The 60,948-nt window shown below is 40.4% G+C and overlaps 1 protein-coding gene and 1 non-coding gene across 2 annotated transcripts; one reads left to right on the top strand and one right to left on the bottom strand.

The window, feature by feature from the left end:
- Nucleotides 1-349: 349 nt before the first annotated feature.
- LOC130016940 (U6 spliceosomal RNA) lies at nt 350-456 on the bottom strand. Its single transcript, XR_008791292.1, has one exon. It is a non-coding gene; the product is annotated as a U6 spliceosomal RNA (small nuclear RNA).
- Nucleotides 457-15,744: 15,288 nt separating this feature from the next.
- Nucleotides 15,745-25,022, top strand: LOC130045869 (B-lymphocyte antigen CD20-like). The gene is made up of 6 exons (XM_056138730.1): nt 15,745-15,903; nt 16,326-16,445; nt 18,136-18,192; nt 20,266-20,502; nt 22,270-22,371; nt 24,804-25,022. The coding sequence occupies exons 1-6, from the start codon at nt 15,745-15,747 to the stop codon at nt 25,014-25,016; spliced, it is 888 nt and encodes a 295-aa protein (XP_055994705.1). The 3' UTR covers nt 25,017-25,022.
- The last annotated feature ends 35,926 nt before the right edge of the window (nt 25,023-60,948 follow it).

Here is a 60,948-nt window from a genome sequence, read left to right as displayed (position 1 = left end):
ACAAGTCAGATTTAAGGGCACTGAAATTTACATAGTAGTGTGGCTTACAGGAGAAGACAGATGGGTAATTATAAATCATTATTTGCTAATCCACATTATTTGCTTCCTGCTTACCATCGGTATCAACCTTATCCAGTCAAGAGAACCCCGTATGTGTGAAATTACACAGCATTTGTGTTTCTCCGTTTGACTTCACTGGGCTGAATGTTCTCAAATCCCACTGCTATTGAATGTTGTCACAGAACACAAGGTTTATCTTTTAATAACCAAGCAATATTCGATTCTCTGTTTACTCCTAAGACCAAAAAAACAAAAACAAATGCTTAGATCTGACAACAGAACATTAGAGAAAAATATGGAACGCTATACGAATTTGCGTGTCATCCTTGCGCAGGGGCCATGCTAATCTTTTCTGTATCGTTCCAATTTTAGTATATGTGCCGCCAAAGCGAGCACTTCTCTGCACTGTTTTGCGAGCTCCGACGTTCGCTTGCGGTTGCCTGAGACTTGGGCCAAGCCACGTTGGCGAATGAGCTCAAGAGGTTTTGAAGACAGGCGTCTTTTTGTGGCTATCTCTTTCTCGGCATTCCTCGTACAATTTTGGATGTGCTGAACCAGTCGATCGTATTCCTTATCAATGTTGTCAAGGATGGCATCTTCCCATGTTGCCACAATACTGCCAAAGAGCTCCCATTTGGTGGTTGTTCTTGGAGTTCTCCTCTTAAACTTTGCAACCCTTTCTCCCTGCTCCGCGGGGGCAGGAGACTCTGCCATCAACGGCTAATACCCAGAGACTATAAAAACCCAGATCCCAGAAGAGAACAGCGCAGAGTCTCCTGCCCCCACACCTGGCTGTCCTCACCAGCGCCCCTTGGAGGGGAGCGGGTTGAGTTTCCCTTCCCGCCCCAACCAGGGCTCCAGCAGCCAAAGACCTCCAGAACCAGCCATCACCATGCTGAGACCACTCTCCACACGTATGAAGGTACTGGCAGAGGAGCAAAGGCATGCGGGTTCCAGGGCTGAGATCTCCAAACCTGTTCGGATCGGGGCTGAGCATCCTCCACCCAGATCCTCCATATTCCAGTAGGCAGGGGTCACACCGACCAACTGGCCCCCTGGAGCCATGTAATCCCATCAACTGCCAAGACCCAGAGACTATAAAACCCAGATTCTAGAAGCGCACGGTCACATTAGTAGCCTTGCGACATCTTATTATCTCATCCTCTCTTTGGACAAACTTGCAGGCTACTGAATGTAACCTGCCCACACGGCAAAGTCTGGCAACTCCCCATGGCGTACCCAATATGCCAAATACCAGTAACAATGATGGGTCTCATTCTCCTAACCCTGAAAGAGACTTGAATATGGCACATTTTAAAAAATGTCAGGGCTAGGACGAAGGAGACGTTACTGGAGCTTGCTCGAGGCAATCGATAAACTACAGGATGGTCGTGGTCGTGATCGTGATCTTGGGGTTCTCTTCTTGAACTTTGCAGCCCTTTCTCCCCACTCCGTGAAGTCGAATTTTGCACAAAGGAGACAGTGGTCCAATCCCGTTTGGAATTTTGGAACAACAGCGACATTGGTCAGGCAAAACCGCCGATTGAATATGATGTGGTCAATTTTGTTGTGGAACCGTCCTCTGGGAGACTACCATGTCCAACATTTAGGTTCGGCCTTCTGAAATTGTGAGTTACTATGGATGGTCTTGGTCGACATGATGAACTCAGTATATATGGGCCTTAGAAACTTAGTAACTTGTTCCTGGGAGATTAGATGAGCAGATGTGCTTTCCCTAGCAAATAATAGAAGAATTTTGAATAGGTAATAATTTAAACATATTCTACCTTGCAGTCATTGAATCCAACTCTAATGTCTTAAGGAGCTCTCTGTGATTATTATGCTGTAACCCTAGAAACAATTATGGGAATGCCACTTATAGTTTCCTATAAGGACCAGCCACCACCATGCTGAGACCACTCTCCGCACACATGAAGGTACTGGCAGAGGGACAAAGCCACGCGGGTTCCGGGGCCGAGACCTCCAAGCCTACTCGAATTGGAGTCGAGCATCCTCCACCCAGATCCTCCAAATTCCAGTAGGCGGGGGTCACACCCACCACCTGGCCCCCTGGCGCCGTGTAATCCCATCAGCAGCCAAGACTCAGAGACTACAAAATGCAGCTCCCGGAACCACGCGGCCGCATTCGCGGCCATGCACATCTTATCAGGACATCTTTTTATGATATCTCATTATCTCATTCCTACTCTGGACAAACTTGCAGGCTATCGAATATAGCCTGCCCACAGGGCAGAGTCTGGCAAACTCCCCGTGGCGCACCAAATATGCCAAATACCAGTAACAATGATGGGTCTCATTCTCCTAAAAAGCCTTGAATATAATCTCAGGGCTAGGATGAAAGAGACGTTACTGGGGCCTGCTCGAGGCAATCGACGATTAACAGGATGATGAATGAATGAAAACTTATAGTTTCAAATTGAGACATAAAATCGGTTTCAGTTCACAAGTCACTGTGTGAAAAAGAGAGCAAAGGAGAGATGAGAAGCTTAAGAAGAGGAAGAAGGAAGAGAGAGGTATCAGGCTGGTACTGACAGGCTGGTGTATTTTCTTTATCAGCCTCTGCTTCTCCCCACCTAAGCCCCTGGGGGAAGCACTCCTTAGCTCTTCACTCCCCCACAATTCCCTGAGGCAATGTGTGGAGCTTGGTGACCAACACTGGAGCAGATAAGACCCAACCTTTCATAGCTGCCCAGAAGCTAAGTCTTACAGGAGGAAGTAGCACAGTAGTACAGTCCTCCCATTGTTCATCGATTTGCTCAAGTGGGCCCAGTAACATTTCACTGTGAGACTTGTTACTGTGTTTGGCATATCGAATACATCACAGGTCGCTAGCCAGGCTTTGCCATGCGGGTGAGATAATATCTGGGCAAAGTTTGCAGAAACATCAGCCAGAACCAGGTATTCGGCCTTGAGCCTCACTCAATCTCCTAGTCACATCCGCCTTAGACACAGAAACTGTCATGTATGCTTAACAAGTCATCCTAACTGCAGCATCTGGTCTTGATTGGGATCAGATTGGGGTAAAGAAGAGATGGAGAGGTGATAAACCAATAATACAGAACTTCATGTGATTGAACTTTCTTATAAGCCAAGGACCTCTGTAAAATATGTGTGCATTTGGCAATAAAGTGAACAGCCATCAGCTGCTTGTAGAGGGTGTTTCTCCCCGGGCCCACCGTCCTTTGCCCCACATCTGCCAGGACCCAATGAGCAACATTTTCAGGCATGTTGGGGAGAAACTTCCCCAACAGCAATGGTTGTTTCTCCAGTGAATTTTCTTAGTGAGACACCTCATGAGTTACTGTATTCGGTTTAGTTTTTATGTGTTCCTTGTGTTGGTGCCAAACAGAACTGTTCCTTTCTGACCTTCTTGGCTTTATCCTCACAAATACATATTTTTAAACATTTCTGTATCGGTTTCTGCTGGCAGTGCTCAGGAGGCCATATGTTCGATATGCCAAACACATGGCCAAACACAGTAACTCATGAGGTGTCTCACTAAGAAAATTCACTGGAGAAACAACCATTGCTGTTGGGGAAGTTTCCCCCCAACATGCCTGGAAATGTTGCTCATCGGATCCTGGCCAGGAATCAAACCTGAGTCAGCCTTGTACAAAGTATAGCAAGGGCCATACTTGCTGAACTATTATTCCAGTCCCAAGACATATATTTATCAGCCTTACTAGAGACTATTCTATTCAGTAAGTAAGCATGATAGTTCGCATTTATAATTCCCAGTTGCTCTTAATGTTGCCAACTTTTGGGCTATATTTAAAGGAATACTAATTTAGATCATTTTATCTCATACCAAATTCCGGGTATTGGAATCCCAAATATATATATATATGTGTGTGTAAATATATATACATATACATACACATACATATATATATATATATATATATGTGTGGGCTAGAGTGATAGCACAGCGGTAGGGCATTTGCCTTGCATACAGCCAGCCTGGCCAAGCCAGGTTCGATTCCTCCGCCCCTCTCGGAGAGCCCTGCAAGCTACCAAGAGTATCTCGCCCACACAGCAAAGCCTGACAAGCTTCCCATGACGTATTCAATATGCCAAACACAGTAACAACAAGTCTCACGATGGTGACGTTACTGGGCCTGCTCAAACAAATTGATGAACAAAGGGAGGACTGTGACTATATATATATATATATATATATATATATATATGTATATATATATATAATATCTGGGAGCATCAATAAAGGAGCTTCTACTATCCTTTCCCTTACTTATAAAGAGGGCAATTTTCAAATATTTTAACAAAAAGAAAACATAAATTTTATAAGGGAAATCTAAGCTTTTCTTTTTCCTCACAGTGATCTTTCCCCTCCATCTAGATCCTATTTGAACTAATAAACTTTTGTTTTGGAATATTTTCCTTTTCACTCTTGACTATTCATGTAAAAGGTTCCTATTTTTATTTCTGACTGGATAACCACTCTGGTGCTCCATTTGCATAAATATAGTCAATCCAGTTGTTATAAAGCTATAATAGGAATATTATGGAATTCTTAGCTATAACATCAACAGTTATACTATTTCCTTTAAAATGTAAAATAAAAGACAAACTTTTTAAAACATTTTACCCATTCATTAATTCACAGGAGTTTCTAATATTCCATCAGTGGGTTCTAAAGTTAGCGGGAGGAATAATTGTTTAATTCAACCTATCAATTTTTTTTAATAATGATAATTAAGGGCCAGAGCGATAGTACAGCAGGTAGGGTGTTTGCCTTGCACGCAGCTACCTGGGTTCGATCCCTGGCATCCCATATGGTCCCCCCCAGCACCACCAGAGTAATTCCTGAGTGCAGAGCCAGGAGTAACCTCTGAGTATCGCTGAGTGTGACACAAGAAAGAAAAAAAAATGACAATCAAATGCAGGCGAGACACTCAGTAGCTTGCCAGGCTCTCCAAGAGGGGCGGAGGAATCAAACCTGGGTCTGCCGGGTTGGCTGCATGCAAGGCAAACACCCTACCCACTGGGCTATCACTCCAGCCCTCATCACTTAATCTCTTAATCACTTAACTTCCCGTTACTCATTGATTTGCTCGAGCGGGTGCCAGTAACGTCTCCATTTGTCCCTGTCCCGTGCTAGTGTAGCCCAATGGCATCTGTTTGCTCTGGGAACATGAAGAGCCTCAAACCGGTCATTCATGATCTTGATGAAGAAGTCTGACCATCTGGTAGGTGGGTGGCCACAGCGGTAGGGCGTTTGCCTTGCACGCAGCCAACATGGCTGACCCGAGTTCGATTCCTCCGGCCCTCTCGGAGAGCCCAGCAAGCTACCGAGAGTATCTCGCCCGCATGGCAGAGCCTGGCAAGCTCCCCATGATGTATTCGATATGCCAAACACAGTAACAACAAAGTCTCCAATGGAGACGTTACTGGGCCCGCTCGAGCAAATCGATGAACAACGGGAGGGACTAATTACTAAAGTAACTCATAAAATGATTGTATTTTGACCAAACAAATTTATAAATTACATCAATATGTGTAGAATAAAATACCTAACTTTAGGCTTTAACACCAGTTTTTTTAATCTTTTTTTTTTCCAAAATAAGACCACAGAAAACTAATCGGAAGTGCAAATTCATGTGAACTTACGTTTCCAAAAGTAGGAACATTGACATACGTGCAAATCCTCTAGTTAACAAATCAAATCAGTTCCTGCCCAGATTGCTTCAACTCTCCCTGAAGATCAAGTTAAAACTACCTCTAGATGGTGAAACCCTATTAAACCCTTTTCCTATTTCACCCTATTAAAACTGAACTCTGTATTCTCTTTTATCACCCTTAATGAACTCAACTTTTAATTTTCATAGATTTTACTCATAGTCTTTATGACAAAGTCTGGCCTTCTTTATACCCCCAATACCTCCCCACTGACCCACTAGCAGCTATTTCCTATATTCTAATGCCTATAACAACTACAACATCCAGAGGTGACAGAGAATGAGAGAGGAAGGAAGGAAGGAAGGAAGGAAGGAAGGAAGGAAGGAAGGAAGGAAGGAAGGAAGGAAGGAAGGGAGGGGAAAGGAGGGGAGGGGAGGAGAGGGTAGGGAGGGGAGAAGAGAGAGGGTAGGGGCAGGAAGGGGAGGGGAAGAAGGCCCGCAATCATAATCAGAACTACTTCCTGCTGGACAGAAAATTATATGCAATTAATTCTAAATAATATTAAAATTAGTCCTAGATTTCAAATAAAGGAAATGCAATGACTCATTTTTAAGATGATAGACTAAACAGAAAGAGACAAGAGTGAGAGAAGGCAAGCTGACTGGACAAATAGGTAGATAGTGGTCGTGACAATTTGAGACTTAAAAGTATCGAGAAGAGGACAACTCTCAAAAGTCAAACTTGAAGATATAGAATTTTATTATCTGATGGAGAATTGAAAGTGCCTCTCAAGAAGAAATTCAGGGACACAGGAAAACTCAGAAAAGCAAGAAAATGAACACAGGGATAAAACAAGCACAACAGAGAAACTGTAGCACTCAGTAATTAGCTAGCAACTGAGGTGTGGTTGGGTGATAAAGTGTATTTATTGCATGGGTCCTACCAAAGCACCATGTGTGCACACACACACACACACACACAGAGAGAGAGAGAGAGATATTCAGGATGCGAAACTCCATAAACGAGATCAAGAATGCTGTAGAAAATTATGCAAACAGGAGAGACCTAAATGGAGGAATGAATTAAGAGCTTAAAGATAACAAATTAGAAATGATCCTGGTTGAGAAAGAGTGAGGAACAAAGCACAAAAAATGGGAAGAAATACAAGGAGAGTTTTCCTAGCTCTGTAGTTGCCATGATATAAAACGTTTCCGTCTTTAGCAGTGCTAAAAAGAGCATTAGAGGGCACTTTAGTTCGTGCTTTCTGTCTTTTCCTATATAGTCTTTTGGTGCTTATAGATTTTATTTTTCCCCTTTTTTTTGCTTCAATCTCTGTCTGGTTTCTTAATCTTTTTTCTGTATTTATCCTTCAAGTCTGAGGAGATCTGTTGATATTATTTATTTAATATCTAATTTCTTTTAAAGTTCTTTTGTGCTTATTTCTGAGAACGCTTCATATATATTGTTGGAAGCGAAGAGCCCTCTCATAGACCCTAGCTGTGGTTCCAATGTTAGGAACTGCTTGGGACAGACATTGGTGACAGTCTCCCAGGGCTTCCTGACCTCAGCGGATGCCTGATCTATAGCCACAAAACATCAGGCTGACAGTTATCTTATCTGGCCTTATCTATAGTAACCTCCAGGATGCATCTACTGCCCTAAGACCCTTTGATATACAAATGTAAAGCTCAGGATGCACCTACTGCCATAAGACCCTTTGATGTACAAATGTTTACCTTGAATGTTAGGTAAAGCTCTTGTTGCTGACTTTACCATGTATGGTTGTATTGCCTCTGCTCCTGACTGGGCTGCCCAGGACCCTATATAAACAGCCTGTTATCCCCAATAAAGTGCTGTCCCTTTTTCTCTCTATTTCTAAACTGTACTCTGTCTCTTGTGTCTTGTGTTCATTCAGTCGGTCCTTCCCTGCACCTACGAATCCTAGAGCCACCTCCACGGGCCAGAGAGTGGTTTTGCGGGCCCTCCACAATATATGAAATCTAGAGATTAAAGATGTGTTATAAGAACATTTAAGATTATTTTGTCAGGACATGGATCTTACCACTTCCTAAATGGGAGTTGTTTTATTCCTTAATCTGAAGTTTTTCTTTCTTTCCTTCTATTCTTTCTTTCCTTTTTTTTATTTCCTTTTTTCTTGTTTGCTTTTTTTCTGAAGCAAAGTAGTTTTAATTGAAACTTATTTAGAAAAAATGTGAGGAAAGGGAGTACCTATTTGAGAAAGAACACAGTATCCTCCAGAGTGGAAATAAGCCAGAAAAATAACGTAGAGACGAGATGAACGTTCTTACAGAGAACACAGACTTGAAGAGCAAGCCAGTTTTCTTGCTCTCTAAATAGCACATTATGCCATCTCTTACTAGCTCTATGACTAGACTTGTTTTCTCAATTTTTAAAAATTTAGCTTTCCCATCTGTCAATTCCTAATCAATGAAACAAAAACAAACACTGTCATCCCGTTGTTCATTGATTTGCTCGAGCAGGCCCAGTAACGTCTCCATTTTTTTTGAGACTTGCTGTTACTGTGTCTGGCATATTGAATCTGACACGGGTAGCTTGCCAGACTTTTTGTCGTGCGGACGAGATACTCTCGGTAGCTTACCAGGCTCTCTGAGAGGGGCGGAGGAATCAAACCTGGCTAGGCCGGCCAGGTTGGCTGCGTGCAAGGCAAACACCCTACTGCAGTGCTATCATTCCAGCCACCTAATCAATATATATGCTTTAAACATCTGAGTAATAGAACATTTAGCAGGTAAGATATATCAACATGTCATGTCATTCTATTTGCAGAAAGAACTTTGGTTTCGTTCTCCAAATGTTGCAAAGATCCACTGTGCATCTTCCATATGCATTTTCTGACAGCTAGACTGCCCAACCTGGAAGAATTCTGGCTTCTGGTGCTTAGCACATAGATTGGCAGTGATGTCAGTGGGCCCCACGGTTGGCTCATGTGAAGTGGGGAGGAGAAAGAGGGCCACTTTCTCCCGATCCGCCTCAGCCACCTGAGACCCAGAGTTACTGGTTCTTGTCTCACCTCGCAGAAAGGAATTTCAGGAGTTGACAAGGAGTGAAATTTCACAGTTTTTATTTGGAGGTTTTGAAAGGAAGGAGGGAGAGAAAGTAGGAGAAAGAGCAAAAAGTAACGTGCTCAAGAGAGAACCCGGGCTTCTCCAAGGGCAGAGACAGCTCCTATATACATCCAGCATTAGACATGAAATCACGAAAGTACACATCTCACTAAGTGGAGATTCCGGGCAACGTATGTGCTCAGGTACCACGTGCACCGCACGTGCTTGGCCATATGAGCGCAAGCAGCACATGAGCTCCGACAGCATATGGGTGCGCTTCCTTTTTTTCAAGGTGGCCTTTATAAGGTTTCTTCAACCTGCCCCCACCTGGGGCTTCTACTAGGTCAAATTTCGTCGCTAAGAAGGTTGACTAAGGGGTAGGGTTGGGAGTGGTGATGGTCTTCTTTGAAATCTCTTTCCTGGCCTTTTGTTCCTGCTGGAGTTTCTGTCACAGGGGGGTCCAACCTCTTCAGGATCCCTTGCTGGCACCAGGTAAGGGTCTTATCAGGCCTTAGTTCCTGTTTTCTGCAAGGTTGGCCTTTGCAACTTCAGAGCTATTATTTATTACTTTCACCTTGGGAGGAGGCCTTCCCTATCTGCCTGCCTTCCTACATCAGGTGCACAGTCTAATGGTGCTTCCTGCTATCCTGTATCTGTGTTGTAATAATTAACCCAATAGCATCAAGAACCAAAGGCCAATCATCTCTAATATCTTCCAGAGAACACAGCTATCAGGGAAAACTAAAGCAAAAGTCCCTGCTTTCGAGGGACATGTAAGGACACAAATAATTACCTAGTACTAAGTAGTTTTCCTAAGAGTGAAATTTTTTTTTCAAGGTGCAAAGAAATATTAGAAGTGATAGGAAAAAGAAAGAATAAAAGGAAGAAAAAAATGATAATGGGAAAATATTAATTCCATGAAAACTCAGCTAATAAGCATTCATGTAAACTTTAAGAAAAAGCTTTCAAAAAAAAAGAAAAAGCTTTCATTGTTTGAAAGCTAGATGGTTATGATATAATGATATAATGATGTAATTCAGAGGGAGATAAAGTAAATGTATAACAGAACTAGTATAATGCCCTCAAATATTACAAGATGAAGGTAGATGGAGCAAAATATTATCCAACATTACTGACCAATACAAAAATAATGAGCATTTCAAACAACTCAAGCTCTAAAAGTTTGATAGATCCAAACTAGAAAAGTCAAGGTCAACGTTTATTCATATAAACTTGGGCTTACTCAAGAAGACTCACACACAGAGCACCTGGTCCCAAAAGTTAAGTCCTCAAGATAGACTTGGGAAATTGGGATTACCCAAGAAAGAAATCCCTGAGGACCTTTGACCCCTGGCACCCTGTGTTAGGGTACTGGCTTGGTCTTGATATTGGCCAAGGTCTTCCCCATTCCCCAACTCATGAAAATGAAAACACTTTCCTCATCAGTCCTCATGCTAGACTCAACCTCAGCTTCATAACCATCCATTATTCACATCCTAGTTAATAACGATTCTTTTCACCAACCACTGAAACACTTCAGTGAAACTAATAAAACTGCAAGTGGAATTCTAAATGGGTAAAGCATGAGAATGTTTCCCCTCCTCTCCAAGGTAGCAAGTCTCAATATTTTTTCAATTATTGCATCTTTCTGACATTGTTTACTTCCAGTGCTCCCCTCCAGTCTTTATTAGATAGACCCCTAGTTTGCTGCCTTTGCCTCCCATTGACATAATTTTCAACTTGGAGCCTCTTGGGATATCCTGAAAGCACAGATAATGGAGAAACACTGTTATATAGCATGTGTAAGAGGTGACTTCAAGGATTTTACATTTGTATTCTTAATTACAGCCAGCTCTTGTTCAAATGGTAGCTCTGTTTCACTAATGATCAACTTGAGTTCAAGGAGATGGCATTTGATTAAGTTGCACCAAAATAAGCTTCTCAAAAACTGCATCTACCTCTTAGTAAACTCACTGAAACCCTTATCAAATGAAAGAGAAGCAGATGAGGAGAGAAGAAAGAAAAGATTGAAATATTTCTTTCGGGAAGAAGGGGTTTTGGGGTCACACACAGGGATGCTCACATGGCTCTGTACTCAGGGATCATTCCTGGCAGTGCTCAGGGGACCATATTAGATGCCAGGGCTTAAACCCAGGTTGGCTGCATGCAAGGCAAATGCTCTACCTGCTGTACTATGGCTCCAGCCCCTTGTCATATATTTCTAAGCAACAGAACCACTATATTTCAGCCCGTTAAAGTAGGCAGGCAAATAATTGCCTAATTACAGTTCCATGTCTTTAACAAAGTAAAGCAATGCCAAGGAGATTGAAAAATGCAAAATCCAACCTATGTTCAAACGTGTCATATATGGTGGCATTCACAGATATCTTCAGGAATGCAAACATCCTTTGATTCCTTTCCCAAATGTCCATACTCTTAGCCACAAGCTTTCTCCCTTGCGCCACTTAATCTAGTACTGAGGTTGCTGGCCACGGAGATCCAGCCTAGACTGAAAACTTAAGAAGACACAGGACACCAGACAAATAAAGGAAAAGGTGGATTTACAGTCCTATAGTTCATTTTAAGTGCCCAAAAAATGGAGTCATGCCTCAAGCACATGATAACTAAACCAAAGTATGATGTTAGTCCATTTCTACAAATCTGCCAGGACACAGACAACACACACCTACTCTGAGCCTAAATGTGAATAAATGAGAACAATACTTGTAAAAGTCTACGTGCAACCCTCTCAAGCATCTGGGTCCGTGCTTCTTGGGTCTCTCTGCATGGCTGCTTCCTTCCACCTACTCACTTCTAAAAATGAAGTAAGAAGGTAAAAGTCCTAACATCCCATCTTAGAATCTGTACAGCCCCTAGGGACCCACCCTCCACATCTGCTTGCTGGGTAGGGACTGCAAATTTCTTCTAATTAGGGGAGTGTAAAGTACACCAGGCTGTCCCCTGAGGTCCTTTTTAAGAAGTGAAACCTCCTGAGAAGGCAGAAGCTTTTTGTACATCTTTCAGCCTTTGTTAAGTATATAATAAACTAAAATAATTGAGGCAAAGCCCAAGGTAGCAGAAGTCACCGATTTCCTGTCACCTGGTAACTCTCAGTGATCCCAGACCCTAAATTGGCCTCTCTCACTCACCCTCACTGTCTTTGAGAAAGTAGCAGTGGAACTGAACTCAGCAGCAAGGATCCAAATCAATCCCTTAGGCATTGGAGATTCAGGTAAGAGTTCAGTTTTCTATGTTTAAATGAGTGATAGAATACTTTTGAAGATTGGAGATTCTTGGCTTTAATTCTAATGCTTCCCTCGTCAGGTTTTGGAGTGGTGTCATAATCTGAGAAGGGGTGATACTTAGTTTTACTGCTCTTCTCCTTTCCCTCTGACTCTGTCTCTCTTCCGCCATCAATGCAGTTACACACGTGTGTGTGTGTGTGTGTGTGTGTGTGTGTGTGTGTGTGTGTGTGTGATTCTATCGTGGTAGAAAATGACAAATTAGCAAATAAGAAACTTTAAAGTTTAGTTTCTCAAACCCAGGTTCTACCACTTACAAGCCATATTCCCTCAGGAAATTTATTACATGTCTATGATCATCCCATTTCTTCATCTATGAGAAGAGCTGGGGACTGGAGCGATAGCACAGCGGTAGGGTGTTTGCCTTACAAGCAGCCAACATGGCCGACCCGAGTTCGATTCCTTCGCCCATCTCGGAGAGGCCGGCAAGCTACCGAGAGTATCTCACCTGCACGGCAGAGCCTGGCAAGCTACCCCTGATGTATTCAATATGCCAAACACAGTAACAACAAGTCTCACGATGGAGACGTTACTGGGCCCTCTCGAGCAAATCGATGAACAACAGGAGGACCTTGACCGTGAAAAGAGCTGGGGCCAGGTGGAGGGGGGCAGGGGGAGGACACAATAATCTTTTTTTTTAATTTTTATTAGTGAAACACCATGAGGTACAGTTTTAGACTTACAAATTTTTGTGCTTGGGTTTCAGTTATACAATGATCGAGTACCCATCCCTCCACCAGCGCCCATCCTCCACCACCACAGGTCCCAGCATCCCTCGCACCTCCCTTCCCCCCATCCCACCCTACTACTGTGGCAGGGCATTCCCTTTTGTTCTCTCTCTCCTTTTGAGTGCTGTGGTTTGCAAAAGAGACATTGAGTGGCAATCTTGTTTGGACTATAGTCTACTTTCAGCATGCTTCTCCCATCCTGGGAGGATCCTCCCAACACCCTTTATTTGGTGCTTCGATAGCACAGTGGTAGGGCGTTCGCCTTACAAGCGGCCAACATGGCCGACCCGAGTTCGATTCCTCTGCCCCTCTCAGAGAGCCCGGCAAGCTACCGAGAGTATCTCGCCCGCCCGGCAGGGCCTGGCAAGCTCCCCGCGACGTATTCGATATGCCAAACACAGTAACAACAAAGTCTCCAATGGAGACGTTACTGGGCCCGCTCGAGCAATTCGACGATCAACGGGAGGGCCTTTACTTTACTTCTCTATTTGAGCTGCCTTTTCCCCTAGCGGAGGACACAATAATCTTACCCACTGTATTTTAAGGAATAAAGAGCAAACCTTAAAGTTCTTAGAAAGCCCTAGTACCTAATTAGCAAATAATTAGTTATGGTTATAATTAAAGTTACTCCATTCCTTTTGTTTTAACTGCTTTTGCATCCAGAAGATATTCTGTGAATGTAAGTACCTCTAAATACTTACATTTAGCCCAATGCCTATATAGTGCTATGGCTCAGAGGGTAATTTTTTTTCTGGATGGATGTAGGGAATATTAATCTGAGCATAAAATCCTGCCTCAAATCTATCACAGAAATCTAGATTGGGTGGCCACCAGAAATAAAAGAAAACGTTCATAAAAGGGTTTAATCCCCCGCACCCCAAATGAAACCCCTGAGCCCCACAAGGAGTAATCCCTGAGTCCCCAGCCAGGAGTAAACCCTGAACACTGCCAGCTTTGACAAAAGGGGTGGGGGAGTAGGGAACCAGTGAATTTTAACATTCCATAATGGTTTTCTAAAATCATTATATAATGCCCCTTTCCCTCTTCCCATGAAAAAGCTTGATCTCACCAACCATCAGGCTGGGACAAAAATCCTCATTTTCTTCTCTGACAGTCTGATCATTGGCAGAGCCGCTCTGAGAAAGCAGTTCAGTTTCATGTCCAGTTTCATGTTTACTAGACTCATAGGACACAGAAATCAAATTCTCTCTGTAGTCTTAGTCTTAGTAAGACACAAGGAGTCCTTGAGAAATTCATACCACCTCTCCAAAAGTTACAGTATGGCAGTAGGAAGAAAACAAATGGTAATTAGCAAGAGATGCAAAGAGCTGAAGCATGGAAAGGGACTGAGGTAACACAGCTGGAATAGACTCAGGCGATGCCCAAGTCTAGTGGTGTTTTTGGATTGAGATCTCCAAGGTGGGAGGATGAGTGTCTCAATTTCAAGAGGAAATGAAAATACATGGCCAAAATCCAATGAGGTTGGTCTGGTTACAGCTTGGCAAATGATGGAGAACTGAATTCTACTGGCTAGAAGGGCCAGGTGGAAGACGTTTCCTTCAATAGACCATGACTGAGCAGTGGAAGAGTTTTTGGTTTAGAAGAGCATGACTTAAGCAGTAAAACGGATAGCTTGAGCTAGCAGTCTGTGATGGGTTGCTCACTGTCACTGTCACTGTCCTCCCGTTGTTCATCGATTTGCTCGAGCGGGCCCAGTAACATCTCCATTGGAGACTTTGTTGTTACTGTGTTTGGCATATCGAATACATCATGGGGAACATGCCAGGCTCTGCTGTGCGGGCGAGATACTCTAGGTAGCTTGCTGGGCTCTCCGACAGGGGTGTCTCCGAGAGGGGCGGAGTCGGCCATGTTGGCTGCGTGCAAGGCAAACGCCCTACCACTGTGCTATCGCTCCAGCCCATGATTTTGTTTTAAGCCAAATTCTGTTTTAAGCCAAAGAATTTGAGGCCTAGAGAATTTTGAGACCTTGCCTAGCAAGTTAAAAAAATATGATTTAAATCTAAGCTATTAGATTTAGGAGCTCACTATGCTGCATATAACCTTAGACAGTCTCTTTGAAGCAATTCATCCAAGGTAGGGAAGTTAGAGGCAGAAGGAAGACTAGAATTAGCCTCTCCAGAGACAGTTTTCACTACAATCTGCCATGTCTCTGGCCTAGTACAATGAAGAAAAGTAGATAAGGGAAGGAAGAAGGAGAAAATAATGCAAAATAATTCCTCAGTAGCAAAACAAAAGCACCCAGAGATGAAAGACAGATTGTGCATACATCTGTGTATATGTTTTCTACAAAGATAAAGTATGCTTCAAACATGGCTGGCAGAACCCCTGGCAGGGACCCATGACTCTTTAAGTCCTTGCCCACATTGTCCACTCCAGATGGATTATGTGAACACAGCATTAGTTCTTCAGTCAGAGGCAAAGGCAGTAGAGAGAGGCCATATCTAATCTCAATGACGAAGACAATAAAGAGAAAAGTATTAATGGAAAATATATATAATAACCTTTCATTATCTGTATTGCAAACCACTATGCCCAAAATGAAACATAGAGGAGAAGGAAAAGAAGAAGGAAAGTGCCTGGCATAGAGTCAGGGTGGGGGAGGGAAACTGGGGGCACTGGTGGTAGGAAATGTGCACTGGTGAGGGGATGGGTGTTGGAGCATTAGATGACTGAAACCCAAGATGAGCAACCTTGTAACTGCATCTCACTGTGATTCAATTTGAAAAATAAATAAATGAATACATATATTTCCCCAAAATGTGTTTCAGAAATCTGACACAAAATAGACCATTGTCTAAAATCCTACTCTCTCTCTCTCTCTCTCTCTCTCTCTCTCTCTCTCTCTCTCTCCTTATGTAATTACATTTTAGCAGTTTTGAGGAAGCAATGACAACACCCAGAAGTTCTAAGAGTGGAACTTTTCCGACAGAGCCTCTGAGAGGCCCTATTGCCATGCATCCCTTTCAAAGAAGCATTCCCCAGAAGACATCTTCAATGAAGGACCCCACACAGAGGTTCTTCATGAGGGAATCTAAGGCTTTGGGAGTAAGTCAGTTTCCCTTTATTATAAGGGTTGTTTAGATCACAGTTGATCCAGGTTAGGTATAGAAATCAACTCAAGGTAATAGGGATTTGACATGACCTACACTGCCCTTTATGTCTGGTGGGGTGGGCCAGGTGAAGGATGGGACAAAAAGTCATCAGGGTGGTTTTGTGTCCCCTTTTGATTTTTAGGCTGCTTAGTTAAGGGGTCTCTTATTACAGTTTGCTGCCAACATCCCAGGCATTACTGCTTTGGAAATTGACTTTTGCAAAATGGTGGGGGAAATGGATCAAAACAAGACAAAAGTCTTGACACTTACACCTCTTCCTTTGATTTCACATAGTCCAAGTCAGGGCCTGACCTTTGGTCTCCGATGACTTTGTGATTTTAATTCATCCCTTAGTGACCTCATTCTCTCCTCCAGGCCGTGCAGATTATGAATGGACTCTTTCACTTTGCTCTTGGTGGCCTCCTGATGGTCCACTCAAATGTTTATTCACCCATCTGTATATCTCTTTGGTACCCCTTCTGGGGAGGAGTTATGGTGAGTAAAAACATAACTACTTGAGAAGTGGTGCCAGGAAAATTTCTTTTAAAGATTCACAGGATAATGCCAGATTAGTTCTGTGTGGAAGAAAGATTTAGATAGAAACTAAGTTCTCCATTTGAAGTAATGAGGCAGAAATAGAGGTTAAGTCACAACATCCAAAAGGAAAAGAGAGAACAAAAGGGAATGCCCTGCCACAGAGGTGGGGTTTTGGGGGGATGGGATGGGGGTGGTGGGAGGGATACTGGGAACATTGGTGGTGGAGAATGGGCACTGGTGGAGGAATGGGTACTCAATCATTGTATGACTGAAACGCATGCACGGAAGTTTGTAAGCATGTAACTGTACCTCACAGTGATTCACTAATAAAAATAATAATCAAATTAAATTAAATTGAAGTAGGTGCAGGGATATACAAAAAAAAGGAAAAAGAGGTTGACTAATTTGAGCCTGGATCCCATAGTGGGATGACCCCGCTTCAAGAACTGAATTTATGTGAATTCAGAGAAAGATGCCCTTCAGAGTCGACACAAGGAAGGAAGATGGTTTAAGGTGGTACATCTCCAAAGTCAATTTTTGTGAAAAGGGGCATAGACTCTTGAACATGGTGTTTCCTTTTAGCATGGAATCTCAGAAAGCAAGAGTAAGAGGAGCACCCCACTTAACCACCTAGACCATCTTCCCCACAATTCTGTTATTATCCATGCCTGCTAACATTAGGCTGGTTCTAGATGTACCTCCTTCTGTACATCATCAAAGCAGCACTTATGGCTGATTTTGTATGTGTATGCACATATATACATATATCAGAAGCATATATGTAGATATACTTGTATATATATGTAGATATGTGTGTATATATACAATTTCTCAATAGTAAAATAAAAGAAAAGCACCAAGAGGTGAAAGACAGATAGGTTATGCATACATTTGTGCATATGTTTTCTACAAAGGTAAAACAAAAGATTAAATATATATTTGGATAGATAGATGATAGATAGATGATAGATAGATAGGTAGATAGAGATAGATAGATAGATAGATAGATAGATAGATAGATAGATAGATATCTTCCAAATTGTACATGTACAGGGCACTGACATTTATTTCACCCTTATATTCATAGTTGCTTTGCTACAATAGAGTATAGGACTAAAATTCATTTTCAGAACAGAAAGAGATGAATTGAAACAGTAGTTTCCTCCATTTCCTAGTTTAAAAAATTAAAAAGGAAAATGATGGATAATCCCTATGACTTCCTGTAGCAGCCAATACTTTAACAGAGAGCCTAGGATAGTCAGCTCAAGTGTTTCCTTCCACATCAATTCACAGTTGTAAACTGACAGCAATGTCATTTAAGTCATTGTGAGCTGCAAATAGCAGTTTCATTCCACAGTTAAAATAAAAAGGAAAGAAAAACTAAAACAATCTTTCCATTTATACTATAATCATTGACATGGAAATGTGACTTCGAACTTTCTGGTCTTGTTATATTTTTTTCAAATGATTGAATCAATGTGGGTTGAATTGGAAAATAGATGAATCCAATAAGGATGACTAGAGTGTAATGAAAGTGTCCATAATATGGATATCTTTTGTACAACCATTTCTCAATATTAAGACTGATCTTTTCTGCCACCTCTCTCAATTGTTGCACACCCTTCCCAACATCTTCTGCTTTTTACAGTATATCATCTCGGGTTCACTGTTGGCAGCAGCAAAAACAAACTCCAGGGGATGTCTGGTAAGTAATCATATGTCCCCTTTTCACACACATGTTAGCATTGTCTACTTTCTCTGTTGAAAACAAGGATTCTTCACAGAATTCTTTACAGCAGTGAGCTGTCTTTCAACCATCAAAAGTAGAATACCTTCCTTCATGTTGGCTTGATTTTATTCATGAAACTCTTGTAAATGACATCTACCTGAAATATGTCTATGGAAAGAGAATTTAAAGTAGATTTTAAATATGAAGGATGCTTATGGTCTTACGAATGGTAATATAGCTCAAGACTAGCATGTCTCTTTCAATGGCAAGTCATTCATCTCAGATCACCTTTTAGGAAAATTGACTAATCGATATTTTAGTTGGTGTAAGTCATTTTCAACCTCCACCTATAACCTCAAACAAGTCAGTTTTATGTACCTCTAAGTTGTTAAACTATAAATATGAAATATGTTCTTTTTACCATATAAAATTATCATGAAGATGAAGTAGAGTGACTATAAAAAGCTACTGAATTTTTCTACTTTGTATGATTCCAAGTGACACATTTACTTCCAGAAGAGCTCTCTATTCTGAGGGGGTGAATAACTTATCAGAAAAGTTCTTCCCCTGGCTTTTTTATTTGTACTATCACTAATTTGAGATAGTTCCAAAGTGACTGAGTGAAAGAATTGATTGAGATGATGACCTCCCTAGAGGTGGCCCAAAAAAAGTTTAGGGGAGAAAAAATGATTATGAAAATTGTTTTATTTTACAAATACAGGTAGTAATACCTATTTGTCACAAATAGATTACATAGCCAGAAATAAAACATACGTCTTCAAATAAGCATAAGTAATTTCATACCATTATGGGACTCGTAAGATATATTTTCCTTTTTTGACTTTCTTTAATTTCTGCAAGATAGAACATGAATCTTGATACTCTTTTTCTTATACCACTCAATAACGTCAGCTCTGGTTGTATTTTGAAAGACAATTGGTTGAGCACACAACTAATGACAACAGAAGGTAGGCGGTAACAGTAGAGGGTAGGTGGTGGGGTATTGCTTCTGTTGTCCATTTCCACTTGGTAGTACAAGACCAAAGAGGTGTGTTCTTTCCCTAGCCATAACCACTGTACCGTCCTGATTCATTGTGAGGGAAGAGGCTCCCCCTCTCTTTTCCCTCAACCTCCCCACATAGATGTAATCTAAGTATTACTTATCTTCACTGATTCAACAAAAATTTCTAATTGCCTACTAGGATGGCTGTGTCAGTGAAAGGAAATGTAAGGGTACAAGATGGAAAAATATTCTTTTTTTCACTTTTCTGTCTTTAAAGATAGTTTATTTTGCAGAACTCAGGTTTATTGCCTTATGGAAATATTTTCCACTCTAACATATTTCTGATATGTACACAACCATTACCATATTTCTTTATATTAAAATGTTCTTTGATCAGATACTAGGTCAAGAGGAGCAAATTTTTGAATTTGCTCACATTTGAATCTTGATGACAATTCTGGTCACACTTAAATCTCAGTATCAACTGCACTAAAAAAAAAATTTTGAAACTTGTGTATTTTTATCAACTCATATAGAAATAATAAGAGCCCTCTGATTTCCTGTATATGATTCCTCAACCAAATAGTTCTGATAATCTTGACAAGATGGAAAAATATTCTTGATAAATTAGATAGTGATAGAATAAAATGAGTAGGGAAAAATAGAAAGGAACAGAACCGAGAAATAAGGATTTTAGTTAAGATTGTAAAGAGGCTAAAAGAATTGAGAGATCTTAATAAGACGTGGATCAAGTGTCCTTGTGAGGCTGGAGCGATAACACAGCGGTAGGGTGTTTACCTTGTGCGCAGCCAGCCTGGTCTAGCCGGGTGCCTGGCATACTACCGAGAGTATTCATCATGCCAAACAGAGTAACAAGAAGTCTCACAATGGAGACGTTACTGGGCCCCCTGGAGCAAATCAATGAACAATGGGAGGACAGTATTTTTGTTTGTTGTGAGTTAGGGGAATTGAATCTGGAGTAACTTTGTATCTCATGTCTTTGCAAGTAGAAATCAAGTCAAATGAACGTTTCTCCTCCATTCCAGATCAAAGGGAAAACTGTTATGAACTCATTGAGTCTCTTTGCTGCAATTTCTGGAATAATTCTGTTGATCATGGACATATTTAATATTACAATTTCCCATTTTTTTAAAATGGAGAGTCTGAATCTTATTAAAGCACCTGTACCACTTATCAACATACACAAATGCGAACCATCTAACCCCTCTGAGAAAAATGCGTTATCAACCCAATACTGTCGCAGCATACAGTCTGTATTCTTGGTAAGTGAAAATTGGATTTCTTTTCAGGAATAAACTATGATGTTTTATTATAAAATTGGCCCTGGATCCTTCTATATACTATTTACTGTAGTTGGTCAGAAATTTAACTTTGCATCAATTTATTGAATTCTTAATGGAGAAGGTAATAGTCCATTACCTTGAAAGCCTGTTGATAAATTCAGTAATGAATTTATATATAAAGATCATTTATTTATATTCTCTGTATCATGCCAATTTTAGTATATGTAGCACAGCGGTAGGGCGTTCGCCTTACAAGCGGCCAACATGGCCGATGTGAGTTCGATTCCTCCGGCCCTCTCGGAGAGCCCCACAAGCTACCGAGAGTATCTCGCCCGCACGGCAGAGCCTGGCAAGCTACCGGTGACGTATTCGAAATGCCAAACACAGTAACAACAAAGTCTCCAATGGAGACATTACTGGGCCCGCTCGAGCAAATCGATGATCAAGGGGAGGACCGTGTCTACCGTGTCTATTTATTTATAACAGTATGATGCAGAAAGTTTCAACCATTTAAGCAAAATAAGCCCCTCCCTTAATATTAATTAATCATATTACTATTACTGGTATTTATATTTATCATTATTGTTGAAATGAAGCACAGCAAAGCCTGGCGAGCTCCCCGTGACATATTCGATATACCAAACACAGTAACAAGTGTCAAAATGGAGAAGCTCCTGGGCCCGCTCCAGCAAATCGATGAACAAAGGGAGGACAGTGACAGTGACAGTGACAGAGTTGAAATGAACGTATCTATGATGTTACTGACAAATTTTGCCTCAGTGAGTCTTTAATGTAGAGCTTAAGCAGGGAAAATTGCATGTCCCAAATATGAAGAGATCTCTTTGCTATAAGACCAAACAACCTAACAACGTAAAGTGAATACAATTCATTTGACATTTCATAATTATTTCTTACATAAAATTAATTTTTTCATCAGTTACCACTTCCTTATTCTATATCAGCAGTCAATATCAATTATCTGGTTAGAGAGTCATAAAACCAGTAATAGTGAAATAGTGAAGAAAAAAGAAAATAATCATTAAAAAATAGTAAAGGTAAAGGTAAAGACCCTCCCGTTGTTCATCGATTTGCTCGAGCGGGCCCAGTAACGTCTCCATTGGAGATTTTTGTTGTTACTGTGTTTGGCATATCGAATATATCACGGGTGGCTTGCCAGGCTCTGCCGTGTGGGCGAGATACTCTCGGTAGCTTGCCGGGCTCTCCGGGAGGGGCAGAGGAATTGAACTCGGGTTGGCCATGTTGGCTGCATGCAAGGGAAACGCCCTACCGCTGTGCTATCACTCCAGCCCAAAAAATAGTAATAGTACTAATAGTTACTACGCACTTGCTCATCAATCATGCCTAGTGTTATTCAGGGGATCATATGTGTTATTTAGTAACTGTAAATAACTTTTTTAGTTATTAATCTCCCCAGTCCTGATTTTTTAATTTACTTTTAATAATTTACTATTAGTCAATGATAATATACTGAATATCAATTTTATATTCTTGAGGCTTTAATACCTTTTTTTCCTTTGGTTTTAAGGCCACACCCAATGATGTTCTAGAATCAAGTTCTGGCTCTGAACACAAAAAAATTACTCCTAGCGATACTCACAGAACAACATTGGGTGCAAGGGATCCAACCTGGGTTGACTGTGTGCAAGGCAATTGCCCTACCTTCTGTACTATCTATCCAGTCTGGATTTACCACATTTTAACCATCATTTTTCTATTGTTTTTCAGGGTATTTTTGCAGTGATGCTGATCTTTGCCTTCCTCCAGAAACTGGTGACAGCTGGTGTCGTTGAGAATGAGTGGAAAAGTCTGTGCTCCAGACCCAAAACTGTAAGTCAGTGCCACTCTTTTCACAGCCTCCCTCTGGGAAAAATCATGTTTACAATAGGAAGAATTACATTCTTTTAGGAAGAATTACATTCTTTTGGGAAGAATGTAATCTGATGATACTTTGAGACTTGGATTTCCATTTTAAAAAAGTCTTTTTTAAAATATTTATTTATTGAATCACTGTGGGGAAAAGTTACAAAGCTTTCAGGTTTATGTCTCGGTCATGCAATGATCAAACACCTTTCCCTTCACCAGTACTTATTTTTCACCACCAAGAACCCCATATACCCCCCTCCCACCCCTCCCAATGCCTCTGAGGCAGATGAATTCTACTTAATTCACTATCTACTTTGATTACGTTCATTATTTCGACAAAAGATGCACCATTATTGTTTAGAGTTTACACCCAACAATCAGAACTGCTGAAAAGGCATTGTGAAATAATTTGTTTGCTACAGCTGGTTATGAGAACCATATGATTTTGGATTTCTGATATTTTACTTATTAAGCCTGGAGGGATTTCTGCCAAGAGCCAGATAATTACGAGATTGGTTTCTGTGGCTCTGGAGCCATGGCAGTGCTAGAGAGCCGCTTGTGGGGGGCAACGCGTGACCTTGGTAGGGCATGAAGGACTAGCCGGGAACACCCCCCCTTCCTATGAGGTTGCAGTTGGCTCATACCTGGCTTGCGAAAGAGCTCCGAGGCGGCCACTATCTTGCTGCTGGGGGGGGGGGGGGGGGAGGCGGAAGGGAGCGACACCCTTTCCCTCCCAGGGAGGCATGGGACAGTGGATTAACGCATAGTCCATTCACTTTTCTGCCACAAGCTGCCGGGCTCTGCATTAAGTCCTTGTGCCTCTGGAGCCATGGCTGTGCCAGAGAGTCCTGAAAAATGATCTTGACATAGTTCTGGAAACGCTACCAAAATTGAGGGGGATATTTTTAAATGCCAAATTAATTGGTCTGAAGATTAAACAGAGGACAACATTGTATGAGATGTATGTGTGGTAGTAGTAGAAATGGTGTTGGTGATGGCGGTGGCAGTGGTGAAAACCAAGGAGTCAGTGGCAGTTGTAGTGTTTGCCAGGCTCTCAACAACAGAGAAACTGTACCTGATGCAAAAGTTAAATAATTCATCTATGCCATCCCTAAACTCGTTTTCACTCCACATCTTACTAACCTTGAGTCATTCTTGACTTCAGTCATCTACTACTGATTGCATAACTTTACATTTACTGAGTAAAAGTTGGATGCTTTTACAGATTCATGAAAATTACTAGACCTTTCGCCTGGCTGCTCAGTATTCCCTCTTCTCCGAAGTATTTCATCAAATCCCTTTTCCAAAACAACAAATTCAAAGAGACTCCACCATTTAAAAAAAAAATTTATTAGTGAAACACCATGAGGTACAGTTGTAGACTGTAAACAAATTTTTGTGCTTGGGTTTCAGTTATACAATGATCCAGTACCCATCCCTCCACCAGTGCCCATTCTCCATCATTTACATTTTTTTTTAATTTTTGTTAGTGAAATACCATGAGGTACAGTTGTAGATTTACAAATTTTTGTGCTTGGGTTTCAATTGTACAATGATCAAACACCCATTCCTCCACCAGTGCCCACTTTCTACCACCACAGGTCCCAGTATCCCTCCCGCCCCCATCCCCCATCCCACCCTGCCTCTGTGGCAGGGTATTCCCTTTTGTTCTCTCTCTCCTTTTGGGTGTCATGGTTTGCAAAAGAAGCATTGAGAGGCAATCATGTTTGGTCTATAGTCTACTTTCAGCATGCTTCTCCCATCCCAGGAGGATCCTCCCAGCACCCTTTATTTGGTACTCCTTTCTCTATCTGAGCTCCCTCTTCCCCTAGAGCGTGTGGCTGGCCTCCAAGCCATGGAGCAAAACTCCTGGTACTAATCTCGTCCATTCTTGGGTGTTAGTCTCCTATTTTGTTACTTTATGTTCCCCATCTGGAGACTCCACCATTTGGAGACAGGAATATCTAAGTGATAATTCTATTAACAATAGCTTTCCGTGCAATGAAGAGAATTAAGAAGATAATTCAAAAGCACTATTGTTTTCATGGCTTTGTTAATGAGGAACAAAAATTAAAGGGAGGAAATTACTTTCTCTGGGTTACCTCCAAGAAAGGCAAGTCAAAACTAGAATTCAAATTCTGTCATTAATGGAGAGCTGTTTTGCAATCATGTGTGATTCCTTAAGAAAAAGTAGCAAATATCTCCTAGTTTGGGAGGGGAATTTTGATGTTTTAAAACTATTTGAGGACCTGGGAAATCAATCTTGGTATCTGGGACAAATAGAATATGGTGTGAAGAGTTTAAAAATAGGAGAAATTTAACAAATATTTGTAGACCATGTTGAGAAATATGTTGATGGTATAACCAAGAAAAGTTTCCTTGATTCTGTATTGCAGAATGTAGTTCTCCTGTCAGCTGGAGGAAGAAAAGATGATCAAATAGAAAAACCAGAAGTGATTGAGATGACACAAATACCTTCCCAACCCCAAAACGAAGAAGGCATTGAAATTATTCCAGTCCAAGAAGAAGAAGAAGAAGTAGAAGTAAACTTTCCAGAACCTCCCCAAGATCAGGAGTCCTCACCAATAGAAAGCGAACCCTTAAATTAATTTTTCTGTTTTATTTTTTGTCAGCATTAGTACTCAGCTTTCAAGAGACGCATTCACCCCAATATCTTGGGGGCACTCTGTGTCCTTCACATTGTTCAGGACTTTGCAAGGAGTAATAACAGCTCCGACTTCACTCTTTCTCACCTCACCATCAGAGAATATTCTCCTTGACACAGAGTAGGCAGTCATTTCTCTGTTTGGAGCAGTTTCCTTATCATCATTAGTGCAGAATAAGTGCTTCTTCTTTTTATGAAAATTTTTTTTAATAGTGAGACATCATGAGGTACAGTTGCAGACTTACACATTTTTGTGCTTTGGTTTCAATTCTACAATGATCAAATACCCATCCCTTTACCGGTGCCCATTTCCCACCACTACGGATCCCAGTATCCCTCCCATCTCCCACCCCCCCATCCCACCCTGCCTCTGTGGCAGGGCATTCCCTTTTGTTCTCTCTCTCCTTTGGGTGCTGTGGTTTGCAAAAGAGGCATTGAGTGGCAATCATGTTTAGTCTATAGTCTACTTTCAGCATGCTTCTCCCATCCTGGGAGGATCCTCCCAACACCCTTTATTTGGTGTTCCCTTCTTTATCTGAGCTCTCTTTTTTCCCCTAGTATGTGTGGTTGGCCTCCAAGCCATGGAGCAAAATTCCTGGTACTAATCTCGGCCATTCTTGGGTGTTATTCTCCTATTTTGTTACTTTATGTTCCCCAGATGAATGCAATCTGTCTATGTCTATGCCTTTCTTTCTGAGTCATTTCGCTTAACATGATACTTTCCATGTAGTACCACTTGAGAATAAGTGCTTTTGAATGGAATTTCTCACTCAGTTTTTTCCTCAGATAAGCATTCTTAGAAGGAGTCATGGTAGTGAAGGTGGTGATAGGCGTGATGGTACCCAGAGTGGCAGGAGCAGGTAGCAGCCGTCAGCAACTCCACTTCCAAAATGGGTATCGAGAGAAATGCAAAAGAGTCATAAATCAAAATTTAGACCTTGGAGGAAATAAAAAAAAGTAAGCAGTCACATTTGGAAACGTACACCCTTACAGTTATATATTATATTCTATAATATTGTACTATAAACATTCTCAAAAACTGCACGCTTGAATCTAACATAATGGATTGCAATGCTTTCTCTTTTCATAACTATCCTATCGCAATTCATTTTCATCTGCTGCAAGCTGATCTCAGTTTCTTGTAGGTAAAGAGAAAATATAATCTCTATTCCCTGGGATATTTCTATTTTTGTTAAGGTCAAAGGATGGAAGATATTTCCTATGATTAGAAAACAGAAAGCATTCTGTGTAAAAAGACAATAATTGACTCAAAATGAATAAAATCCTCTTGTATTCTTGTCTACAAAGAATGATTCCAACATGAACATTTCCCCAATCTTCTTTCCTGTGTAGTATAAGACCCTAGAAGGTCTCTGGGTCTGAATGGTGAGAGTTAATTACCCATTAATTAGTTCCTGATGAGAGTTAGAATGGTGAGAGTTAATTACCCATTAATCAGTTCCTGGAGCGATAGCACAGCAGGTAGGGCGTTTGCCTTACAAGCGGCCAACATGGCTGACCCGAGTTCGATTCCTCCGTCCCTCTCGGAGATCCCGGCAAGCTACCGAGAGTATTCGATATGCCAGACACAGTAACAACAAAGTCTTCAATGGAGACGTTACTGGGCCCGCTCGAGCAAATCGACGATCAACGGGAGGGCTTTTACTTTACTTTACTTACTTAATCAGTTCCTGTTGGGAACTGATAATTCATTTCAGTAATTTTTGCACAAATATTATGAAGAAAATTTTCATGGGATAGGTCATAATACGTTGCCTACTCTTAAACTTCAAGAATGTAAAAATATATAGCAGGCACTTTGTAGCATTAATAATTTCCTTGTTGGTACATAATTTTGATAGTTATTTAAAAAAATTTTTTAGACCAAGGGTCTTTTCAATTTTACTTTTTTATTTTTCCACTACTTTTATTGAAGTACCAAAATTTACAATACTGTTAATTATAATTTTTATGCCATTACCAGAGTGCTCATTTCCGCCCACCAATGTACCAAGGGCCACCACTAGCCACGGTCCCTTCCATGTGAGCTCAACACGATAGACAAAAATCTCCAATTCCAAAGACTTTGGCTATTTGTTGTTCCCTTACTATTCTCCTTTATATTTCACACATAAAAGTGTTCTTTTTAAATTTATTATAAAGGTGTGACTCCTATACACCCATAGATGATTAAAGCTAAACTCCTGAAATTGCACAAACCTGCCATTGCAACGTAGGATTCCACTGAAAAAATATCAATACCTCCTCATTCCTCTATTAATGGGTAATTAAGGTATTGCCAAATACCTTTATTATTTACTTGCAAGTTGTTTCCAGGACTGAAGAACTGTGAGCTAAAGACATATTCCCTTTTGCAATTTAAAAATAAGAATTCACATTTCAAGTCTTTTTGAAACCTAAGAATCACTGACCTGTGATAAACCAAGAAATTCATTGTTATTTCACTTTTAGTAAACAGAAGTGGTAGCTTCAGACTGATTTAGCATAAGCTCACTGTCACTGTCCTCTCATTGTTCATCGATTTGCTTGAGCGGGTCCAGTAACGTCTCCATTGTGACTATTGTTACTGTGTTTGGCATATCGAATATGTCATGGGTAGCTTTCCAGGCTTTGCTGTGCGGGTGAGATACTCTCGGTAGCTTGCCGGGCTCTCTGAGAGGGGTGGAGGAATCGAACTAGGGTCCGCCATGTTGGCTGCATGCAAGGCAAACGCCCTACCAGCTGTGCTATCGCTCCAGCCCAGTATAAGTTCATGCATAGAATTTGTTTTAAATAATAGACACAAAACTAAAATATTGACAAGGAGAGTTCAAATCTGAAATATTTGTAAGTCTGACATATTTTAAGGTATTTACTTGAATTCTAAATGTGGTTGTATGTTTTAAGTAAAAGAGAATCAAGTGATATGAAATTAGTATGGTAAAATGTTATAACAGTAAAATTAAAGCTAAGTTAGGAATATTCTCTGGAGTCATATTTACCTCTAAATTAAAAACTAAAAAATACTTTAGAAGTAAATTAAAAATAGAGAGCTTCACTAAGTCAGGTCATAAAGCACATACATAATTTCCCTCACTATCCTCAAATATCAAAACCAAATAAAATTATTTGTGATTATATTAATTTATAATATTAGGTAGTAATAATTGTAAATTATTTGTTTTTGACAAACACAATAATTGCTAGTAGTGATTATAGATAGTACTAATCTCTTAAGCATCTCCAAAAGTGTTTGTCTGAATGAATCAAATGCAATGTAAATAAAACTTAACTTTTCCCTTGGTGGTTTACTTACTACTAAAATATTCTTCCCTAGTAGGCATTTCTTCTGCATGAAGAAAAAAATTCCTAAGGGAAAACACAAATTATTCAAAAAAACATTAATTCATCCAAAAATATTTTTCAATCCCCGCCTACTTGTGAGCAAAACTAAAACCAAGTGTCAGAATTTTTTTCCTCTCAAGTTTATTATCTGGCTGGGGCGGGGGTGGGGGGTGGGAGGGAGAGAGAGAAAGAGAAAGAGAGAGAGAGAGAAAGAGAGAGAGAGAGTTGCAAAAGTTCTATCATCAGTCAAGTATAAAGGTTAAGGGTAGATCTAAGTATGAGAGATGCCCCTGCTTCAAAACATTTTGATGCTAAAATGGAAATGGTTTTTAAAGCATTATTAAAGAATAACATGTTGGGGTCAAGAAAATTTAAAGGGGAAGTAATAATCTTTCAACAAACAATGATAGGAATAGCTACAGGCCAAAGGACAAAATAAAATATGGACTTCATACTATATATAAAAATAAATGTATCAGGGACCTAAATGTAATATTCAAAATGATAAAAATCTTAAAAAAACAACATAGGTTTCATAAATTTCATGACCTAGGATTAGGCAGGAGTTTGTTAGATAGGACACAAAAGCACAGGCAAAAACAAAACAAAAACCCACATGAATAGAATATTATAAAAATTAAAAACATTTGTACTTCAAAAGGGCAAGAACCACAAAGACAGTACAGTGATGAAGGCAGTTGCCTGGCATGCAGCCAACTCTGGTTCGATCCTTGGCTCTGAATATGGTCCTTGAAGTACCATCAGGGATCAATTCTAATCACAGACCCCCTGAGCAATACCAGCCCAAGAACCATAAATCCAGAATGCAGAAAGCAACTTAACAGAAAGAACTCAACAATAAAAAATACAAGTAGTTCCTTTTTTTTTTTTTGATTTTTTGGGGGGGTGAGTCATACTGGTAATGTACAGGGGTTACTCCTAGCTCTACACTCAGGAATGACTCCTGGTGGTGCTCAGGGGACCACATGGGATGCTGGGAATCGAATCCGGGTCGGCCGCGTGCAAGACAAACACCCTACCCGCTGTGCTACCTCTCCAGCCCCTGGTTCTATTTTAAAAATAGCAAAGGGGGCTGGAGAAATCAGGAATAAGTGCTTAGCACCACTGAGTATACCACCTCCCCCCTCCACAAACACCACCCCCGCAAAAAAAAAAAAAAACCCTAGTACAGGATTTGAATATATATTTCCCCTAGAGAATATATAAATAGTGACTAATCACATGAAAAGATGCTAATGTTATTTGTCACAAGGGAAACGCAAATCAAAACCACAGAGAGAAGAATTTTATACCCAGGAAGAAAGTGCTGAAGGTTGTTGGATACTTGGAGAAATTGCAACCTTCCTAAACTGCTTGTTACAATGTAAAATCGTGCGGCTGCTTTAGAGATTTTCTTGAAGTTCCTCCAAAAACTACATGTAAAGTTACTGGAAGACCTAGCAGTAGATATAGACTACAAGAAATGAAAATGTAGATTACAAGAAATGAAAATGTTCTCCAGCAGGAACTTGTTCCAAATAATCATAGGGAAACTATTCAAAATCACCAAAAAAGTGAAAGCAGCCCAAATATTTGTCAACTGAATGCTAAAGAAAATGTGGTATATCTATATATGCCAGCCTTTTTCTAATCTAGCGCCCTTCTGTACTGGGTTCCTAAATGTGTCACCCCAGATTGTCCCCCACCCCATCCTACCAGTTGACCCCTTGACCTTGGGCCATTTATGTAATTTTTATAACTGGCCCCTTTGGAATGTCCTGGGGTCTCACAGAAGGCCATATGGACCCATAGTGAGAAACAAATATATACCACATTTCTCTCTCTATCTCTATCTGATGTAAGATTATTTAGTCACCAAAATGACTGGCGTGCTGGTATATGCCACAATATGGTGAACTTTGAAAATATGGTGAAAGAAAGAAATCAGATTAAAAAAATACAACTGATTTTGTTTGTTTCCACTTATTTGAAACACCCATGGAAGGAAGGTCTACCTACAGCCACAGAGAGCAGATGGTAGTTTCAAAGAGCCTTAGGGTAGGGGAACAGAGTGATTGTCAGTATTCCCTCTGGGAAGGAGCTGAAAACAGTTTGCAATTACACAGCGGAAATGCTGTACAATTTCATAAGTCTATTTAAAAACACTTTTAAGGGTAGAATTTATGATGGTGAACTATATGCCAATAAAAGTTAACTTAAAATAAGATAGCCAGCGATAGAAGAAAGCGAAAAAGAATTAAATAACACTTAAGTGCTTAGCAGAAAATAATAGCTCAGAGGTTATGGATAATAAAAGGTAAAGGCCCTCCCGTTGATCGTCGATTTGCTCGAGCGGGCCCAGTAACGTCTCCATTGGAGACTTTGTTGTTACTGTGTCTGGCATATCGAATACTCTCGGTAGCTTGCCGGGCTCTCCGAGAGGGGCGGAGGAATCGAACTCGGGTCGGCCATGTTGGCCGCTTGTAAGGCGAACGCCCTAACCGCTGTGCTATCGCTCCAGCTGGATAATAGGTGGCCTCAATAAAGCTGGAGGAGTATCACAGGGAAATCTTGGGGACTTAAAAGGATTTTAGTACAGCAGGGAGCGGGCTTGCCTGGCACATGGCTCTCCAGGATTCAATCACGAATACCTCATATGATTCCTGAGCACCACCAGAAGTGATTCCTGAGTGCAGAACCAGGGTAACCCCTGAGCACCACCAGTGTGAGCCCAGAACCAGAAAAAAAAATAGAAGAAGAAAGAAAAAGGATTTTAGTTTAATCATAGAAAATAGAAAGAAGTTATATAAGAGAATATGGGAAGGGTATTCTAGATATGGAAAGTATAACTTTTGCAGGTTGAAAAAAGAAACATTGAATTTAGAGGCATCGCTAGAGTAACCTAATAATCATTGTATTATTCCTAAAGTAGTAAAAATTTAAAAAAAGACTAAAAACACATTATTTAGGGTCTTAAGTGCTATATCATCTGGATTTTAATCCATAATGTAGGAAATAGTATTTGATTGGGGAAGTAATGAATTATAATTACTAATTTAGAGAATAATTGAGGCCATATGAATAAAGGAACAGTAGGCCTGAACTAGGGACTAACAAAATGAAGTACATTTTAGATACATTTTGGACAGGATTTAATGCACATGAAGCACCATATTAAATTAAAAAGTGTAAAGAAGAAATCTGGGCTAGAGCAATAGCACAGTGGGTAGGGTGTTTGCCTTGTAAGTGGTCAACATGGCCAACCCAAGTTCGATTCCTCCACCCCTCTTGGAGAGCCCGCAAGCTACTGAGAGTATCTTGCCCACCCGGCAAAGCCTGGCAAGCTACCCATGATGTATTCCATATGCCAAACACAGTAACAAGTCTCACAATGGAGACTTACTGGGCCCGCTCGAGCAAATCGATGAACAACGGGAGGACAGTGACAGGACAGTGACAGTGACAAAGAAAAACTCTAAGCCACCCCTCAGGTTTTCTTTTGAATGACAGAACCAAGGAAGATGGCACCAGAGGGAAATTATCCTATTTGGGAAAAATGAGCAACTGAGAATCATGATCCCAGATTGGACTGGTTCTGGACTTGTGCATTATTAAATAGATTGCAAATCCTTGGAGTGGAAATATGACAATCAGATGAGTGAATAGGATTGAAAGTAGAGTTGTCTGAAGTGTTCACCTAAATGGACAGTGCTGTGGGGATGAATGAGAGTTTTCAGTGGTGGGTGGCATGAGGATTACTCAAATTTAGCTGTCAGAGAAAGAGAAATCAGTGAAGAAGGAGGACTTGAAGAAAGCACGAGGGTGCTGAGAAAGCCAACCAAGGCAGATGAAGGCTCCTTCCCATCACCCCGAGGGAATGTGTGTCCAGTTGCCTTCCACAGTCCCATAAGCTCTCCAAGGACACAACCCTGAGACAAAATGTGTTGTTGAGAAGATGTGCACATGACCGATCCCAGCCAAAATCACCACGTGAACTTTTAAGATTTAGTAAGTAGATGTAGAAAACTATTTAACAGCTACACAGGACACAGTTGGTTAACAGTTTCCTTGTTTATTAAAATTTCTGTTGTGCTTCTGCTATTTGTCCAGAGAACTAAAAACAACCTATTACTTCAATAATATATACATCAGTGTATTCATCGAAGCCTTTTCAATGACCAAAATAGGTGGAGAAAAAACTCTTAAGGGCCTATCATAAAATGAATCCATAAAGATGTGAAATAAATATTGTGCGGGTACAAGCAGTGAAATGAACAAAGAGAGAACTCAGGATAAGATAGTGAATGTATTAGAAGTTCAGCACTGGGGCTGGAGCGATAACTTATGTGGGTAGGGCGTTTGCTTTTCACCAACCCAGGTTCAATTCCCAGCATCCCATATAGTTCCCCGAACAGCACCAGGAATAATTCCTGAGTACAGAGCCAGGAGTTACCCCTGTCCATCCCTAGGTGTGACCCAAAAGGCTAAAATAAAATAAATTAGATTGGTTTAAAAAAAAGTTCAGCACTGAGGATCCCAAGTCAAAAGTGAAGCAAAGTCAATGATGGAAGAATCATTCGGAATAGGAGATGTGTGTTGAAAGTAGATAAAGGACTAAACATGATAGCCTCTCAGTATCTACATTGCAAATCATAATGCCCAAAAGTAGAGAGATAGTATGGGGAAAATTGTCTGCCATAGAGACAGGAGGAGGACTCAGAAAGAGGGAGGGGGGATACTGGGAACATTGGTTGTGAAGAATGTGCACTGGTGGAGGGATGGGTGTTTGATCATCGTATGACTGAAACTCAAACATGAAAGCTTTGCAATTATATTTCTTGGTGATTCAATAAAAAATTAAAAAATTAAAGATTTCAATTAGGAAAATGGGGGGGGGGAGATGAAAAAAAGTGGAACAGACTTGGAGCCCCGTTTGCTGAGAGGATCTCTCTTTTATTCTCCCAGAGTGGGCTACAACCTATGTACATCCTTATCAGTGAAGCAGGGATACAGAAGTAATAAGCAAAAGAAACACAATCGATGCATCTTTCCCACATGGTATGGCCTTCATGTGCCCAAAAGGAAAACAGTCAAAGTCAAAATATCCTGCCCATTTGCTTCATGTGTGGCTTCCTGTGCACTCCCATAAATCTGGTGGTTCCTTAACCCAGTTGAATGGGGTCATAAAAAGGAAAGCTTCTTCCTCCCTTCTCTTGTTCAACCAGGAGTAAGTTTCAGTTTCCCAGATCTCTTTACATCTTCTTAGTTTTCATTATATACGGCTTCTTGCTTCTCATTACAGTTCCATCATTCTCATTACACACAGTTTCTTAGTTGTCATTACAATATATAAGGCGATTAGGAAGCCAGCCATGCACCAAAGCAATGAGTTTGGAGTAGTAATATAACACAGGTATGTTTTAAAAACAAGTTTCTCTCTAATGACTCAGAAAGAAAGGGAAAGACATAGAAAGATTGCATTCATCTGGGGAACATAAAGTAACAAAATAGGAGACTAATACCCAAGAATGGCCGAGATTAGTACCAGGAATTTTACTCCATGGCTTGGAGGCCAACCACACATGCTAGGGGAAAAGGGAGCTCAGATAGAGAAGGGAGCACCATATAAAGGGCGTTGGGAGGATCCTCCCAGGATGGGAGAAGCATGCTGAAAGTAGACTATAGACCAAACATGATTGTCACCAATTGCCTCTTTTGCAAACCACAACACCCAATAAGAGAGAGAGAGAACAAAAGGGAATCCCCTGCCACAGAGGCAGGGTGGGATGGGGGGGATTGGGGGGGGAGGGATACTGGGATCCGTGGTGGTGGGAAATGGACACTGGTTGAGGGATGGGTATTTGATCATTGTATAATTAAAACCCAAGCACAAAAAAATTCTAAGTCTACAACTGTATCTCATGGTGTCTCACTAATAAAAATCAAAAAAAAAAAAAACAAGTTTCTCTGCAACCAGTCCTTTTTCCAGTCCAAAATAACAAGGCTGCACTCTCTTGTTATGAAGGAATTGAGGCCTGCTAAGATTTAGAATGACACAATTGCAAAGATGCTGGATGTCCCCACGCCCTCTCCTCACCCTCCACACACAGGAGAGGAGGAACTCCAGCAGGAAGCAAAGACTGTAATAACAAGAATATGAAGATAGTCAGAGCGATAGTACAGTGAGTAGGGCAAGTACCTCACATACCGCTGACCTGGATTCAGTCCCCAGCACCCCATCATACTGGCCAGAAGTGACCTCTCAGCACAGAGCCAGGAGTAAACTCTGAGCACTGCAAAACAAAAAGACTTTGTTTTTGTTTCTATGAATGAAGACCATCTTGAGTTCAAAGTTCCCTCGACAAAATCCTAGCCAGGAAAACTTAGCAATAGAGAACCCCTCAGGTTGTGACAATCTGTGGGGGAGTTGTGGGGGGAGCAACTAGAAAGCCAACTTTACAAAAGCAAGTAATGCATGATCTCACTTTGGGGTCACCCACATTCCAGATCACTTCATGTGGTTCCCTGTCTCTCTTCAGTCTTTTCTTTTCTTAATTTTTTTTGGTCGGCGCCAGGGGGCCAGGTGGTGGGTGTGACCCCCGCCTACTGGAATTTGGAGGATCTGGGTGGAGGATGCTCAACTCCAATCTGAGTAGGCTTGGAGATCTCGGCCCCGGAACCCGCGTGGCTTTGTCCCTCTGCCAGTACCTTCATGTGTGCGGAGAGTGGTCTCGGCATGGTGGTGGCTGGTCCTGGAGGTCTTCCGCTGCCGGAGTCCTGTAATCCCATCAGCGGCCAAGACTCAGAGACTATAAAATCCAGCTCCCGGACGAGACCAGTGCAGTCTCCTGCCCCTGCGCCTGGCTGTTCCTCGCCGGGGTCCCTTGGAGGGGAGCGGGTTGAGCTTTCCTCCCCGCCCCGACCAGGGCTCCGGCAGCCGAAGACCTCCAGGACCAGCCACCACCATGCTGAGACCACTCTCCGCACACATGAAGGTACTGGCAGAGGGACAAAGCCACACGGGTTCTGGGGCCAAGATCTCCAAGCCTACTCGGATTGGAGTCGAGCATCCTCCACCCAGATCCTCCAAATTCCAGTAAGCGGGGGTCACACCCACCACCTGGCCCCCTGGCACCATGTAATCCCATCAGCGGCCAAGACTCAGAGACTATAAAATCCAGCTCCCGGAACCGCGCGACCGCGAATGTGGCCATGCGACATCTTATCAAGACATCTTTTTATGACATCTTATTATCTCATTTCTACTTTGGACAAACTTGCAGGCTATCGAATGTAGCCTGCCCACAGGGCAGAGTCTGGCAAACTCCCCGTGGCGTACGTACCAAATATGCCAAATACCAGTAACAATGATGGGTCTCATTCTCCTAAAGAGCCTTGAATATAATCTCAGGGCTAGGATGAAAGAGACGTTACTGGGACCTGCTCGAGGCAATCGACGAATAACAGGATGATGAATGAATGATGAATGAATGAAAAATTTTTTGGTCACACCCCTGGTGATGCTCAGGGGTTACTCCTGGCTCTACACTCAGGAATTACTCCTGGTGGTGCTGGGGGGTCTAGATGAGATGCCAATAATTGAACCTGGGTCAGAAACGTGCAAGGCAAACACCCAACCCACTGTACTATCATCCCCGCCCTCTCTGTCTCTCTTATCTCTCCTGTTTCCCAAGCAAAACCACCTGTCTTTTCTGTAGCATTAGGACAAGAGTCTAAACCCAGATAGAGATTGTGATTCAATAAACAAATTAAAAAATTGAAGACCTCAATTAGGAAAATAGGGGGGAAAAGATGAAAAAAACAGTGGAACAGACTTGGAGCCCCGTTTGCTGAGAGGGTCTCTCTTTTATTCTCCCAGAGTGGACTACAACCTACATACATGGAGTGAAACAGGGATACGAAAGGAATAAGCAAAAGAGTCTTTACCAGTCCTGATCACACACTTCCCACTGACAACATACACACAGTGGGAAAGAAAAGACTTGCTTTTGTGGAATTTACATCATCTTGTGTAATTTACATCATCTTGGGCTGGAACGATAGTGCAGCCAGTAGGGCATTTGCCTTGCACTCAGCCCACCCAGGTTCGATTCCTTCCGTCCCTCTCGGAAAACCCAGCAAGCTATGGAGAGTATCCCGCCCACATGGCAGAGCCTGGCAAGCTCCCTGTGGTGTATTCGATATGCCAAAAACAGTAACAACAAGTCTCACAACAGAGACGTTACTGGTGCCTGCTCGAGCAAATCGATGAACAACAGGAGGACAGTGCTACAGTGATACATCATCTAAAGGTACTGTTTGCTTGCTCAGAAGTCAGTAGTCAAGGGAATACTGAGAAGTGTGAGTATTTGTGCTCACTTCAGAGCTAGAACTCAGCTGCCTCACTTTCACCTTCCTGCCATGCTAACAACTTGCTGACAACTGGGTATGAGTTTCACCATGTCCTTTATCTTCAAGACAAGATCTTGGGTCTGGAGTGGTAGCACAGTGGGTAGGGCATTTGCCTTAGAGGTGGCCAACCCAGGTTCTATTCTCAGCTTCCCAGATGGTCCCCCGAGCACCACCAGGAGGGATTCCTGAGTGCATGAGCCAGGAGTAAGCCCCCCTGTGCATCGATGGGTGTGACCCAAAAGGCAAATAAATAAATAAATAAATAAATAAAAACAAGATCTTCTCAACTTTGCTAGGAACAACTACAGGAGCCAAGGCAGCTGAAACTGATTTGAGGATTGCACCATTGATAGTTTAAGCGATGTGACTTTATGGACTATGCGACAACAAGGGAGAGAGAAATCACTAAAGTATGGTGGGGGCTGGGGCAAAAGCTATGACTGCATAAATAAGTCTGGTGCCATTTTGAATCATTTTTTGAAGTTGAAGAGTTTCCCAGCCATCTAACTGCCGTACTATATGCTTCTACATTTAAAGGAAACGAAACTTGGTAAAGTTATGCTTTCGTATGCTTCAGGAAACAGCTGCAGTGAAGCCAGGCTTGTCCCATCCCAGAAATAATCCAAGTCATAAGATGGCAGAAGTTTTTATTGAAGTTTTAAATGAAATAGACATTTTTTTCTTTTAAATATATTTGTATTAGGTGCTTGTCAAAAATTACAAGCTGAAAAAAAAATTTTAAAAAAACACAACTTGGGGCTGGAGAGATAGCACAGCAGGTAGAGCATTTGCCTTGTACACGGCCGACCCGGGTTCGATTCCCAGCATCCCATATGGTCCCCTGAGCACCGCCAGGAGTAATTCCTGAGTGCAGTAATTCCTGAGTGCAAAGCCAGGAGTAACCCCTGTGCATCGCCGGGTGTGACCCAAAAAGAAAAAAAGAGAAAAAAAACCCCTGAACTATGTCTAGAATGTATTGTATACAGACCTTCAATCTGTCAGTGGGAATTGTCAGAGATTCTCTTAAACACTTTTTCTTTCCTACTCCCTCTTGAAACTTTTCTAATTATCAAAGCGCTGAGAAAGAGGAATTTGAAAAATTATTATTGGACAAGAAGAGAATTAAGTTTAGCTGAATTCAGAATTGCGTTTTGTGTGGGTTTTGTAGTAATAAAGGACATTGGGATATTTGACAGTTTTTAAGATGATGATTTTGAACTATAGTTGTATATTGAAATCACCTTGTTAATTTTTATTTATATATTTTGGCAGGGGGGAGGTATATCTGGCAGTGTTTGTGGTCACGCCCAGGGGTGTACATAGGACTATGTAGTGCTGGGAATTGAACCCAGGCATTGCCACAAGAAAAGTTTGGGCTCTGTCTTTTAAGCACAGCGGGTAGGGCGTTTGCCTTGCATGCAGCCAACCAGGGTTTGATTTCTCCATCCCTCTCGGAGAGCCTGGCAAGCTACCAAGAGTATCCCACCTGCACAGCAGAGCCTGGCAAGCTCCCCGTGTCGTATTCAATATGTCGTATTCAATATGTCGTATTCAATAGTAACAACAAGTCTCACAATGGAGATGTTACTGGTGCCTGCTCGAGCAAATCAATGAACAATGGGATGACAGTGCTACAGTGCTACAGGATTTGTCTTTATTTTTTCTCAAATCTTTTTTATTTAGGCACTATGATTTACAAATGTGTCCATAACAGAGTTTCAAGCATACTATGTTCCAACACTAATTCCACCACCAGTGTCAACTCCCATCACCATCATCCCCAGATTTCCCATACCACCCACCCCCCGGTCAACCTACCTCCTTAATAGGCATGTTTTTGGTTGCTTTTCTGGGGCCACACACAGTAATGCTCAGAGATTCCTGACTCTGAACTCAGGAATCACTCCTGGTGGTGCTTGGGGGGACATATGGGATGCCAGGGATAGAACACGGGCTGGCCAAGTGCAAGATAAGCATCCTACCCACTGTGTTATCTCTCAGGATTCAATAGACACATTTTAAAGTTTAATTATTGCAGTTTGGGTCCAGTGCTTACAATACTGATGGTTCTATGATTTAGTTATATACATACATATACTGTGTATATACATATACTGTGCCATCAATGTGTCTAAGGTCCCCGAGCCTTGCCCCTGTTACCTCTAATCTACCTCTTCTTACTTACCCCCTGCATTTCTCATTCATCTCCTTCACTGAACTCTTTCATTTATATGCATTAATCATACCTAGATCCATACCTTATCATATGTAGAGCTAGAGTTTGTTGTTTGTTCACATTTGGTATTTTGCATTTCTTTGTCATGTTAGTCACATACTACAGATAAGTGAGATCATCCAGTGTTTGACTTACTTATCACGGTATCATCCAGTCCCATCCAAGTTACAGCTAAATGCAGAATTTCATCATTAGTTAGGGCTGGAGCAATAGCACAGCGGGTAGGGCGTTCGCCTTACACGCGGCCAACATAGCCGACCCGAGTTCGATTCCTCCGCCCCTCTCGGAGAGCCCGGCAAGCTACCGAGAGTATTCGATATGCCAGACACAGTAACAACAAAGTCTCCAATGGAGACATTACTGGGCCCACTCGAGCAAATCGACGATCAACGGGAGGGCCATCATTAGTTGTGGCTACATAGTACACCATTTTATGGATATATATCATTTATATTATATATAAATGATAATATATATCATTTATATTATATATAAGTGATATATATTATATAGTCTTTATAGTATATTATTTCTCCATCCAGACACACCCCCCTCTTCCAGTAGGTAGGCGTCACACCCACCAGCTGCTGCCAGCGCCAGGTTGGTCCCATCAACGGCCAAGACGCAGAGACTATAAAACCCAGTTCCCAGAGGAGAACAGCGCAGAGTCTCCTGCCCCCACGCCTGGCTGTCCTCACCAGGGCCCCTTGGAGGGGGGAGGGTTGAGTTTCTCTCCCCTCCCACCCCGAGCAGAGCCCCAGCAGCTGAGGACCTCCGGAGCCAGCCACGGCCATGCTGGGACCACTCTCCACACGTCCAGATGGGCCTCACGCATGAAAGAACTGGCAGAGGAACCCAGGCATACGGGTCCCAGGGCTGAGGTCTCCAAGCCTATTCGGATTGGGACTGGGCCTTCTCCACTCAGACCCCCCCCCCCCATCTTCCAGTAGGTAGGCATCACACCCACCAGCTGCCACCAGCGCCAGATTGGTCCCATCAACGGCCAAGACGCAGAGACTATAAAACCCAGCTCCCGGAAGCCCACGGCCACATTTGCGGCCACACGACATCTTTTTTTTTCCTTTGGAGAACCTGGCAGGCTACCAAAAGTATCCTGCCCACATGGCAGAGTCTGGCAAACTCCCTGCATCATACTCAGTATGCCAAATACCAGTAACAATGATGGGTCTCATTCTCCTAATCCTGAAAGAGCATTGAGATGGCTTTTAAAATCTCAGGGCTAGGAAGAAGGAGATGTTACTGATCTCCTGCTTGAGGAAATCGACGAATAACAGGATGATGATGTTACTGGTCTCCTGATCTAGGAAATTGACGAACAACAGGATGATTGTGATATATCATTTTATATAAATATATTTAAATATACTATTATATCTATATATAATGGAAGACTATGTAGCCATGAGTAATGATGGTGTTAGGGTCCACAATTTGAACACAAGACACTTGAGAGGAGTTTAAAGATTTTATTAAAGAGAGTTGTTACAAGCTGACCGGCCAGGGTTGCACCCCATAGAAAGGCAGTCAGGATACCACTACCTCCAACCACGGGGAAGGGTTTAAGTACCTGGAAACAACATTCTTGGCTGACTACCAGGTTATTTCCATCCCTACAGTAATTGATTGGTATCTCTTATCACTTTTGCAAGGAGTTACCCCATCTATTCCTATTCCTCTTTCCAGGTGTATTTCAGGATACATTCTAGGGTTCATGCCCAGTTCAGCTATCATATAAATCACAAAATGACTCCTAAAAACTAACATGTCTGCACTTTGGTTCACGCCCAAAATGGCTGTACTTTGGTTCTAACAATGGTGTGTTATCATCATTATAGGCATAAGGCAAGAATGCTCTCGGTTTCAACTTTTATTCAGCATACTGTTACAAGCAATAAATAAGAAAAATAAATCAAATGGATCCAAATTGGAAAGAAACCAAACTATCACATGTATAAATGGCCTGCTAATATACACACAAGACCCTAATGAGTCCAGTAAGAAGCTCCTATAAGCAATTTTTAAGATGCAGCAAAGTATCAGATACACAAAATTTGTCACATTCCTGTATGCAAATAATGAGCTAGAAGCGGAAGAAATTTTAAAATATTACCCCTTAAAAACCAATACATCAAGTCGCCTTGACCTAAATTGTTATATAGATTCAACTAAATTCCCATCAAATTTTTGATAACATTCTTCATCCTTAAAATAGTCACTAAGTAGACTATGGACTGAACATGTTTGCCACTCAATGCATCTTTTGCAGACCACAACACCCAAAAGGAGAGAGAGAACAAAAGGGAATGCTCTGCCACAGAGGCAAGGTGGGATGGGGGTGATGGGGGTGGGAGGGATATTATCCATGGTGGTGGAAAAAGGGCACTGGTGGAGGGATGGGTATCTGATCATTGTATAATCGAAACCCAAGCACAAAAAATTGTAAATCTACAACTGTACCTCATGGTGTTTAACTAATAAAAATTAAAAAAAAAACAGTCACTAATGAAGTTTGCATGGACTGCAGCACAAAGTCATAGCCACATTGAGATATAAGACATTGGGGGTCACTCATTCCTGACTTAAGACTATACTGTAAGGTCAAAATGATCAAAATAACATGGTACTGGCATAAGAATAGAGTCACTAACCAATAGGTTAGAATCAAAGACCCAAATAATAATCCCCAGATATATTGTCAATAACTTTATAAAAGGAGCATAGTACATGGAGTAAAATAAAAATGGCCTTTTCCACAAATGGTGCTGAGAACATTGGACATATGCATGAATAAAAGAAACAATCATATCAGTATGTTTCCTTGCTGGCTGAATGCCAAATTGAGATTCTAGCACTTGATCTGCACTCTTAATTTTAAACTCTCACATGATACTTATTGCACTGATTCAAGGGCCACTATTCTAAATTATTTTTATGGAATTAAAATAATTAAGGTAAAACAAAAATTTAGGTTATGAGTTATCACTTAGAAGTAGCAATCTATATTCAATATTGAATGCCTATAACAAATCATCATGAACAAAACATTCCAAGGCTTTCAGAAATGAAAGCTCATATACCAGTGTAAGCTCACCTACCAGTGTCTTATATGTCTTTGATATTAACCCCTTATTAGAAGAGTGTTGGGTAATAATTTTTTTTCATGCTGTGGATTTGTTTCTGGTCATCATTTATTTGAGATTCAGAAGTTTTTTAAATTAATGTAGTGCTGTTATTTTGTTATAGGCATTCAATATTTGTTATAGGCATTCAATAACAAAACAAAACAAAACATCACACCAAAACCTCCGGTCAGTTAAAAATTGACTCCAGCTGTATCACCTGGTTAAAAATTCTGGACTTCCTGGATATCTACAGCAGTGATAATCCAGTAGTAGTACACCAGATTGGATGGGATCTGGAGGAGAAGACAACCTATCTCAAAAAACAAACAAGAAACATGGAAGGTTTAACATGTAACAACATTTTAGTAATCTCTTATACAAGGGTTTAACGTCTCTCTCCATGGTGAGATACAACAATTTACACTAATATTATTCTAAGGAAATATTTTTTGATCATTCCACTAGCAATTTGTTGATAACAAGCAACATAATATAAATTATTGTGGGCCTATTATGGAGGCAGGAGTGAGGGGTGGGGGGAAAATTAGAGACAATGTTGGAGGGAAAATGACAATGATGGAAGGATTGGTGTTGGAATATTGAATGCCTATAACAAATCATCATGAACAAGTTTGCAAACCACAGTGTTTATATAAAATGTAGGGGTAAAATTTTACATAAGTAGGTCTTTCCTATTTTTTGTAAACTCCAAAATATGTTAACACAGAATTTTTTAAAAGTTTTATTAGTGAAACACCATGAGGTACAGTTGTAGATTTACAAATTTTTGATTCGCACAGAATTTTTTTAAAAGTTTAATTAATGACAGGTAAGGCATGATTATTACCATATTGAGGTCCAAATATAAAATAAAATTTTAGTGCAAAATATCTTAGACTCCAGAGTAGAAAACTTGCTTAAAGTTTCTTAAAGTTTTATTGGAACAAGTAATCTAAAGTGAATCTGTGATGTGTCTAAGGGGGGAAAGGCTGAGAATGGGAAGGAAAATGGAGACACTGGTGGAGGGAAGATCACACTGGTGGTTTTGGAACACTAGGTGCCCGAAGCAACTGTATAATTAAACAACTTTGTAAATATGATGTTTTTAATCGAGATAAAATTCAAAATGAAGAGATACAAGCAGATAGCAAGACTGTGATGGAAGAGGAAGAATGTTGAGAATTGTCATCAAGTTTGAGCCTGTCTGTAAAACTCTGTTAATGCCTCCAAAAATTAAGAAATAGAATTCCTATATGATCTAGAAATTCAACTCCGTGGCATTTATTCCCATAACACAAAAATAGGAACACATCAAGATCCAAACACAAGATCTATGTTCTTTGGAGCACTCTTTACAATAACCCAGACCTAGAAATAACCCAAATGTTCAATGGTAGAGAACTGAGTAAATAAATTTTGAGATTTGGACACAATTAAATACTTGTCTTAGAAAAGAAGAAATATTTATTTTTCCTTTAATTTGTATAGAATAAAGGACTGGTGGTTTGTTCAACCGAATGAGTCAGAGGGAGAATACCAGATGATTTTACTCAGATGTGCCATAGAAACAAAGCCAGAGAATGAACACTATCCAAAGGTAATAAACCCTTGGACTTTGACTGCAGAACAGAGGGAGAGGAATTAGATGGTAAGGAAGTAAGATTTATGTGAGACTTTGTCATAAGCATGATGCTGGATGTGGATAAATCTCATGGTTAATCTGTAATTCAGTTGTAGAATGTCAATCTATGCAAAAGACTTTGAACTAGATGTGCCAAAGTAGAGTTAATCCTTGAACACTATGGTTTTTGTCATCCTGAGTCCACTTGTCTGAGAATTTTTTTTCTTAACTATAGGTTCTGAATTGAACCAGAAACTGATGCCTGCTGATGCAAAATTTGTGGACATAGAGATGCAACTAAAGGACTTGAACATTCATGGATTTGAGTAGCCATGGTTAGGGGGAAAAGAGTGTGGGGAAGTTACAGAGGGCAATTTCTCAAACATAATAAGAGACAGATATACTTAACTTTTAGGAGAATCAAAACTTATACAGATGTTCACCCACACAGGAGTTCAATGACCCTAAGTCCCAATTTGGTCAGAGTCAACAGCATAACTTTTCACTAGTTATTAACTATTTTACCATAACAATAACAGCAACTATTTTAAAATTACTTATTATTATCATAATAAATTATAATAAATTATAATAACGGCAAATGGGCTGGAGAGATAGCACAGCAGTAGGGCGTTTGCCTTGCATGTAGCCAACATGGCCGAACTGAGTTCGATTCCTCCGCCCCTCTTTGAGAGCCCGGCAAGCTACTGAGAGCATCTCACCCGCACAGCAAAGCCTGGCAAGCTCCCTGTGACATATCCCATATGCCAAGCACAGTAAGAAGTCTCACAATGTTACTGGGCCTGCTTGAGCAAATCGATGAATAACGGGAGGACAGTGACAGCAAATATTTTTAAATGCTCCTTATTATTTAGTCCGTTTTTTTTACTTTCTCTGGAGATCCTTTTGGTCATAGGTTATATAATTACAATTCTATGGCTGTTACCATAAGTATAACTTTTTTTTACTGGTTGATAAGATCACTAGATGTTGGAATACATTTCCTTGAATATATATTCATACAATAGTCCTTATTTCTGACATATGAATTATGAGGTGCATGTCAATTTGAGATAAGCTTCTTCTTCCTTATGAAAATGAGGTCTTTTCTTTCAAATTTTAATGTATAACTAGTAATCACAGTCACCTGACTTTAAATGTTGAACTCAATTTTATAATCATATTTCCAGCCCAGAGATGCAACAAAGTAATTATGAAATCATGCTTAATTTCCTGTCCCCATCATACAACAGATTCTCAAAGTCCTATCATTTTATTGTGTTGTTTCTGCAAGAGGGTAAATAAATAAATAGTAGATAAATAAATAAAAATACATGAGGAATCATTAATAGTTCTAGCCTAGAAGCTATGCCTTTAAATATCATTTGCTGTATGGAGGTAGATCTGGACAACTATTAGGAGAAAGGTGGGCACTTTAGGCATAAAAAAATTCCCAGGACTAGAGCGATGGGACAGCAGGGTAAGGTACTTACCTTGCATGTGGCCAACCAAGTTAAATCCCCAGCACCCTATATGGTTTGCCAAGCACCAACAGGAGTGACACAAGGCTAGGAGGAAGGACTGAGCACCTCCAGGCATACCCATCCCCCACCAAAAAATAAAAATAATAAAATAAACCCAGATTCCATTTCACCTTACCCCTTCTTCTTTCTGGACAACCAAGTACCAGACAGTTGCCCCAATTCTGTGTTTTTTGGTAAAACACTTCTTAGCTCAGGGGTCAGAGCTAGAGTACAGTGAGTTTGATCATTGGCACCTCATCTGTTCCTCCAAGCACCTGCAGGTGTGGATCCTGAGTGCAAAGTCAGGAATAAGCCCTAAGCACAGTTGGGTGTGGCCCCAAAACCAATAATAATAACTTTATAATGAAAGTAATAAAACTATCGTATCTCTTTTCCTTTAATGACCTTTAGGTTTCGAGCAATGATCAGTACGCAAAACTCAGAAAGTATCTTTTATCCCATTAAGAAAAAATACTTTATAAATTCAAAACCACTGAGAAAGGAAACGTTTAAAAAATCAATAAAGAAATCAATAAAGAAATGGAATTAGGACAAGGTACTAATTCCATTATCGTCACTGACTTTTTCAACACACATTTAATGAGTCATTATAATAGTACAGCGGTAGGGCGCTGGCCTTGCACGTAGCCGACTTGACTGACCCATGTTCCTCCGCCTCTCTCGGAGAGCCCAGCAAGCTACAGAGAGTATCTCCCCCCGCACAGCAAAGCCTGGCAAGTTCCTTGTGTCGTATTCGATATGCCAAACACAGTTAACAGCAAGTCTCACAATATTACTGGGCCCTCTCGAGCAAATTGTGAACAATGGAAGACAGTGCTACAGTGCTACATTGCAACTGTGCAAGATGACGGTTAGTGGAGATGAGGACCTTGCCTTAGGGTTTCTACATAAGGCATTCATTTGTATTTGAGAGACAGAACTAGGAGTAAAGAATTGGAATATAATGGGACACTTTGAGAAAAGGAATAGTCGCTATTAAGATTTAAAATAAAAGGTCGGAGGTTTGAATTATACTGGGGATAAGGTGCTTGCTCTGCATGCAGCCAGAGTTCATCCCTATATAGTCCCCCAGGCACTACTGAGTGTGGCCCAAAACAAAATAAAATGAGAGGTGTGGTCCCCTGGGCACCACCAGGAGTGATTCCCTAAGCACAGAGCCAAGAATAAACCCTGGAACCACTGGTGTGACCCAAACTCCCCGCCCCAAAAGGGAGGATTGGCATGTTGATTGGCAGTAAAAATATACAATTAGTTTAATAAGAAATTTACAAAATCTACACACATTGTAGTTCTAACTTGTGGACATTACAAAATCGTAAATATTTCTGTGTAAAATATAATTATTTATGTACTTTGTATTTAGCAGGAAACCTAAATAAAACTATTATTAATCATGCATGAGTGGTGGATTTATGGACATTTTCTTTCTTTTTTTCTTTCTTTCTTTTCTTGCTACACTTTTTTAGATTTTGTCAGCTGCACTTTCCAATTCTGTTTCTCTAATTTAAATGGCAAGAAAATACAATATATTTCACAATTGAATTTGAGAAAATACAAAATCGCTGTGGCAGAAAAAATAAAAAAATAAACATTTTTCTGCTTAGGAGCACCAGGAAAGTCTCAGTACAAAGGTATAAAATTCGCTCAGTGCTTTCAAAAAAGTGTAATAGCCCTGTGTATCCAGTGAAACATGAAGGAGAGTTTATGGTGAAAGGACTTTGGAATTAAATAAGTAGAGATATCCAGGCAGGAAAGTGTACCTATAAAATGCAGGTGATTATCTAAATCAGACAGAGCAAGTGAAGAAGAGAAAGGGAAATCAGAGGGTGCCAAAGGAATAAAGTAAGTTCGTTGAAACATTTCTATCTCTTCATCAGTGGGCATTAAATTAACGTTATGGGTGGGCCGGGGGAGGGAAGGGATGCTATTCTAGCTATTTCAGTATCCATGTTCATGACATTCTATTATCTGTGTTGGAAAGAATAGTTTTAGGAACGGGAGTACTGAGATTAAAGACTACACTCAATGTGCTCAAGGCTTACTCCTGGTTCTGTGCTCAGGGATCACTCCTGCAGTGCTCAGGTGACCCTATGTGATGGCAGAGATTGAACTAGGATCATTGCATACAGGCACAACACCTGAATCCCTCTATTATCTCTTTTGTCGCTGAGAAACTAGCTCTTGATTCCAATAGGAAGTGAGAAAAAGAAACAGTTAAGAAATGAAAGGGCCAGAAAGTTTGTAAATCTGTAACTGCACCTCAAGGTGATTCACCAAAAAAATTTAAAAAATTAAAAATAAATTAAAAATAAATTTAAAAATTTTTAAAAAGAAGTTTTTTAAAAAAAAAAAAAAAGAAATGAAAGGGCCAGAGTGTTTGCCCCTGAGCGCCGCCAGGAGTAATTTCTGAGTGCAGAGCTAGGAGCAACCCCTGAGGAACATTGGCCAAAAAAAAAAAAAGGGGGGGGTGGGCGGGAAGGGAAGAAAGAAATGAAACAACGGTAGAAGTGGAAAATCAGAGAGAAACACAGCAGTAAAGAAGCTGCTACAAGCCAAGTAAATAGAACTTCAAGAAACAAACATCAAATGCTAATGCTGAAAAGTGTCACATAAAAGGCTCAAATTATGCCATTCGACATATATTAATCCACGGGGAAGAAGCAAAGTAACACTGCAAATATATATGTATGTTGGAGATGCAACAATCAAATGAACATACAGCTTGGCAGGAAGCTTGTAGCATTTGGCTTCCTAATTAACTTCCCCCAACTCTTTCCTAAGGATTTTTACGGCAAAAGCAAAAACTAGGTGGTGGAAAATGAGATAACTAATTTCAATGAGTTTAGCGTATTTGTTTGTGGAAGTCTTGTCTATCTCTGGAAGTTTGATGTTGTGGAGAGGATTAGATATTATATATTTCACTGTGTATTACAATGTCTTTTCAAAGGCAGTGGATATTTTCATTTGAGATGATCTCATTGAATGGTAGTTTAAGTTTAAATTTTAAAAATGAAAATGGGGCCAGGAAGATGGCTCCAAAGGACTGCAGAACATGTTTTATATAAGGGAGCCTGGGTTAGATTATAATCACCTCGTGGTCCTCCAGTACTGGCGGGAATGTCTCCTCCACCAAATAAAATAACAAAAATAAAGGGGCTGGAGTGAGAGCACAGCGGGTAGGGCATTTGCCTTGCACGTAGCCAACCCAGGTTCAATTCCCAGGATCCCATATGGTCCCCTGAGCATTGCCAGGAGTGATTCCTGAGTGCAGAGCCAGGAGTTAGCCCTGTGCATCGCCGGGTGTGACCCAAAAAGCAAAAAAAAAAAAAAAAAGTAAGCCTTTTTCATATTGCAATATCCCTATTTTTTTTTAATCAAAGCAAATGTATTTGGGTGCAGGATGGTAAAAAGTCTATTAATGAACAAAATAGTACTAAATGGTGAAATCTTTAAGAGCTTCTTCAACTGTTTCCCTTTTTTAATTTCATTTACAGAAGTATCCTCTCTTCACCAGGATAACACATAGTCATTTGCCCACTTTCCTCTCACTTTGCACCAGCAAAGCTATTGACACAATAAATCATTTTGATAATATAAATGAATTGGGATTGACTCAGCTCTTTATCCTTTTATAAAACAAGTACTTAACCTAATTAAACTTCCATTGGGTTATTGACAACATGTGTACTAGACAGAATCCAAAGTTCTTAGCTCAGAAAGTAAACATCTGAAAAAAAATTATAAAAGATTGACAAATCGAAATACTTGAATTTTTAAATGCAATTTCTCATTGTACAAAACAACAACAATGATTAATAACAAGGGAAGAGGTAATGAAACTAAACACATATTGCTTAGTTGTAAACATTTTTTGGTTCTAGCTGTAAAGGTAAAAGGTAAAGGCCCTCCCGTTGATCGTCGATTTGCTCGAGCGGGCCCAGTAACGTCTCCATTGGAGACTTTGTTGTTACTGTGTCTGGCATATCGAATACTCTCGGTAGCTTGCCGGGCTCTCCGAGAGGGGCAGAGGAATCGAACTCGGGTCGGCCATGTTGGCCGCTTGTAAGGCGAATGCCCTACCCGCTGTGCTATCGCTCTGAAAAAATGCAAGGAAATTATTGGCCTCTATTATGGTGGGGTCAACCCATTAAATGGTCACACCCAGCATTTAAGCAATGGAAGTTATAAACCTCCATAATAAAATAATTGGTACATTTTATGGATCACTTACATTTTTTCTACATATATGCCTTATTTCATATGCTGAACATTTTTCAAATAGTTTTCCAAGAACTAGAATTTTATAATCTTCATACCAGCCTTCATTTCATTTTACAGGGAACAGTGGGGATTTACTTATGACAGTGTTGAAGAGTTAGTTAACTAACTAACTAGAGACAAGGTACAAGGGACAAGAATTTGAGTACCATGTATCCACAGAAATCAAATCAAGAGTATAAAATTGTTTTTTCTTATCTAAAACAACCTTTTGTGAGTTAGAATTTATTTCCATATTTAAAAAGTAATCCCCTTAAATGAGATTTTTTTAAATGTGGTTTTGCTTTTCTATTTTTATGCATGAGTTATCTACTGGGAAATGTGTTGACAAACATCTTAAAATCATGAACGCTTTTGTCATCAATTGATTGTATCCTTGGCCTCTGTACAAGTTATCTATTTGCTGCTATAATAAATGACACAAATATGGTTTTTCAAACCACACAAATTCACTCCTGAATAGTTCTATAGTCAAAAGTCAAAGATCAGTTTCACTGGTTTAAGATCAAGGCGTTGCCCGACTTGCATTGGTAATATAAATTATCAAGGAAGGTCAAAGAGAGAATACAAGTTTTCCATTTTTTCAATGTTTAGCATCCACCCAGGATCCACGGCTCATGGCCCTTTCCCATATCTTCAAAGTCAACAACACAGCTTCTCTCTATTTTTACTTCTATCAACAGCCCTCTTTCTTTCTTCATCTTCCTTTCTCTTCCCCTTTCTCTTTTGGGGGAACATTTCCCTGTTTTAAGATTAATTTATCAGGGGCTAGAGAGATAGCACAGCGGGTAGGGCGTTTGCTTTGCACGCGGCCAACCCGGGTTTGATTCCCAGCATCCCATATGGTTCCCTGAGCACCGCCAGGAGTAACTCCTGAGTGCAGAGGCAGGAGTAACCCCTGTGCATCGCCAGGTGTGACCCAAAAAGAAATTAAAAAGATTAATTTATCAATTCTACTTTCATTTGCAAATTTAATCTTCCTTGCCACGTAACCTAACAAACATTCGCCTGCTTCTGAATTAGAATGTGGACTTCTTTGGAGGAGAGGGAATAGTGCATTGTTCTGCTTTGATGATTTCTCTCTTTCTGATGTTCTTCAAGTGCAATAAACTTGTAGAAGATTAGTGTACACATACAAATGTTTAAAAGTAAAATAGAAATTATAAAATAAATGCATTACCCATTCTCCTTCTTCACTTCCTTCAAACAGTATCATGTACAGGATTCCAAAGTGAGATAAAAATATTATTTATATTAGTTTTCATTTTCTGTTATCTGATCACTTATTTTTCTCTATTTGTGTAAATAATAGATATTGACAAGATAGTCTTTAGTTTGCTTTCTGAAACTAAAGATATATCATTTTTTTCTTCTTTTGTGATACTTAGGGCATCATTATGTCAATCCAGGTGAACTACCCCACCTCTACATCCTTTGTCCCAGGAAGAAATGCTCTGGTTCCTCTATCTTCACACTACTCTGACTCAAGATCACACTCTCCCTACATCATTTCCCAAGGAGGCTTTGCTAACAAATCCTTCCATCAAGATGATGCTCCAGTATTAAGCACAAATGCACAAGTATCACAATTTCAGAAAGAAGGAAAAGCACTAGGGGTAAGTATACTTTTTACTGGAATATAAGGTTTGAGTTTGCAAGGCACTTTTAGTGTAAATTTCTGTAAAGAGAAATTTATGTTATCTCATACATCCAATCATCCAACAGTTCTGAACATGGCTCTAGAATCTGTATAACCTTTAGGCGGAAGCAATTCCTCTACAAATAAGCTTTTGCCTGATTTTATTTTATTTTCATGCAAGCAGTATCCTAATGGGTTTCTCTCTGTAATAATATTCTAATGGGTAACAAAAAATAATTTTCAGTACTCTTCAAGTAGTGAAGAGTACTTAAGCTGTGGAGGCACTAACATTACTAACATCATCTCACACCTACAAAGGAAATCTCTGGCACCCTCTATCCTGACTCTGAATTAGTTATGCCAATATTTTATTACAGTTGAATCCATACTAAATATAACATTGATGACACGCTTAAGAGCAAAAGTAATTACAAATGAGTCACCTGGAAAAACTTAGGCATGAAATGGAGGTCATTTCATCTGCTATGGTTCTTAGTCTCTGTAGAGAGTTTGTGACTTTACAAAAGACACCGTGAGCACTTGGGATCTCATGTACGTAGGCACTAAAAAGCATGTCCTACATGTAGATGAAGATTTCATTTGCCTCGACAGAACCATTGGCCCTTTTTCTTTCACAATGTCTCCCTCACGCCACTAAAAACAATTCTCCCAAACTGAACTATCTCTGTACAATTCTAGTTGTTATGCTATAAATTTTATTTAGTATCATTTATGTGTTATAAACTCTTCTAGCCCTCTTGTTACATGTTTAAGTTTCAACATTTTAAAAGACTAAAAATAAGACTGATTTCCCTCCACCAGGAACATTTTAAGCTGTGGAAGTGTCCCCAACTATCTTTCTCCTACTAGACTGATAAAAATCCCCTGCTCCATTGAGCCAATGGGACAAATCAGAACCTGACACCGCCAGCCCCCCCATGAGTGTTGGAAATACTGCAGAGTAAAAAAAACTGGCTACAGTGTCAATGTTTGTGTCCCCAGATTCCTATGTTAAAATCCTATCCTGCCTAGATCAATGAGATAATACACGGTTAAAGCTAATTCGCCTTACATACCACCTAACCTGGATAGATTTCTGACACTGCATGATTTCCTGATCATTACCCCAAGCACTGAACTAGGAGTAGCCCCTAGCCCTACAGGCTGTGCAGTCCCACCTCCCTGTCCCTTCCTCACAGTTGCATCCCCTGCTCTAAAGAACTTAGAGGCCGCTTCGAGGTAGAGCCTTTGTGAATGCTTTTGGAAGAGGCTCTAGAGCGCCCCCTAGCATCTGCACATGAGGACAACGTGAGAAGTTGTGTGTTGCGAAAGGTTGAGAGGATCCCCACCAGAAGGTTGACACTTTGATGATGGACTTTCAGTTTTCAAAACTGTGAGCAATTGATGTCCTGTTTGTGTGATTTCTCCTCTGTGGGATTTTACTGTAATCGACTGAACACATTTAGACCAATAATTAATTCTTAAGTCTCTGAAGAAAAAAAAAAACAAACCAAAAAACAGGTATTACCCAGCAGAGCTAATGCCCTGTAAGTTGAGGCTTTGTCAACACTGATTCTTTCTGTGTTGGGAATAAATCCATTTGAAAAAAGTAGCCATCAAGTCACAGTTAAAGATTTCTTTAGGAGTCTTTTGCATCAAGGGATGCTAACACACATTTAAGCAGCAGTAGCATTTTCTGAAGAATTTTCCTTGGGTCACCCTAACAAGTCTCCTCAAATACTTCATACAAGTCCTCCTGCTGAGATCTTGGTTCCAGTGCATGTCAAAATCTTCCTGGACCTTGCCCTTTGTGGAGGTACCCCAAGGTGACATCCATGGATCTTGGCAGGGTTACAAGAAATAAGCGGTAAGCAGCAATGGGAATGACGCTGATGTCCCTATGACTGAAATATTAATACCTGAGAAAGAAAAATAATTTCAAATACTTGTTGTCTTTTATCCAGGCGACCCATATCATGATTGCATTGGTGCACTTTGGTCTTGGAATTATTTTGGGCTTAATGACATTTCATCAAAAGGATGCTGCAAAATTGTCTTCTTATGCTGTTGTTGCCGGGTACCCATTCTGGGGAGGCATCTCTGTAAGTAGATCACTCTAAACTCTCTCCTCCGTTTATAAAAATTACCATTAAAAACCCAGTTTTCAACAAGCTCTCCATGTAATCAGCTGAAGAATTTAGATAAACGGAAGTTATGACAGGATTTAAATAAAGGTTTACTCTCCATCTTAACTTGCAACCTGCTCATTGGCTTTTTTGGAGACTTATCTTAAAGTTTACTCTGATTCAAGGAACCAGCAAGCCAATGACATTAATTTCGTGTTACATTTTAGATGGAAATGTGTGTGTTGGTTGGAGAGTGGCAAAAGGAGATGGTGATTGGGGCTAAGATTGAAAACATATTGTTAAGGGTCTGGAGCTATAGTACAGGAGGTAGGATGCTTGCCTTGCATGTGGCAGGCCCAGATTCCATCCCCAGCATCCCATATAGTCCCTGAGCCCACCAGAAGTGATTCCTGAGCAGTTCAGAGCCAGGAATAAGCTCTGAGCACTACAAGATGTGACCAAAAAAGCCAATAATAAATAAATAAATAAATAAAAATATGCTGTTGAGGGCCAGAGAAATAGTAGCATGCATAGAACACTTGCTTTGCATGCGATTAACCCTGTATTTGATTCCCAGAACCATGTATGGTTACCCTGACCCTACCATCAGTGAGCCTTGAGCACAGAGACAGGAGTATGTCCTGCGCACCACTATGCATACCCACCCCAGCATCCCACCCCCAGACAAAAGGTTGACCATGAGGAGAGAGTTCGCAGTGAGCTCAGAAATCAACAGAACAAAAAAAAAGTTTGAGTATGAATTTCGTATGTACAAGAAATTAAGGGTGTATGTAGCATCTGGGGAGATCCAAAAGGACATAATCTCAGAATTATTCCAGAAAAAAAAAAACAGAAGTACAAGAGGATTTTAAGAGGAAAGCTGAAACCAGCTATATAAAATCACATCACCATTTCTTGGGGGGGGGGGGGTGAGTTTTCAGGTTCAAAAAGGGGATTCACTATCTCACAAATATATGTGTTTTTCTTTCTACAGTTCCTTGTTACTGGTGTTCTTGCTATACTAGGAGTCAAGCAAAATTATTCTTGCCTGGTAAGTTAGACTATTTCTACTTTTTGACTTTCTAATCATTGACTTATTTTATCCAGGAAGAAAAAAGTGAGAAGCTAAATTCAGAAACTGTGAAAGGGGAGTGCTCCCACATGATCCACTCATTCTGCAGTTTCCGCTTTTTCTGACTTTGTCCTCAAGGTCAGAATTAGTCAAGATGGGCAGTTGGTTATCTGTAGGATATCTTAATGGATGCATGGCTCTACTAGGTCACACTACTTTAGGAACACTGCAAAGGAGACTCCAGGAACCAGGAATTATCCCCCACTTGCCATTTCAGTGTTTAAAATTCAAATATTTCTTTGCCATTTTTTTGTTCTGCTTGTTCTTGTCTATTTTTTCCTTTGTGCAAACACCCTGTTCCTTATTCAGACTTGGCTTTTGTTTCATATTTCTCAAAAATCATTGTTAATCCTGGGCTGGAGCGATAGCACAGCGGGTAGGGCATTTGCCTTGCACGCAGCCAACATTGCCGACCAGAGTTCGATTCCTCCGTCCCTCTTGGAGAGCCCCGCAAGCTACCGAGAGTACCTTGCCCCAATGGCAAAGCCTGGCAAGCTCCCCGTGGCGTATCCGATATGCCAAACACAGTAACAAGTATCACAATGTTACTGGGCCTGCTCGAGCAAATCGATGAACAATGGGAGGACAGTGACAGTGACAGTGACATTGTTAACCCCAAGGGACTCAACCCAGGCAGCCGAAAACCTCCAGAACTCAACCTCCACCATGCTTCCAGTCGCTCTCCACCTGCTCGAGCTGAGGCTCACCCATGAGAGAACCTATTCCTGGACATCTCATACCTCTCGCACCACTCATACTCCAAGAGTAGCACACCACGTTTGATGGGGTTTAAAGCAGAAGGCAACCAATCTTAGAGGGAAATCTATTTTTACACACACACACACACGCAAGGCTTAACCCTTAAAAACACATTAGTAATCTCTTATTAGAAGGGTTTAATCGCCCTTGGTGAAACAATCACACACTCTCCTCTGAGGAAGGTTCTTTGGAGCATTTTCAGAGGTTTATGTATAACAAACAATACGATATAAATTATTTTGGTTCTACTTTGGAGCAAGGTTTGGGATTTGGTATGGAAACAACCAAATATGATGGTGGGAAGGTATAATGGTGGTGCAGTTGGTATTTGAATGTTAAATGGAACCAAATATTATGAACTACTTTATAAAATTATAAAAAGATTTAAAATGAATAATTTTTTTAAGTTTTCACAAATCACAAATCATCCTGTTATTCGTGGATTGCCTCGAGCAGGCCCCAGTAACGTCTCTTTCATCCTAGCCCTGAGATTATATTCAAGGCTCTTTAGGAGAATGAGACCCATCATTGTTACTGGTATTTGGCATATTGGGTATGCCACGGGGAGTTTGCCAGACTCTGCCGTGTGGGCAGGCTACATTCTATAGCCCGCTAGTTTGTCCAAAGTAGGAATGAGATAATAAGATGTCATAATAAGATGTCGCACGGCCGTGAATGCGGCCGCGTGGTTCTGGGTTTTTATAGTCTCCGAGTCTTGGCCATTGATGGGATTACACGGCGCCAGGGGGCCAGGTGGTGGGTGTGACCCCCGCCTACTGGAATTTGGAGGATCTGGGTGGAGGATGCTCGGCCCCAATCCGAGTAGGCTTGGAGATCTCGGCCCCGGAACCCACGTGGCTTTGTCCCTCTGCCAGTACCTTCATGTGTGCGGAGAGTGGTCTCAGCATGGTGGTGGCTGGTCCTGGAGGTCTTCGGCTGCCGGAGCCCTGGTCGGGGCGGGGAGGAAAGCTCAACCCGCTCCCCTCCAAGGGGCCCCGGCGAGGACAGCCAGGTGCGGGGGCAGGAGACTGCACTGTTCTCTTCCGGGAGCTGGTTTTTAAGTTTTAAGTTTTAATCGCTTTAAAACACCTGGTTCCATACCTAGAAGAGTATAAATATAAATCACCACTAAGATGGATAATTTATTATTTGACTTACCACCCCCCACTATTTGCCGTGTTCAGGTATACTGAAAGGTTTGGGGTTGCTTTATTATTGGCTCACAATATTATAGAATTTCAGAAGTTTCATTTTAGACTTCAACATGTGTGTAACTATTACTACTTTTGCCACCATCCTTCTCTACCTACAAAATTATTCTAAACTAGGATTATTTACTCAGTCCCTAAGGACTTCACTATTTTCAGTAATTTTTAAGTTTGTCCATAAACTTTGTGTATATATTTTGACATCTATAAATTGGACATGCCTTATTTGGTGCTATTAAGAGTTCAATGACATCCTTTATTTAAATTCTATTATACAGTAGTTATTATGGAAAATGCTTCTTAAAAGTTTATTTGCGGGGTTTAAATTTTTAAGGAAGTTATTATTGTACCTGAGGCTTTTAGACAAATAGTTGTTTATATTTAAATTTTTATATTTACATTTTTCTATGGATTTTAGATTGTATAAATACCCTACATTAGGGCTACCTACAAAATACATTTTTGGGGGAAGGGGATTTTGGCGAAATCTGGCTATACTCAAGAGTTACTCCAGGCTCTGTGCTCAATTATTCCTGGTAGTGCTTGGTGGTCATATGTGTGCCGGGGATCAAATAGAGATCAGTGAGTACAAGGCAAGCACTTTACCCACTTTACTCACTCTAATATCTCTCCAACGCCAAGGTAGAATAGATTTATCATAATATCTATAAAAAGGAATTCGGGAAAGTAACACGCATCTCAAATTTTCCACAATTCTAAAGATTGAAAGCATTTAATTACTTTTTGTCAGATTTTAAAGTTTTTTATTTATACATGCTTTCTATGTATATGGTGAATTGTATCATGTATATAATTTTACCTCTCTGGTCATAATCCAAGTTAGTTTTTTAATTGAATCACCATGAGATACAGAGTTACAAAAATGTTCATGGTCGGATTTCAGTCATACTGTGTTCCAACACCCATCCCTCCACCAGTGTGTGTTTCTCACCAACAATGTCCCCAGTTTCCTTTCCACCACCCTCCCCTACTCACTCCCGCTATGGTAAGAAATTTTCTTCTCTCTGTCTCTCCGTTTCTGTCTCTGACTCTGTCTCTGTCTGTCTCATGTCTGTCTGTCTGTCTGTCTGTCTTTCTCTCTCTGTCTCTCTCTGTCTCTCTCTCTCTCTCTCCTCTTTTGGACTCTATGGTTTATAATGCAAGATTTTTAAGGTTAGATAATTCCCTGTTATTATTTAATAATTTCCTCTGAAATTGATATTATTTACTGTATTAATAGATTACCATAATTAAAGTGCATAACTCTGTAAGCAGATATAAGAGTGTTAAACACATAAAGTCTTCTAACTACCTAATGTGAAATTTTCCAGTCATCATGTGGTGAACCTTTAATTATATTACAAGTTTTACTTAAGGAAACTGTGAGTTAGAGGAGTCAACTAACATACTGTAATTATACAGCCAGTAAAATAAGAACTAAAATGTTTGTGTCCAATTCATTTTAAAATTCATTTCTAGAGCTCAGTACTAAACTAAGTTTCTTCCCAGCTGGGAAATTTCTTTTTCTTTCTGCAGTACTTTACAATAACCCTTTCTATTTCCAAAAAAAGTAAAGACTCATTCTATTAACCACTAAATTATAAAGCTCATTAACTTCATTCTCATTTTATTTATTCTGTGTTTATTTTTCTATTATCTTCATTAGGTAAAAGGCAGCCTAGGAATGAGTATTGTTAGTGCTGTCTTTGCTTGCGTCGGAGTGATTCTGCTGCTGGTAGATTTTCTAATCAATAAGTATCCAGAAGACCATTGGGTACTGGTAAGTATTCCCTACTATACTATCTCCTGTCTTTCTACTCTCATTGAGTGAGTTGGAGTTTTTAACAACCTCTAACTTCTATAGAGCCACACTAGTATAAATTTTCTAATTCTTTAGAAAGATCACCCCTACTTGCTCCATCTGACTTCTGAAAACATCACTCAGTGTGGAAAACTGCTGAAAACACATAAAGATACCCTAAAGATACCCAATATTATTTTACAAAGACCTAAAATTTGAAGTAATCGAGACAATCCCTTTAATGAGCAGTTTTATTGTAGAATAATAAATAGGATCAGAAGACTATTATCAAAAGGACTTGTAAAAAAAAGAGGGACTTTTAGCAGAAAACCCAAAGAAAAGTAATTGTAAAATCAAGCAAATGTTTATAATGTCCTCAAAATAGAATCCTCTACTCATTGTAACTATATCTGACAAGAATGGAGAATGAAATTTGACTATGACATCAAGGGTCTAAAAAAAAGCATGATGAAACCTCATGGTATAAAAAAGCTAGAAGGAAGCAAGAAGATAAATTTTATCCTTTAATAGGACACGCCAAACATAAGAACCAAAATTAGTCCCCTTCCCTCGCTCCAAAAAAAAAGAACCCAGCTTTTGAAATGATCCAAGGAATTAACTCTGCTTTGGCAGTGCATATGCTGTGTCAAGATTTAAAAAAAAAAAAAAAGTAGCTCTTATCCCTGACCTTCACTTAGTAGAAATAAAGCTGAGAAAGAAAGAGTGTCCCAAATGTCCTCTAATCTAGAACTAAGGAGACCTGGGTGAGAGCAGTCAATTCAGAGGGAGTATAATAAAGCAAGTCCTGCACGGTAAAAGACCTTTCTGCACAATCCACAGACCTCAAAGAGAAGTATGAAAAATCACCAGTGTGCTTTTCAGACCTGGTGGAATGAAAAGAAATCCATAGGAAAAAAAACAGCCTTCCGATCTTGTAGTAAACCTTCGTTCAGAAAATTTTTCAGAAGAGGGAAAAGGCAAATCCACGTTCAGTAGCAGTAATTGGGCTCAATACCAGTTAAACACTTCGTTTGGTTTAATGTTCAGCAAAAAAGGCAGAATGCAATATCTAGTCTTTACTTTGCAGGTGGCAATGAGGCAATAATTAATACCCAAATAAGGGAAAATCTTAATAGAGGAAAATCACCTATACTATATCTGAACAAACAAACTCTTATATACATTTATTCACTTTAAGAATTAGAAAATTGGTCTAATGTGAAGGTGCTTTATCTATTTTGAAGTTATTTTTGTATATTGGTTGAGACAGGGGTCAAATTTCATTCTTTCCATGTGCCTAACCAATTTTCTCAACACTATCTGTTGAAAAAGTTTCTCTTACTCCACATAATTCCTTTTTTCATTAATTAACTGCCCAAACATATGAAGGTTAAGTTATGGGTTCTCAATTATATCCCCTCTGTGTTGAGTCTCCCTTTATTCCAGTACCCCATAGTTTTTCTTACTTTGCTTTATTACTTTGTACTTTAAAGTCTGGAAATGTGTTGCTTTTTGTCTTGTTTCCTCAGAATGCTTTGATTGCATGATTCTACACAAAGTTTTAGAAGTATTTGTTCTTTTTCCTTAAAAATATCAGGGAGATTTTGGGGCAGGGTGCATTAAGCCTTTATAGTGCTTTGGATAGTCATTTTAATGATATTAATTCTTCCAATCTGTGAACATGGAACATGTGCCTATTTCCTTGTATCTTCTGTTACTTCCTTTAGTAATGATCTATAGTTTTCACCAAATAAATCTTCAACTCCTTTTTCAAGTGAATACCAAGGTAATAAGGTTTTTAGACACACCTATCAATGGATTTTATGTGCATAAAAAGCTGAAACATATTTCTGCACATTGATTTTTTAGCTTACTGCTTTACTATACATATTTATTGTTTCTAAGAGGCTTGTGGCAGAGTCTTTGTGTTGTATGTATAATATCATGTCATCTGTAATAAATGAATAATGACAGTCTGACTTCCTTGCAAGCTTGAATTCCTTTCATTTCCCTTTATTCTCTCTACTCTGGCAAAAGGCTTCCGATACCGCGCTGAATAGTAGTGTTGAGACAGTGCCTTCTTGTCTTGTGCTTGAGCTTAGAGGAAAGGCTTCCAGTTTTTCACCACTGAGTATGATATATATTGGGCTAGAGCGGTAGCACAGCGGGTAGGGCGTTTGCCTTGCATGCGGCCGACACAGGTTCGATTCCTCTGCCCCTCTTGGAGAGCCCGGCAAGCTACCAAGAGTATCTCGCCTGCACAGCAAAGTCTGGCAAGCTACCCATGATGTATTCGATATACCAAACACAGTAACAAGTCTCACGACGGAGACGTTACTGGGACCCTTGAGCAAATCGATGAACAACAGGAGGACAGTGACAGTGGCAGAGTATGATATTAGCTATGGGTCTGTTGCATCTGGTCTTTACAATACTGTTACATTCCTTCCACCTTTCCATTTTGCTGATCTTTTTCTTAAATAATAAATGGGTGCTGAATCTTATTTAAAAAGATTTTGAGTATAGAGATCATCACTGCAACACACTGTATCACTGTCACCCCGTTGTTTATCAATTTACTCAAGTGGGCACAAGTAATGCCTCCAATCATCCTAGCCCTGAGATTTTAGCA

Source organism: Sorex fumeus, unplaced genomic scaffold (genome assembly GCF_029834395.1).
Source record: "Sorex fumeus unplaced genomic scaffold, SorFum_2.1 ptg000007l, whole genome shotgun sequence".
In the NCBI taxonomy this organism is placed as follows: Eukaryota; Metazoa; Chordata; class Mammalia; order Eulipotyphla; family Soricidae; genus Sorex; species Sorex fumeus.
This window is presented reverse-complemented; position numbering and strand designations above follow the sequence as displayed.

Coding starts and splice junctions, on each gene's coding strand:
- LOC130045869 (XM_056138730.1), top strand. CDS start 15,745: ATGACAACACCCAGAAGTTCTAAGAGTGGAACTTTTCCGACAGAGCCT. Junction 15,904..16,325: donor GGGAATCTAAGGCTTTGGGA/GTAAGTCAGTTT, acceptor TCTCTCCTCCAG/GCCGTGCAGATTATGAATGG. Junction 22,372..24,803: donor TGTGCTCCAGACCCAAAACT/GTAAGTCAGTGC, acceptor TCTGTATTGCAG/AATGTAGTTCTCCTGTCAGC.